The 54,078-nt window shown below is 46.4% G+C and overlaps 4 protein-coding genes across 20 annotated transcripts; all 4 read right to left on the bottom strand.

The window, feature by feature from the left end:
* Positions 1 to 346: 346 nt before the first annotated feature.
* On the bottom strand, positions 347 to 2,484 carry RPS26 (ribosomal protein S26). Its single transcript, XM_049883531.1, has 4 exons — positions 2,466 to 2,484; positions 2,065 to 2,242; positions 1,020 to 1,150; positions 347 to 454 (listed from the first exon to the last, which is right to left on the bottom strand). Exons 1-4 carry the CDS (start codon positions 2,466 to 2,468, stop codon positions 419 to 421), a joined length of 348 nt encoding a protein of 115 aa, XP_049739488.1. The 5' UTR covers positions 2,469 to 2,484; the 3' UTR covers positions 347 to 418.
* A 2,571-nt stretch (positions 2,485 to 5,055) lies between these two features.
* IKZF4 (IKAROS family zinc finger 4) lies at positions 5,056 to 29,259 on the bottom strand. Of its 13 annotated transcripts, XM_049883528.1 has the most exons (10): positions 24,313 to 28,759; positions 20,389 to 22,084; positions 17,828 to 17,977; positions 15,969 to 16,062; positions 14,630 to 14,734; positions 13,372 to 13,632; positions 12,589 to 12,756; positions 9,742 to 9,891; positions 9,138 to 9,269; positions 5,056 to 8,522 (listed from the first exon to the last, which is right to left on the bottom strand). In XM_049883528.1, the coding sequence occupies exons 3-10, from the start codon at positions 17,912 to 17,914 to the stop codon at positions 7,762 to 7,764; spliced, it is 1,758 nt and encodes a 585-aa protein (XP_049739485.1). In that variant the 5' UTR covers positions 17,915 to 17,977; positions 20,389 to 22,084; positions 24,313 to 28,759; the 3' UTR covers positions 5,056 to 7,761. The 13 variants fall into 13 exon arrangements, with proteins under 13 accessions (XP_049739485.1, XP_049739480.1, XP_049739476.1 ...); XM_049883523.1 differs by lacking the exons at positions 15,969 to 16,062; positions 17,828 to 17,977 and having other exon boundaries at positions 20,389 to 20,438; positions 21,995 to 22,084; XM_049883519.1 differs by lacking the exons at positions 15,969 to 16,062; positions 17,828 to 17,977 and having other exon boundaries at positions 24,313 to 24,561; positions 25,182 to 28,759.
* Positions 29,260 to 29,414: 155 nt separating this feature from the next.
* SUOX (sulfite oxidase) lies at positions 29,415 to 34,071 on the bottom strand. Of its 3 annotated transcripts, XM_049883514.1 has the most exons (6): positions 33,930 to 34,071; positions 33,500 to 33,671; positions 33,054 to 33,134; positions 32,439 to 32,504; positions 31,998 to 32,169; positions 29,415 to 31,817 (listed from the first exon to the last, which is right to left on the bottom strand). In XM_049883514.1, the coding sequence occupies exons 4-6, from the start codon at positions 32,492 to 32,494 to the stop codon at positions 30,408 to 30,410; spliced, it is 1,638 nt and encodes a 545-aa protein (XP_049739471.1). In that variant the 5' UTR covers positions 32,495 to 32,504; positions 33,054 to 33,134; positions 33,500 to 33,671; positions 33,930 to 34,071; the 3' UTR covers positions 29,415 to 30,407. The 3 variants fall into 3 exon arrangements, with proteins under 3 accessions (XP_049739471.1, XP_049739472.1, XP_049739470.1); XM_049883515.1 differs by lacking the exon at positions 33,054 to 33,134; XM_049883513.1 differs by lacking the exons at positions 33,054 to 33,134; positions 33,500 to 33,671.
* A 2,974-nt stretch (positions 34,072 to 37,045) lies between these two features.
* RAB5B (RAB5B, member RAS oncogene family) lies at positions 37,046 to 53,757 on the bottom strand. Of its 3 annotated transcripts, none has more exons than XM_049883510.1 (6): positions 53,669 to 53,757; positions 42,305 to 42,568; positions 41,021 to 41,172; positions 40,639 to 40,761; positions 39,995 to 40,088; positions 37,046 to 39,648 (listed from the first exon to the last, which is right to left on the bottom strand). In XM_049883510.1, the coding sequence occupies exons 2-6, from the start codon at positions 42,465 to 42,467 to the stop codon at positions 39,533 to 39,535; spliced, it is 648 nt and encodes a 215-aa protein (XP_049739467.1). In that variant the 5' UTR covers positions 42,468 to 42,568; positions 53,669 to 53,757; the 3' UTR covers positions 37,046 to 39,532. The 3 variants fall into 3 exon arrangements, with proteins under 3 accessions (XP_049739467.1, XP_049739468.1, XP_049739469.1); XM_049883511.1 differs by lacking the exon at positions 53,669 to 53,757 and adding an exon at positions 53,324 to 53,342; XM_049883512.1 differs by lacking the exon at positions 39,995 to 40,088.
* Positions 53,758 to 54,078: the final 321 nt, after the last annotated feature.

The raw sequence follows: 54,078 nt of genomic DNA, 5'->3' as shown, positions 1-54,078 counted from the left end.
TCTTACTTCTGAATTCTAAGACAATAAAACCATTCAAGGTACAGCCAGCCTCATTTTGTGTACAAGGTTACTCTCTACTCTCCTGAGACTTCCACAAATTTCTAGAAATGCTTCTGGTATCCTGGACGTTTTCATCCCATGGAGATATCACAGAAGACTGTGGATAAACATAACTAATGTCACTAAACTGTACACATGGAAGACTACTGAACTGACAACTCGTTCCATATATATTTATCACTATTAAAAAAAAAAAAAAAGACCTACCAATTTGTATCTACTCAGTAAAGAAAAAGCCCCTCAGACACACCCAAACCCCCACCCTAATCTGGCAAGACACTTAACATGTTGTAAAGTATAATCTCCATTTTATTTTCTTTCAGGTTTGTTTTTCTTCAGCCTTTCAGGACTCAAATCCTTACATGGGCTTTGGTGGAGGACGTGGGGCAGCACCCTAAAAGACAAAACAATGAAAGAGTAAATAAAAATGATGGCTCCAAGTCTGCTCCTCCTACCAAGAATGTGGCATCCTCCTATAACTAATAATGTATCTGGGCCATAAACACCAGGAGAGCTGATAAACTTGGAAGCAGACCATATCACATATGAAAACCGATTCTAAAAACTCTTCTTTAGAAGCGTCTCTAATTATGTGGCTTAGGTTTGGGTTCCACCTGCCTTACTAGATCATATCCATAGGCAAGAAACAATTTGATATCGCTTGGCCCTCACTAAGAAGCCCTGGTGATGCAATGGTTAAGCGCTCAGCTGCCAACTGCAAGGTCAGAGATCAAAACCCACCAGCCGCTCTGTGGAAGAAAGATGTGACAGTCTGCTTCCGTACAGATCACAGCCTTGAAAACCCTGTGGGGCAGCTCTACTCTGACCTATGCAGTAGTTGTCAGTTAGAACTAATGCCAAAGGCGACAAACTTGTGGTTTTTTTGGGGGGGTGGGTCATCCTAACTTATCTCTTTATCCATTACCCCTCTGGTTTCCACATCCTTTTAAGATACTCACTGCAGGCCTAAATCGGGGTGGGGGGGTCCTGTCCTTCCGGGCTTCACGAGAACGGTTCCTGACCACCTTGCTGTGAATGGCACAACTCACACAATAATGTAGTTTCACGTACAGCTTGGGAAGCACGTATGCTGGGGAAAAAATTGGAAGTATAAGCACAGGTATTACATCCCCCTTGTGCTTCTCTTTCTTCATTCTATCAGTTAAAACTACACCTAACTTAAGCATCTGGCAGACACATCTATAAAACTTTCTCACCCCCAAAACAACTCTTTACCTTCGGATATTTAAGCAGCTGTGCACAACTATCAGTTTTACTAATGAATAACATGCTCTATTAATCCATTTGTCGCCATGGGAACCAAATCTACACCCTAGGTATAATAAACTAAAATTCCAGTTCTTTCGGCAGTAACACCAGCCGTTACACCTACCCCGGTCCCCTCCTTGTTGCCAAATAAAATAATTGAAGAACATTTACACCAAAAGAGACACTCAAATGCTCTTCGACAACTGAAGAGTCATTTACCAAGTTTTCTAGTTGTTGCTCCCGAGACACTGATACCGATCACTGAGATCTAAAACGTGTTTTGGAATTTCATCTCCTATACAGACGTCAAGGAGCCCTAGTGGCCCAAAGGTAACCAAAAGGTTGGCGGTTTGAAACCACCTATCGGCTCATCGGAAGGAAAGATCTGGCGATCTGCTCCCGTTAAGAATTACAACTTAAAAAACCCTATGGAAGCAGTTCTTCGCTGTCACATAGAGCCGTTAAGTAGGCAATCAACAGCATACAGGACATCACAAACCTGACTCAAACCTCAGAGTAAAAGCTGTGCGCTCTATCGCAAAGGGTTACCCTCTGCCCATCAGCATCACTCCTTTCCGGCAAGGAGCAAAACGACAAACGAGCACAAAGGCTACACTCTTTTCCACCAACCACCACCTTTACAATATACACAAAATAATTGTCTGGGACACTGCAGACACACGCCAACGAACAGAGCCTGCAGAAGAGCAAGACTGAGGAGCCTTGAGCACTTACCGTCGAAGACACTCGCTTCGGAAATGTCTCTGACGGCAGCGGCCTCTACTATGTTTCGAATTACGAACTTCTTAATGGCCTTGTCTTTGGGCACGCAGCGGGCGCAGTTCGTGCAACGAATAGGCTGCACATGGCCGCGGCCCTTTTTGGCACGACCGTTGTTCCTCCTTTTCTTAGTCTGCAGAAAAATGAAAATCTTGATAGTAAAAGGATGCCGCTAACTCAGCCTCGGTCCGCACCGGCAACCCCCAAAAAAGCGCAACTCAGAGCGCGCCCTCCTACAAACCAAGAAACATACACACACTCCGATTGCTCCAGTCCAGGCCTTCAGTGCCCACAATCCCAGAATCTGACCTCAGCCCCGACCCGGATCCCTACGCTCACCACGCGCCACGACCCACCATCTTTGAAAAGAGGACCCGAGAGAGAACCCGGAACCTCTCCCAGCCCTCTTATATAGTGCAAGATCCCTACGCCCACACGAGAAGAATCCTTAGGAGACGGACTCCAAGAACGATATCTCACTATACTCAAGTTTTCTTTGTTAGTCAGTATTTCCGCTGGAATATAGGGTGGAAAGGAGTTTCTACAGCTTATTTATCCGTAGAACAAGGTACTCGTGGAACTATTTTACCAGCCAGCGGAAGAAAATTACAGTTATGCGTTTCCCGGCAAGCATTGCGATGCCCTACCCCGGACGTAATCCTCGGGCTGGCCAGTGTTCTGGTTATCGCGACACTTGGCTCGGAAATTGCTCTTCGAGAGACCGCAAAACGGTCTCCGTATTAGAGGCCGGAGAGGAAGAAGTGTATGGTGGGAATTGTAGTACGAAACCGAGAGGACCCTGGCCCCGGGTCTTTAGATCCAAACGGAGCTACGCCGCCGGGAGACCATCGAATCATTTCTCTGCCAATCCTGCTATTTAGTATGGGATTCAAAAACGAAAGATCTGGTAGGAAACAAAACATTTTGTATATTGCCCCTTCCAGTATGGAGAAAATCCCACAATGGGGGGCCACGGAGAAGTGCATTGATGCTGGTGCTGTTTGTCATTCACCTTTGTTTCCCCGGACCGTGTTAGCACAGTGCCAAGCACTGTGTTAAGCACTTTATAAATATGAACTTATTTAATTCTCAGCAAGCCTATGAGGTAGGTACTGTTATTATCCTCAGTTTAGAGATTGAACAACTGAGGTGCAGAGAAGTTAAATAACTTGCCCAAGGTCACATATAGCTAGTAAGAGGTGTTCTGGCTTCACTATACTATTGTGTCCCTCACCTAACAAATAAATGGTTGAAGATACAGCCTGCACCAGTGACTTAAACCTTTTTGACCCAGACACGTAGTAGAGATATATTTTACATTGATACACAATAACAACAATCAGTACATTCACAAATACACACATACAAAACTGTAACAAGCTTTGTGAAACAGTACTTACCTTTACAACATAAGGTGCACCGGTTCTATTCTTTATTTTAGTGAATGCTGATCAAGACCCACCAAAGTGATTTCACCACTCACTGATGACTCTAGCCCCCATTTGAAACACACTTCCTTATTTATGAGCTCAGTTTACCTCTGAAGAGCCATGAGAAACGCTTGAGCCTTGAGCAGGAGTAGCCATCCATAGGCACCCAACCACCCAATTGTCTCTGAAGTTGGAGAAACAAGTCACATGGGGCCTAGTGTCTGAACACACTAGATTCACCTTCCATCAAACAACACATCATGGCTTCTCTCAACTTGCAACCCACTTTATTGGGGTTAAGATCTATTTTCTGACTTTCATTGACATAAAAGCAACATATTCATGGTCTCTTCCAGGTGAATTTGTTAGTTTTAGTGGGCATGAAAAATGATAGATTCTAGATGGGACTGTCTCCATTGTTCACTTCATCGGAGTCTCATGGAAAACAGAAGACAGACATTATCATAGAATGGCAATGAGTAGACAGGAGAGGTAAAAAAAAAAAAAAAATCAGTTAAAGGGACAGAAGATAGTTAATATTTAAGATAGTACGAAGTTGATGTTCTTACCTTGGCTTTTCTTTGGATTTTTATAGCCTGGAGGTTTCACTGGCTGCATTCTGTGGCATAAAGGGATGGGCATAGGCTTTGGAGTCAGACACATTCTGGTTCTGTCACTTATTAGCTGACGGCCCTTGGACAACCTGTTTATTCTCTCTTAGGCTTTTATTTCTTCACCAGTAATGGCAAGCATTCTTTTGTAGGTTGTTTCTACAATTACATGAATAGTTGGCATAGTGCTTGACATTTATGAGATGCTCAAGAAGTGGTAGAACCTATTATATCACCACTCATGTTACTGTAATGTACACAATGTGTTTTGCACATAGTAGGTCCTCAACAAATGTTTGATGAATCTCTGATTTGGACAAATAGGCAAACTGGGCTGTCTCTTCTATCCTAAAGGTAGGAAAATATCTTCTACTTCCCATTCTAGGCTAAAATTCTTCTGTTTTTTGGTAGCAACAACTTGAGCATTCTTGTCTGGCATCCCTTCAATCTTAGACTTGTTCACCTCCTAAACTGTTTAGTAGCAGGAGGCCCTCCTACCTGCCAGCAGAAAAGCAAGGTAAAGGATGACTGCAAAAACCAGGGGTGTTAAATTACTCATGTTTATTTATAACAGACCTTCAGCCAGTACAGTACAAAACTTACAGTAGTATATCTCCATTACACAAATATTTACTTACAATATATTACATATACAAAATGCTTTGCAATAAGTTTCAAAAGCTAGTTTAACTCCCCTAGTCAAAGGAGAAAAACTCTTTAAAAAAAAGGGAGGGGACACTAGAGGAAGAGGGGAGGAGGTGAAGGGGTAAGGATCAAAGGAGACACCAAGCTTAGGCTACAAAGGAAACCCTGGGAGAGAGGGAGAAGAGAGGTGGTATTGCACTTGCTTCTGTGTTTATTTTTTTCTCTTTTTGTTCTTCGTAACTTCTGATTAAAAATATATATATATATATATATATAATGTACACAGGAAAGAAGCTGCCAGAAGTGCTACAAAATCCCTTCTGCAGCTTGGACACTGACACGAAAAAACAAAGGTCTGGAAAAGTGTCTATTTAGAAATTTTTTTTGTGGTGTTGATTTTGAATATCAATACAAAAGGAAAACACCTCTTTTCTCCTTGTGGGTTTCAATGTTTTTTTTTTTTGTTTGTTTTTTGTTTTTATGCAAAAGAGCTGGGAGAGAGCATGAGGATGTTTGAGGTTGCAGAGCTAGAAAGCTCTGGAAAGTAGGATTTTGTACCTAAGACCCTGGTTAAAGTGCAGTGATGGTCTGGAGAGAGACAGAGTGTCCCTTTCTCCCCTCCTTAGCACCTGGTCTTACCCTTCCAGTCTCCGCTCTCCTGGGCCCAAGTATAGCCTCAGGGCATAGTCCTTCATGTTCCAGACATTACAGGTGCCAAAGTTGACTGGGGGAGGGGATAGGAACACTCTAAGGCTCTGATACCCAAGAAGGGACTACTAGTCCTTATGAGGTGTCACCAAATACACAGCAGACATAGAAGAGGTGGTAGGGGGTAGGCCTAGCAGGAAGGGGCTCAGTAGCCAGAATAGTTGAGGAGAACCCCAGATATTAACCTCAGCTCTGCTGCCACTCCGAAACAAGGAGCCAGTACCCTGAGGGTGCTGTTAAGAAGATTCTTCCCTCCTCTAGAGACCACTCTCCTCTGAGCTAACTCCCCCATCCTCTTGCCCTTGGCAGCATCTGTTTATTGCTATGTTGTCAAGGGGGAACAATCACCCCACAATGCCTGTCCCAGCCAATCTGGTTTTTCCTGGGGAGACCACATAATGGGGAGAAAAAGGAAGAAGAGAAAAATTTTTAGGGTCTCCCTTCCCATAAAAGGGTAAGGCAGACTCTTTCCAGAGCCCTTAAGAGCCCCAATCCCAGGGTCTGTTTTTAGCCAACCCTTTACCATCCCCCCAAAATATCCCTGATAGGGAGTGAGAAAAGTAGGAGGCAAAAGCGCCAATAAGGAAAGGACATGTGGAAAGAAAGATGGAAGGGAAAAGAGGAGAAGAGAATAGGAGAGACAAAGAAGGACCAAGTGTTAAAACTTGTGAGGTGTTACGTTTGGTTTTTACTTTTTTTTTTTTCCTTTAAACATAGAAAAACAGCCTTTGGTTTGAATCTCAAGGAAGCAGAGAGTGGGATGGCTGTGGCCTTGGGCAGGGAACTCTTACAGAAAGAGACCTTCATTTCCAGTGGAGTTGTATCTCCTCCTGCCCCCTTCTCACTAATCCTGGGGTACCCAGGGGTCTCTGCAGTAGCCAGGAGTGTATCCCCTCTTTCCTTATGTCTGGGAGCTAACTGTAGAAGGAGGCAGTAAAGGATGACCCTGGTCCAGTTGTGCACATCCCATTCTTGCTGGGATGGGTGGGATGGGGTGAGGGGCATGTGCCCTTGCTCATCTGGGGATAATTTTTGGTTACACTGAAAATTAGAAGAGGGAAAAGATACACCCTTTTCTCCCTGTCACTGACCCTAAGAACAGGGCCCAGGAGCCCGGGAATGACAGGGTGAATCCTGTGGGGGGTGGGGAGGAGAAGGCAGCATGACTGAGGGATTGAGGTACCCCTTGTCATCAGGCAGCAACCTGCTAGTTCTATAGGATGGGCACTAAAGGAGCCCCTGAGAGACTAGGAAGGTCACTAGAGTGAAGAGGTTTGAGAGGTGGGGGAGAAAGAAAAATCTTGGCCCACCTTCTTCCCATGCCCTGGCTCCCAGTTAGGCACCTGTGGCTCCCAATGTGTCAGAGACAGAAGGCTGCAGACCTAGCCTTGGCCCCTGAGAAGATAAAATGGGGGCATTCCAACGAGAGAAAAACCACCACTGAGTAGACTGGCAGGTTGAGGAGACTAGAGCAGTACTGAGGGCTGTTCGAGGACACAAAAGAGATATATCACATCCTAGAGGGAGATCCTGAATGTGGGCTATGGGAATTCATATTATTAGGGGAATATTAGAGGACCCTCAGTCCCATGGTGCCTGGGGAGAATTTCTTCAGCCCCTCCTACTTCCAAATGAGGAAGTTCTTTATTCGTTTGAGAATAGTGCAAGCTGCCAAGGTGAGAGGGCACAAGAGGTATGGAGTACCAGGTTGAAGGGTCCCAGAGAGGAGATATAATGCCACAGAGCTAAGACAGGGCCAGAGGGAGGTATCAACATCAAAAATGATGAATCAGATAATGTAAAGGGTGAGGACTTAAAGCAAGAAGCCCAAGGTCTCTTAATACTAAGAGGAGCTTCCTACACTCGGGGCTGTTGCAGGAAGCTGGATCAAAGAGAAAATTTAGGCTTAAGTGGAAGGGACTGTGAGTGGGAGGGTGGGAGAGTGGCAAGTGACTGATACAAGTTGGAAAAAAAAAAGGCAAAAATAAAAATTATCTTAATAAATAACTCAGCAAGTATGCTAGGATGAGAAGAGAAGAGAAAAAGGGGAAACAAAAGGAAAGACGTGTTTCATCACGATGCTTAAATAAGTCAGGGTAGAGGAGAAGAAAGAAGTGAAGAGGAATCAGGGGCAGGTGTGAAGTCAGGTAGCCAGTGGTGGGGGCTAAAAGCAAAACTCCTTGGGTGTGGTGGGTACAGGGCTAGACACCTGTAGATAGGGCAATAGAGTGGTGGACTGAAGGGAGGGGTAGAGGTCACTAGCCCACCTTATGCTCCCCCCGTACAATATGGGAAGAGAACTCATACCGGTCCTGGCTGTGGTAACCACAGATGTTGCACTCGAAAGGGTCTCTGAAGCCATGGCAGCCCATGTGGATAGTGAACATGACGTGGTCCAGGAAGAGGATGCGGCAGTGCTCACACTTGAAGGCCTTCACGGGCTCACCGCTCTCGCCTACCACCCGAAGCACTTCCTTGGAGGGGCCTGGGGTGCTCCGTGGTAACCCCTCCTGTGGCTTGGGATCCTCTTTGGCGTAGGCAGGACTGGGCCGGCCCACCACAATGGTGGGAGGTGGTTGAGGTGGGGGACCCTGAGGGAGGGATACCACCCCCCCAACCCGATCTTCGTGGTTGCTCTCTGTATCTGTGGAGTCCTGGCAGCCATTGCTGGGGGATGCCCCAGGGTCATTCAGGGGACCTCGAGCATGGTAGAGGAGGGGGCCTCCATCGGCCAGGTCCTCAGGTCCCTCACCTGCTTCTCGGGACCCTGGGAGCTCCAGCCGACTGGGGAGGGGCTGCATCTGGGTGTAGACAGAGCTGATGACGGGCGTGAGTTCTGAGATGCAGCTGGTAGGTGGAAGGCGAAGGGGACGCAGATGCTCTGCCCCCACAAAGGCCAGAGAACCTCCAAAGCCAGGTTCCAGGCCATGGTGTGCCACCAACTCCACATCCTTCTCATAGCCACCCGAGTTCACATCATAGGGGAGGTCCGAGAGGCTGAAGCGCATCTGCTTTTCACCTGTGGAGAAGTGGGTCTCAGCAGGGCTGGATTTGGAGAATCCCTATGCTCCCCAGGATTACTTCTTTGTTTTCTTACCCATGGGGCAGGATGTAACAGTATTTACCATGCCTCATTTAATTCCCTCAGGGGTAAGGGCCTCTGTGGGTTGTTCCCTGACTCTAGGCTGCAGTCTTAGAGGAGGATTCAGTCCCAGCCCACTGATATTTAATACTTCCTTCATGACAACAAAAGCCTGAGAGTCCTTAGAAAGCTAATGAACGGGGCCAGGCGGGGGAACCACGTACTCACTTCCTTTCTCTGACTCTAGTGGCCCTTCTCACAGCCCACATAGATTGCTATTCTCAAAAATTAGGAGAGTCTGAGGCACCCTGCTCCCCTTCCCTTACAACCACCACAAGAGTCCTCAACACGAGCCCCTCTTCACCCTCTCGAAGTACATTCTCCCTCTGCACTCCCCTCCTGTTCTGGGGATAGACTCTGAGCACCAGAGACCACCAGACCTTTCTTTTCTTCAACAAATCTCCAGACCCAATTGGTCTAATGGCTACCAGAGCTCAGATTTAGATGAGCTGTGGCATAAAGCTGATGTATCCTCTCCAACTGGACTCTTACCTACAAACTTCTGAGGGGTAGAACGCTTGCGTTTGGTGAGGCTGTTGGCCAGACGATCAATGAAAGTTGGCCGCTCAGAGGATGAGTGCAGCATGGAGTCTGGCACCATCTCCAGGTCACGTATCTCATCACCTAGTGTGGAGGCAGTGGGGACAGAGTTGTAGCAACTGAGTTGGGGTGGCACTGGCCCAGCAGCCTTGCCCTGGAATGTTACAGCCAAGGATGGTCATACGCTATGCCTGGAAAACTGGGTTGTGCTTACTTTACCCTACCTAGCACTCATCCCAGTAACGTTTGAGATAATTTGGGGTCAGTTATATCCATTTGACCCTTTATTTTACACTTCCTTGTGTGTTCTCTCTCTTTCACTACACTGGGAACAAAGACCGTATCTTCCCCTACCTATGGAGCTCATTACAGCACCTACTAAAGGACCCTTCACCAACTGGGGTGCTTGCAGTAAGGTGCTCGGCGGATTTACTGGGTAACTGTCTCCTAGTCCACAGACTTCATCCCTTTGTTGGGGAGGTGCTGGAATCACCCTTGTCCTGCACTCCCTCTGGCCCTGCCCTCAACTCCCCCATAGTCCTGCCCACAGTCCCACCTGGTTGGCCAGCCAGAGCTTGGGCTTCAGTGCTGAGACTCTGCAGGTAGTTGTGGCATCGTTCCTTGTGCTCCTCCAGGGTACTCTGCTGTTTGTAGCTCCGGCCACAGTAGTTACACTTATAGGGCTTGCCCACTGTTGGGGAGGAGACTTGGGGGAGAGAGGAGAGAAATAGCATCAGAGTCATTTCTCCCAGTGCCCTCGGTCCCCAGAATCATCCAGAAGCAAATGTACACTGATCGGAGGAGGAAGGGATGTTGCTAAGTTGAATTCAGTTTGCTTTCCCTTCCCCAGCTTCAGGTGCAACCATGACACAAATAAGGCTAATATGCAGCTATGGGAGGAGAAGGGAATCCCAGGACATACAGCTTTGGATTGGTGGTGGGCCTCAAGATGGCCAAGTTGCTGCTCAAGGCAAGTGAGGACCCAGGGACTTTGCAGGAGATTGTCCCTGGCAGACAGGCTGGCCCCACCCCAGGATATCTGAGTCTGGGGCCCAGGCTGTGGTTTAACCTTTCCATGTGGCAGGTGGGTGTAACTGCTGTTTATCAGACAAGGGGATTTTTTGCTCACGAACTACCTTTTGGTTTGGGGGAAATTGATGGGCTGGGGTGACAGAAATGAGAACCCTTTAAATCTGCCAGTGTGGGGAGCCTGGTCTTACTGCTTATTTTCTCTTCCTTCCTGTTTCTCTACACTCCTCTCTACACTGAGATACCATGAGATCCCCTGAAAAACCATCACTGATAAGAGAAATTCTGAAAAGAGAAAAGAATAAATGAACAGAGAAGAAAATAAAGAAGAAAAAAGCTTTGGCATGTTTTTTTTTTTTTTCCTTTAATAAAGAACGGATATTAAAGATCTCGTTTCTACTGAAGAAAAAATAATTGGGAAAACTGAGATTGACTCTTCCTTTAAAGACAACTCTTAAGAGATATTTATGAGAGGAGAGAAAAGAGCTAAGAGAAACAAGGTATTGTACATTTTATGTATCTTGCTACTACTGAACAGGGAGACAGGAGAAGGCATCTCCAGGGGGCTGGTAATTACTATTCACCTGCCCCCTACACCCTAACTGGACCTTGCGAACTCAATCTACTGCCATTTTGCTCTTGTTCTGTAAACCCTAGTATTTTGGGGATGAGATGAATGCCATGGTTCCGTCTACCCGAGACTGTTGGGGAAATGGTTTCACATCTAGGACAGGAATGATTCCTCAGCCCCTTTTTTCTTATAGTGTAGGTTGTAATAGACAGAATCTCACAGAGATGGGACCCAGTAGTATATCTGTATTTGCTTCTGTCCCTAATAATCTCCCACAGAACAACATAAAAAATCCACCCAGCTCGTTTCACTTTTTTTTAAGAGTTTTAGGGGCCAAACAATCCTTGTTCCAAACCAACAGGGGGAGCTGCCCCTCTTCTGAGGAAAAAGAGCACCAACCTCTGGCACAGGACCTGGATGGGATTCCAGCTAGGCTAAGGAATAGTTAGGTGACTGGCAGATTTTTTGTTGTTGTTCAGTTTCCTTGTCAGCAAAATGGGGATAATAACATCCACCTTGGATTATTAGGAGCCCTGGTGGCACAGTGGTTAAAAGCTCAGCTGTTAACCAAAGGTCAGCAGTTTGAATCCACCAGCCACTCCTTGGAAACCCTACGGGGCAGTTCTACTCTGTCCTGTGGGATCGCTTTGAGTCAGAATCCACTGGACGACAACAGGTTTTTTTGTTTTTGGATTGTTACGAGGATCACATGAGGTGACACAAGTGAAATGCTTTGTATATTATAAATCATGAATTAATGATGGTCTCTCTCCCTGTTTCTCCATATACACATAGAGATAAAGAGATCCCAGCTCCAAGGTGAGGGAGTCTAGAACCAGGTAGATGGCTGGAGAAAGTAGACAATGGTGAGGTGACTGCACTGGCCCTTCAATCCTGGCCCAGGAAAGTTTAAGAAAAGAAAAAAATACTGAGGAAAGTTTCCAAGGACAGACCCTATGCTATTCTTTCCCCTTTTCCCTCCTTCCTGCCTTTTCCTAATCTAAGGCGCCCTCCTTCCTACCAGCTCAGCTCCTGGCCCCTTCCCAAGTCCAAGCCAAAAGCTTAAAACTCGGTAAACACCTGAAGAGCGGTATCTGTCCAGCGATTCGGACAGATACTGATCAACTGTCTTGGCTGGACTGGAAAACCTTGTTAATCCAGTTCCCTGGCGCTGGTCCAGACACAGACCTGCAGGCACCCTCTGGACTTGTTCTTGCTTTGGACTTGCCCATCCTTCTTGGGATGTGGAATAGAAGTGGATACTCTTTTTCTATTTGGAGGTCCTACGCTCCCTTTTATCCAGCTCAGGGTGGGGCATGGATATTTACAGGGAACCAGTAAGAAGTAATGAAGACAGACAGTCATTGCTCGAGACCTCTGGTGTCAGTGGGGTAGGGTGAAGATGATGGCAGGTGTGGGCCTGGAGCATGTGGGAGTGGGCAGAAGGGTTTCCCTGGGGCTCAGAAGTGGGGAGTGAAGGGGCACAGATGCTGTCAGCATGAACTTTAAAAAGCAAAAGTCAGGGAGGTTGACAGTTATAAGCCAAGACCGTTGCTTGTGTTGCCTTTGCTGTATGTCACAGAGTGTGGCAGACGTAAAATACCCCATCAAAGAGTCCCCCAAAATCCCCTGCTCCCAAGGGGAGCGGTTAGAGAGGCAGGACGACCCTATCTGCTCTCTAAGTGCTCTCCCCTTCTCAATGACAGATACTGCAACTCCCCAAATACTGAAGATGCTGAGCTCTATTTACTGGCTGTGCTGGAGCCTCCCTCCCTCTTCTCTCCCACTGGACTGGTTACTGACCTGAGTGGGTGCGGAGGTGGCCAGTGAGCGCATCGCGTCGGCGGCAGGCATAGTTGCAGAAGGGGCATTTGAAGGGCTTCTCCCCAGAGTGCAGCTTGATGTGGCGCAGCAGGTTGCCCTTCTGGGTGAAGGAGGCACCACACTGATTGCAGTGGAAGGGCCTCTCACCTGCAAGTAAAAGATCAGATCCCAGAAGACTGGGTGTGAGGAACTTTGAAGGTTGAACCTAGTCCCCCACCCTCTGCCCCCTCCCACCCAAGGGAAGGTCCTCAGAACACATTTCTGAGGGCAGTGCTGTGCCCACACCCACAAATCCTGATTTATAAAGATCCCTTGAAGACAAGGTTCCTTGGGAAGGTGTGGCAGGGAGAGGGGCAGCAGGCCTGGAACACTGGGCCAAAACTTATATGAAAAACTGAGCCCCACAGGACCTGCTCTGCTCTAGAAGTCCAAAGCCTGGGGAAGCTGGGAAGAGGAGGTATCTGTTTTCCTTTTTTTCTTCCCATGAGGTGGGAGGGCCCAAATAACCAGGATTGTTCTTGAGGCCACAACACCTCCCCCAACCCCATGTCCTGAAAAAAATTGTTCTTAGCTTTTTATTATAACAACAACTGAGGGAAGTGACCAGAAGTACAGGTGTTGAGGAGGGTCCGAGTTCTACCCCCCTTTTATTTTATTAGCCAGAAACAGTGCTGGAAGAGACCCTTCCCTTCCTGAGGCCACACCACTCTCAGCGTGGCCTCCTTCAACCCTCTCATTACTGAACCCCTCTGGCTTACTCACCAGTGTGGCTACGCTTGTGCACCATGAGCACATTGGGTCCAATGCAGACCATGCCACAGACATCACACTTGAGCTTGCCATTGGGCAGCCGGATACCACCAGGGGAATGAGGCTCTGGGCCACTCCCGTCACAGTAGCCCAGGGGCTCAGACAATGAGTCTTCCACAATCACACTGTCGTCCTTCTCCAGGAGCCGCTCATCTGGCCCCAGCAGTCTGCTTGACTCCTCATCGCTGTACATCTCCACCTTGATGGAGTTGGCTGGAGGGTGGATTGGTGTTTAGGACAGAGACAGACAGACAGGTGAACCTTTTCCCAGGCCAGAATGGCACTCCTGAAGTCCAGGAGGCTGTCTCCAGGCCCCGAAATATTTAGGCCTTAAAATGGGCCAACATCCTAGTATTCTAAGTAGGCATATCGGGGTCCTGCTGAGACCTGAAGCAACTGTTTCCTTCTCTCCCACACACTAGGCAAATAGGCTTCAAGAGAAAAAACTCAGGGTACATAAGATGTCTTCTGTCATTAGAGAAGGAAGCTAAGGGGAGTCTTTTCCTCCACTCTTTTGTCATTAAGAAAGATGTCTGGCTTGGCCCTGGGCAGGAAGCCAACAAGTAACAGTGGCGGGAAAATAATTCTAGGAAAACTGAAGGGACAGCAGGCTAAAGAGGCAGCAAAACTGAAAGACAGACATGCCTTATATTATTCTTCCACCCCAGAGGACTGAACCTCTCTATCTCCCCTCCATAAAATTCCAGGATGGGGGGAGTAAAGGAGGGAGGGGCCAACAAGGAGAAGGCTTTGACTCTAGCCCTGACCTACATTCCTGGCTGTTCCAACCATTTAGAGACTGTCACAGATCTAGGGCTAGCTGGGGAGGGGCAGTCTTAGGGACCCTGTCTGGGCAAGAGAATGGTGGGTGAGGAAGGGGATGGAAAGGTCCTTCTATTCTTTATTTCCTGTCTAGCTTCTGCTAGTGAGTATCTACCTGCTTCTCCAATTCTAGAATTTCTCTTTAGAGCCTTTACTTTAATCCCACCCATGTCTCTTTTAATTGCATTCTAATCTAGCAGTGACCATTCACCCTCGTTTCAGAAGCCAGGAAAACCCTGGACACTGAGCTCCTTAGTGCTTCTAAAGACTCTGAGCAGGAAGCCAGAGTGAGGCAATGATGGGGAAATGGTTGCCAATGGGCGGCGAATCAAGGGCCAAAAGCAAATGGAGTGCCTAGTGACAGGACGGGATAGGAAGGTGTACTTACCACTGAGTGAGCGACTGGGAGAAGAGTGTTGGCTGTTGGGGGTGCTCACTGAGGGCCCCACTGGGGCCCCGAGGAACTCCTTCTCCAGAGATGAGTCCCCGCTACCTTGGAGGAAAGAACGAGACAGCAGGTGAAGCTGGAGCTAGAGCCGTATACTGTCTTCTGCCTCATCTTTAAAAACTTCAGTTAAATTCTACAAACATTCATTTTATAGCCACGTACAAGGCAGTGCCATTGGCAACATCATACCTTGTGCCCCCACCGGCCTGGGTGCCCGGTGCTGACTTCCGCGAGCTCAATGGCTGGGCCTTGCCCACCCTACCTTTATCTAGGCCTGAGGGGAAGAGCATCACTGCCTGACGTCCACAGGAAGCAGGGCTGGGGCTGGGCGGGCCAGGGCGGAGAGGAAAATGGGGGCCTCAGGAGGGAGGCGGCTCAGGACAGACGTTCTTCCCTACTGTTCCTCTCCGGAGCCCCCAACACCAGGTTCGGGATCTGCAGGAAGGGCAGCTGGAATTGTCCCTGAATCTAATGATAATAATAGTAATAATAACGGTAGTAGCTAACATTGAGTACTTCATCTGTACCAGGTATTCTATGCATTTTAAATGAATTATCTCATTTAATCTTTAAAACAACCCAATGAAGTAGGTTAATTTTGCAGATGAGGAAACTAAGGCACAAAAGGGTTATGTTACTTGTGTAAGGTCACATTGCCAGTAGCGGTACAACTGGGATCTGACTGCAGATACTAAAGCCTGTGTTCTTAACTACCAATTACATAGCCAATTGGGAGTTGCTGCCTCGGTGGGGGAGAGTTGGGCCCATGAAGACTTTCTAAATGCAGCAAAAATTTGACTAGAAAGCCTCCTATCTGGTCTGATTCTGATCAAATATTTACTACTTGATGTTCCCTTGATAGTTATATAATCAGTTTACTCCAATATTTTCACTTTAATTTATTGACAGATAGCTTTGTAAAAGTGCATTTTGAGCGTTTCATGTATGCTTTTAAAAATCAGATGACATACTTGAAGATATGAATGTGTTTTTAAAAAATCCCTCCTCCCCACAATCTTCTGTACAAATAAACAGGTGAACAAAAACACATGTAGACAAACATATATACACAAACACATACCACATATGTAGACCAACTCAAAGAGAACACACCTACTGAGATACACATAGCCTCATACATTATCTCTAACATGAACATGCATGGATGTGTGCATACAGGCCTAATTATGGAATAGAGAAATAGACAAACCCTAAAATCCATTCCCTGAAGTCCACCTGTTAATACTTTACCCAATTGCCCAACTATGCACATACTTACTTTCACAAAATAAAGATTCCATTATAAAATGGTTGGAGTCTTGGGCCTGAGGCAAGAAATCCGGAACACACCCTCCTGAGGGATCCCTGTCCAGCTTTGGTCAGTGGGAAGAAAACAACCACTCAGGACTTTGGGACCATTTCTCATTCATATCCTTTCCTAAAAGTCCCAATTCCCCCATTCTATCCCTTCAAAGCCTGAGAAAATTTGCTCCCTATCTATCTGTAGAAAAAGCCATGGGGCTTAAAACTCAGTTTCCCCAACTGGGACTCTTTAGGTGAGCCATGGTTATTAAAAAAAAAAAAAAAAGGTTACCTGAAATCAGAACCACATACATCATGAAGTGAGCATCTCAGAGTTGTGGGTTTAGACTTGTAGACTCAAACTGAGTTTTAAAACATGTCCTTTGGCTAAATGTTGGGTTTACTAAGGTTGGAAGGGCTGAAAGGGTATCTTCTCATCCCTTTTCAAATGTTAGTGCTGATTTACCCTAAATCATTTGATGTTAGTCATGGGGGAAAAACAGGGCTCTGAGCCTTGGAACTGAGCCTTTGACTCTATCTAAAAGGAGGAGTGAGCTTCCTGGAAACAAGCCGGTCCTAGCCTCCTAATTGAGGTTGCCTCGCAGCACCAGAGGCTTATGATATGGGAAAATATCTTTAAAGGGATATTCAAGAATATTAAGTGGAAAACATTTTTGTGGTTCTCCCTATTAAGGAAGAGGAACAGCAGGCTCCTCCAGAATCTACCAGTAGTCCAAGTGGCTCTCTGATGCTCTTACCCTCTCTAGGATAAAGGTAAGAGAGAAAGCAGGCTCAAGTCTACTTTTATGGGGCTGATATATAAAAATGAATCAGTTCCAGGGGTCGGAAAGTCTTTCTGGGGCTCCAGGGATTTGCATTCTAGCCAGAGGGTGAAAGGGACTAGAGTCAGATTTAGGAAGTTCAGCAGTTACTTTCTCAGCCCCAGAAACCCCAGTGAGGGAATTTCAAATGCCTGGGACTCCCAAGAAATCCCAGACTGTCAAAGCCAAGAATTAAGGCTGCTGTCAGGTCTGAGAAATTTTCTTGGTCAAAGTCATCATAGATTGGCCAAACCCCCAGAGGGCAAGGCAAAATCATGAGGTTCATATCAGGGGAGGTAGGAGGTGGGTAAAGGGCAGAAAAGCAGGAGGGAAAGAAAGGTGCAGGGCAAACAGCCTACAAGCTAAATGTGTTTCACATGTTGAAGGAGAGGAGCCCTCCCTTCTTACAGCCTTTTCTCCATTCCTTCAAAGACTGGCTACCTCCAGGGAATAGCCAGGAGGTGGGAGAAAGCCCTGAACCTCCACACTTCTCTGCAAGGAACCTCACCATAACTGTTTTCTGTTTCTTGACCATGGGCTCCTGGGTAGCAGGATGCTATCCTGCTAGCTGGGAACAGTGGGCACAAGAGCAAAGAAAGCCGCCCATCCCCAGGTCTATTGTGGGGAGGAGGCTGAGACCCCTCAGATCTCTGTTCCAGGCTGAGGCGGCTGCTGCCAAAGCTCCTCTTTCCCACCTCGATTCTCTCCGCTCCCCATTCCCACCCAGGCCTGTCTCGGCATTTCACCCTGGGCAGCTCTTCATCTGTCCCTAAGGCCTAATCAAGATGTCACCACTAGCTTCTACTGTCCAAGTCACCGTCTTTGCTTAGCAACGCCAAACACCCTTTCTCATCCTCCGCAAGTGTAAGGAGGAACGCCCCCTCCCCCCCGCCACACACACACACAGCCCCCATCCTCTCCCTCTCCTCAGGCTTGGGAGTTGTTACAGAATTGGCTCCCTAGCCCCGGTACCCCCCGTCCCCCCCTCCACTAGCCGCCTTCTGCCTGAACTTACATTATCCTTCCCTTGCCGGTGAGACCCTGGGGTGCGAGCACGGCCGCCGCCTTGGAAACGGCGAGGGAGTGCGGGTGGTGTGTGCATGTCTGCGTCTCGGTGGCAGGCAGGGGTGAGCCCAGCCACTCACCTTCCAGGAAGCGTGGATTCCTGGAAGTGAGGGGAACCGCCGTCATTTCGCAGGCAGCGGCAGCGGCACGGTGAGCAGGGGCCCACGGCTGCAGCCAGCGAGAAGAGCTCAGCCCAGGGTGTATGTGTGTGAGTGAGTGTGTGAGTGTGAGTGTGTGTGTGTGTGTGAGAGAGAGAATGAGAATGTGAGTGAGTGAGCGCGGGAGCGTGAGTGAGCGCGCTTGGATGTGCTTGGGGAGGGGGCTGGAGAGAATGTATATGTGTGTAAGGGGGTGTGTGCTAGGCTAAAGCATCCCTCTCCCAAGCCAGTGAAGGGGTGGGAGTAGGGGTGTGCACAAGGAGGGGGAGGCAGATGCCGTTGCCCTCGTGCCCAGCAGACAAAGAGGAACTGCACAACAAATGCCTGAGCGAGGCAAGTGTGTGCAAGAGAGAGAGAGAGAGATGGATGGGCCTACACGGTGGGAGGGAAAAGGGTGGTGGCGGGGGGGGGGGGGGGGGGGGGGGGCAGCAGGGAAGGCCCAATCCTCTGCCAGCTGGGAAAGCCAAGGCCCCAGAGGTCATGGGGCCCAGGACATAGGGCAGCTTCAAGGCTCTCAGAGTAGCAGAAAGCCCCTCCCCCACCAAACTCAGACACTCCTTTCCCTCCTTTTCCAGGAGGTAGGTTACTCTCAGATGTGGGGACTGACAGCCTCTTCCTTCCCAGCTGTGAGGGCCCAGCACTGTCTGGTTCCAGGCTAGTACTGCTCTGTGGCCCTGAGCCCTTTCAGATTCTAGGCAAAAACACTGGTACAGTCTTCCCACCTTCCCTCCCCTCTTGTGCCCCTGGGGCCCCAGCAGCCGACAGCCCTGGATGAATCTGTCCTCTATCAGGACAAGGCCTCTGCTCCTTCCCTTCTAAAGGAGTTGCACACTGATGTGCTGACCTACTTCGGAAGACTAGATTTTTCTGATTCCAAGAATTTGGGAGTGGGAGGGGCCATGACACTTTGGGCTGCCTACCCCTGGATCCCTTCTACTAAGGTTCTCTTAAATATTTCACAGTCCCAGAAAACTTGGGGCAAGGGCTGCTTGGTCAATAATTGCATGAACTAGGTTTGAGCAACTCAGTTTCCACTGAAAGATAAAGATTGGGGTGGGGAGAAAATCTGTGTGGTAAGTTAATGGACCCCTTCTTCTCCTTCCTTTCTTAAATGAGAATGGGGTCAGATTCAGTATCTTCCCTTACATTACCCAGGTATTGCCATGTGTGTCTGACCCATCTTGCTGTTTCTCTTAGCTCAGGCTAATAATTCCTGCATTGGTCCCACTTTAGAGTTAAAAATAAAGCTACAGATAATTTCCACAGTGGTCCTTGGATTTCTGATGGGGATACTCTTCATGTCAAAAACCAATCCTGTCTTCCCTTGCCTCTTAATCATTTTCTGTCCTGGCATTCTAATGGTTAAAAAAAAAAAAAAATTTTTTTTTTTTTTCTGTCTTAGAGACAAACTCTACCTTCAGCCCTTTTCTATACTTTCAGAGATAGAGCCATATAAAGTTCCTAGTTTCTTTCTACCTTGTTAAACCTTGGGAGGAGCCTGATTACTTCCACATCTCTAAAAGCATTCCTACTATAAGCAAAGATCTCTTCTGTCTCAGGAAGGGTATCTGACAGGTGTGAAAAGCTAAACCACGTTAAGATTATGGAAAAAGACTGGGCGAAATGAGAATAGGGCTCAATAGGCCTACTTCCAAGGATGTAAACTGGTGGCCCACTGGCTGAATTCAGCCACTGATAAGTTTGGCTTACCCCATAGAGCATTTTTAAAAATATTCAGTATTTTAAAATGGTGACATTCCAGATAAAAATCTGGAAATTTATACACATCCATTTATTTTGAAAAATTGGAGGTTTTAGCCACACTGGATGCACATTCCTGCATGGCAGTGACTGGTGGCAGCTGAACAGATGCCATCCCCTTGAGGTGAGACATGTACTGTCCAGTTCATGCCAGACTCCACTAATCTTTTCTGCTTATTACTCTAACCCACTTCACTGACATACCCAGTGACCCTGGCAGGCCTCAGAGGCTTGACACCCTGCTTCACTCTCTACCTCGTAGGACAGAATTTCATGTTTGGCTGGTGACTTCAGAGCACAGGAGAAGGAAGCACTTCTTCCTTCCATCTTTTTCTATTACCCTTCTCTCTGACAGTCTCTACTCATATTCCCCTCCTAGTCCCTTCTCCCTACCCTGCCACCAAGAAGTCTGGGGAAGAAAATCACCTTTTAGGGAACATAAAATCGCAACAAGTGTGTATTATTATCAAATACTAGCAAGCATGAGTGTCAGCTTTGTGTTGAGGGCAGTTAGAGGTTCTGTGCCTAGGTTGAAGGCTCCCTGCCCTGCCCTGCCCAGGCCCTTACAAACAGAACCCATTAGACAGCATACCAGACATATAGGAGCGGCCATTGCAGTCTTCTATGTCCATCTTAGTGATTCTGCTGAAAGAAAAAATAGCTGCTATTAGAAACCAGATCTGGGAACATACTCTTAACATTCTTGAGTTAGCAAGAAACCCGAAGGATCATTTAAGCTTGATCTGACTCTATCCTAAAGAAGGAAAACCTCCTCGTACTCTGTCCTGATGATAAAGACAATGCAGGTTTCCTCCAATCCACAACTTCTGCTGGCTTCCCCAGCCTCTAGGGTGAAAACACTCTCATTCCAGAGTGGTTCTGATTGAATTGTGTTTTGAGAGTAGACTTTCTCCCTGTAGGTGGAGCTGATGCTATGTGAAAGGAAACAAGTTACACTTCAGCCCTAAGGTGGCAAAGAAACAGCCCCCATAGAGGCTCTATACCTTAGTTTAGGGTAAGGTAGTGATAAAAGGGGAGTCACTGGGTGGTACAAATGGTGAATTAACATGCTTCACTGCTAACCAAACGGTTGGAGGTACAAGTTCACCCAGAGGTACCTCAGAAGAAAGGCTTGGCAGTCTACTTCTGAAAAACCAGCCGCTGAAAACCATATGGAGCCTCAGGCTACTTATGTACAACCAAACACCTCATGAGATTTGGTTACTTGGTTTTTAGGTTTCGGGTCATGGTTTCACGGGACATCCCAGTTAATTGGCTTAATAACATGCTTAGTGCTTCTGTTCTGCCTCCTAGTTGGTTGAGTAGTGGCTGGGGTCTTAAAAGCTTGCAAGGGGCTATCCAAGGCACAACAATTGGTCTCTATTCACCTGGAGCAGTAGAGGAAGGAGTCAGGAATAGGAGGAGGAAATGGAATATGTGGTTAATTGCCTCCATGAACAAGTGCCTCCTTTGGCATGAGACCAGAAGAACCGCATGATGCCTGGGTACCATTACTGAACATTTTGATAAAAGATTCTACAGACAAATCCTGATCAGAAGGGGGAAAACACAGAACAGAATTTCACATTCTCATGGAATTCAGACTTTCTGGAGCCATGGAGGCTGGATGAATCCCTGAAACTGTTGCTCTGAGATAGTCTTTAAATCTTAAACCAAAATTATCCCCTGAAGTCTTAAAACAAAACAATAGCTTACCTTAACTAGTAAAAAATGTCTGCCTTGAGCATTATGCTCTTTTAAGATCCATCTGTATGAGATCCAATTAACAACAGCAACTCAAAAGATTAGATAGGAAATTTAGGGGACACTGAGTTAATTTTAATGGGAGAGGGCCAACTCAGGAAAGGAGGGTGAGAATGACTGTATATAACTCAAAGAATGTAATCAATGTCACTGAGTTGTACATGTAGAAACTGTTGAATTAGTGTATGTTTTGCTGTGTATATTCTCAACAACAACAAATAAAATAAGTTATAAAAAAAAGAAAACCCTATGGAGCACAGTTCTACTCTGACACACATGGGGTCGCCATGAGTTGGAATTGACTCAACAGCAATTATTATTATTATTGTGATAAGAGGAAGAAAGCTGGATTCAGTCGTTGAAGAGATTCTTTTTTGGGTCTGTAGTGGGAGAGAGGGTGGCAGGAAACTAGAAGAAGGAGGCAAGCAGCCCACCTCAGGTCTCAGTGCTGGGTCCTCTCCTGAAGGTGTAATAAACAAATTAAACCTTTAAGCGGCTGCACCACCCTCTTGTCAATTACTTTCCTGTTTTTATAGAGAAAAAGAGGGGAGAGTCAATTTAAAACACAGGTTAGTCTATTTGAGAGAAGGCAAGCAGTAATTGGCAGTAGAATATTAAACAATCAGGAACTGAGAACAATTAAAAGTGATAGTTTGTTGCAATGAATTATCTACTTAGGATCCTGTGGGAGAAGAAAAAAATCTATTTGCTGGAAATTTATATAGACCCAAAATTGCTTTCACCACTCATCTAATGAAAAATAAATACCTCAGAGGCAGATTTTGGGAAGCAAGAGTGGGGACAGGGGAATAGCGTGAGCTGCCACTGGAATTCTTGGTCTCTTCGAAGGATCTCACCAAAACAGATAGAGGAAAATTTGGTAGACTTGTAATACTATATTGAGAGAAATGGTGATGGGTAGGAGGGAGAGACAGCCAGGGGAAAAGAATCCGTTTCCTTACTTTTTCCCTGTCATTCTTGTTTGGTGCTGAGAGACCATACTCCTTTAAAAAAGCACATGAGAAAGAGAAACACGGGCTTGCCTTCACTTCACCAAGCAACTCTCCTTTACATTTCATCAAAGAGATTCCTATGTCTCTACAGAGGCCTGGGTGTGGAAAAAAATTCTCTAAGTTTATTTTCAGCTTCTCTTTTTTGACATCCTCCCTGAAGCAGACTGAGCTCTGGGACCAGACTGCTACACCAAGCCACAATAAGTGGTTCCCTGAAAGTTCCCTCAGGGGCAATGATTAGAAGAGCCCAACAGCCTTGGTTAGAGAACTCACACCCTTTGGAACTAGCCACAAAACTTGAGGTGGTCAGAAAGCCAAGAGATGAAGGAGGGCAATATGGTACTCAGGGGACAACTTTAATTTCTAAATCATTAGCCCTATAATGTGAGAATGCTGTGAAGCTCAAAGTGCCACCCACGTGACTTCCCTTACACACACACACACACACGCAGGAGAGGCAAAGGTGAGCAGGATTTTCCCCATTTTCTGTATGGAGAAACTGAGGCTCAGAGCAGTTAAATGACTTGTTCCAGGGCTCATGGTGAGGCTGGAACAAGAATAAGGACACAAGTCTCCTGCCTCTCTGAGGTGTACCCTTTCAGTTACACCATATTGCTTCTTTTCAAAAGCCAGGCTACAGCAAGGCCTTCACGGATATTCTTGCTTTTCCTTGGTTCTAACTGGTGGCATGGTGGTTAAAGAGCCTAGCTGCAAACCAAAAACTTTGCCAGTTCGAATCCACCAGTTGCTCCTTGGAAAACCCTATGGGGCAGTTCTACCCTGTCCTATAGGGTTGCTGTGAATCAACTTGTTGGCAATGGGTTTGGGTTTTGTGTGCGTGTGTGTGTGTGTGTGTGGTGTAACATCAGTTAAGGCATCTTTTCCTTTAGTATGATCCCCATGGGAGGGGGATCTGTTACTTAAAAAGGAAGAGCAAGTTAAGCTGGCTCTACAGGGAGAAATGTTAATGAAATTGTGTGTGTGTGTGTGTGTCTGAGAAAGACAATGAGTCAAGGACTAGTCAAGCACTAGGTGGTGAGCAGAGTAGCTGAACCGTAGCATTTGGCTAGTACTGGCTGAGGAAGTGTGTCTCATTCTTGGACTCCTGCCCAAATGGCCCTAAAAAGATTTCCAGAAGGGTCTGAAGGAGTTGTTTTCTGAGTTGGACTTTGTTCCTAGCAGTAAACTGAGCTCTCCTGCTTCTTAATTGCTCCTAACAGGTGCTCTGTGACATCCCTTGGGCAGTCTTTAGTGGCTTGACTCTCTGTCAAGTTGGTGACTGTGGAAGTAAGAGGGGATTGAGACTGTCGTTCCCAATCCTGGCATTCTGAGAGCCAGGAGCAAATCAGTAGATGTACTCCAGTCTTTGTTAAAGTCTCCAGGTGGTGCATCTCTCCCAACCTTCCTGTTCCCCACCCTGCAAAGTACCTCCTTCCATGATCAGGCAGTTAAACCTTAGTGTCTCCTTAGAGGAACTGGGTCAAATTATGCAGTGCCAGTTGGAGAGAAACACCACAGGGGGAGGGTGTACAAGGAGAGAGAAGTTAGTTATGCAAGACAGGTTTGGCTCAAAGATCTTGGAAGGAACGTAGACGGAAACAAAACAGTGATGGAGGTAAAGCACATATGCACTGTAAATTCAGCTCTGAGAGTGAATACAAAGCAACCAGAAACAGCCAGTCTCCCAATTCAAAAGGAAGTATCTCTGTGAGGAGGGAGGGAATATTGGCCGTAGTAACCTCTGGAGACAAAGATTTCCTTCTCGGCTCTTCTGAATCTACTTGGTCCCATAACAAGAGTCCTCCATGGTCCTGGCTTTTCCCCACCAATACAGTATCACAGATGAACAGGAACGGGCATCCCTTCCAGATTTCCCACCAAACTCTCTGACAGGCAATGGGTGAGGACCAATCCAGGGTCTGATTTCCAAGAGTAGGTCAGGCATCAGCTACCACCCTCTCCATCTGCACGAAAGCATTGCCACAGCACTGTTGGTGACAAAAATGACAGAAAGTCAAGTTTTCTCTATGTAATGGCTCCGAAGGCCTGAAATAAGATGGACATCGCAAGTAATTAAAGCTCTTCAAATCCTCCAAAGAATCCTGTTTGAGTCAGTGACACTTCAAAATTGCAATTTAAAACACACTCAATTTGGCTTAGTGGGTACAAGAGTAGTGAGGAGAATGTTGTCGGGGAGAAGGGGTGGAAGTGGAAAGAGTGGCAAGGATCCATGCCATCCTTTTGATTTTTATTCCCAAATTTCAACAGAGAGAAGTGGAAAATTTTCTTCTGGTCTCCTATAGGATCTGGGATCTGAGGTAGAACTCAGTGATCATTAACAAGACAGAACCTTCCCACTTGCTGTGGGTGTGAGCAGTTCAGGTACTACAAGTAGACAAAACCCACACAGCATTATACTCTCCTGTCTCTGCCTTCTTGAACTGAATGAGATCTGAGCAAAAACATGTGGAAATCACACAGATGGCTCTGCTCTCTATCAGAGCTTTGTATAATGAGGAGGGGCAAGGGATAAAGGGCTGGGGAGTGAGGTGGGGTTAGGCAGGCATTGTCTGCAACCTGACTGCATGCCCCTTTCTAGGAAACAGACCTAGACATCAATCGATTTGCAGCTCTGAAATGATCTTTAGGGTCAACCTCTGGAGGAAATCCATCAATCTTTTCTCAGCTCATGAGTTTGTCTTTACAGCTGAAAGGTCTGACTCATTTTTTCACCAGGCTGTAGATGGTGACCTTCTGCTAACATGCAACACAGATGAAGACAGCTTGAGCTTCATTATCCAAAGGCTTGAGCAATGCAGAGGGAAGGAATTCCCAGGTCATCCTAGGAATGGCCAGTATCTAAAATAAGCAGAAAGGACAAGAGAAAAGATACATCCATCTGAGATCTAAAAGGAGACACTCAGGTGATATTTTCCCACTGCCCAGGTGCGGTCATGTTTCCATATCACCTGAGTGTCTCCTTTTAGATCTCAGATGGATGTATCTTTTCTCTTGTCCTTTCTGCTTTCCTGTCCTCCCCAGGCAGACTGTGGAAGAGAAAGAAGACTAAGGCTTATGAGTAGAAGGAGAGACAATCCTTCTGCATCTATGTCTTATTTCAGGATTTATGGGACTAAGGAAAGGACCAAGTTAAATACTCTTTAAGTCACTATGATTGATGCACATGAGATAATACTTTCCGGGTTTCAGGGGTATACCCCTGAGTACACAAGCCCTGTATTTATAGAAAGGGCCCAGAAAGTTACTGCTGTTCAGTTGTATGTTTGGGCAGGGGTGAGGAAAGCAGAGCAGGGGAGTTCAGTTTGAGTTTTATAATAACCTCCGTCTTGAAGCCAAAGATGCCCAAAACAGGGTTAGCTCTCAAGTGAAGTCTGAGATTATTTGGAAATTCAGTGAACTATTCTGACCGACACAGAATGGCAAAAAGGTGAAAGAGACAGGAACAATTGCCTTTGGTGGTAGTCCCCACCAGAATTCCCTTATGCATGCTGATCAATAGAGCTCACATTTATTTGGTCCAGGAAGATGTTTCCAGGCTCCTCAGCTAACAGAGAATCTTGCTCTGACAATCAAATTTGATAAGCCTCTCTTTCTGATGTGGTCGGCCTGGGTGGGGCAGGGGTGCTCCAGGGTCTAGGGAATCTTGGAGCTGGAATGGAGTTGAGAGATGATCTTCAACCTCTTTTTTTTTTTTTAACAGAAGAAGAAACTAAGCTTAGAGTTACCTATCTGGTTAGGAACAGAAGTAGGACAAATAGAACCTGGGTTGCCAGTCCATGGTTCTTTCCATTGGAGCACAAAGTTAAATCTTGCCCCAGCTGGAATGTTTGGGGCCACCTTGGTTGCTTCCTTTCTTGGGTGTGAAATTAACAGTGTTGGGGTCTGCATCTTAATGACTTAAAACCTTGAGGTGGAAACATAAGATTTATGGATGGGAGAAGAAATAGTCCTCTCCTTTCCATTCTCTTTTCAGAGATTATGGGCCTGAAGAAAATGCCGAACTAGACACTCTTTCAATCTCTCGATGGTAGAAACAGGGCTCCTTGGCTCAAGAACTACCTCCAGTATATGTATTCCAGCAGAGCCTAGGTGGATGCTACCCCAGGGGACCAGGCCATTTGTATCAGCACTACCCTTTCTTAGATCTTTCCTCTGATAAACCTTGAAAGGCTGTTTCCAATATAGTCAGCTACTCTTCTGAAAAGAGGAGGCAAATCAAATTCAGTCTGGAATTCAAAGCCTTCTCTAGCAGGATTAAGAGACCAACAAAGAAAGTGAGTCCCTATGCCTCTGGCATTGTCCATGCCCACAGGGTTTGTTTCAACAGAGTAAAATGAGGCTAGAAATACCTACCCAACAATAATGTACTTTTATTTTGGGGGGGCTATTTTCTGTGTGTGTGTTGGGTGTAAGGGATGGGATTTTCTCCCAGTTTGAGAGAAAATAATTCCTTTGTGGCTACTGGGAGGGGTAGGGTAAAAAGTGGAGTAGTATTCTTCCCATGCTGGGCAGTACAAGCTGCAGATTTCAAACTAAGAGGAAATAGGGAGGAAACTTTCAGTTGTATTATCACTGGAAAAAATTTAGGAGTTGTATCTGAGCCAAGTCCTGAGAGAAACGAGATTGCCCAGAAGCTGCAATTGAACTGCACTCAATGGGCAAAAAATACTGTTTCGTGCTTGAGACATCAACATCTATTGACTAGGATAAACTATAATTCTGAAGCTGCCAAGTTAAGCACAGTTTCCACCACCCTAAGGCCCACTTCAGAAGCTCCAGTGAGACTTCTGCTTGCCCCTGGTAAGATTTTCTTTTCAGGGTTTGTTTTTATCTAAGGAGCCATTCTTCTGACTCTTCTCAGGACCCATGGGGTTGTCTGGTTTCTCTGGCTGTTAAGAGGGAAGGCTGAAGTCCCCACATACCACAAAGCAAGATTCACTGACCTATTCGCAGGCTCATAGGGATGCTAGGCATCTCACACACCCTACCAAACAAGAAGCTAGACTTTCAAGGATTGTCTGATTTGGGCTTTTATATGGCCTTATTCTTAGAATCTAATTATCTTAAGTGGAAATATTCTAGGTAGTAAGACATCTAATTTTAATGATTCCTAAGGATATGAATATTTACCTTTGCTTAGGGCACAGTGAGCAAGTATCATCAGTAAGGGGAGACAACCAGACCTCAGTGGTCATCTGCTTGGCCATGATGATGAAGGCCTAGAGCTGGGAGATCATGTTACTGAGTTAGGGACATAATAAGCCCACCACTGATGTTTTGAGAGTTCAGGCTGGGGAAACAGGGGCACAGAAGGAGCCACCACACATGTAGGTGGGGATCAGAGTCACAAAAGTAGATAGTTTTGCTTATAAGAGAAGGGATTGAGGCTAAAGAAGGTATGCACAGCTTGACACAAAGTGGTTAGTAATGCATCAAATCTTCCTGTAAGCAGTTAGTAAATTCTTGACCTTGGAAAAGGACATGGGGTACTTAGTTTCCTAAACATCTCATATCTAAAAGCCCATGTTCCAATAAACATTCCACTGTCCCCAGATAGGACCAGTCACAAAACACACACACACACACAACTAGCAGATAAAACCAAAACCAAACTCTTTGCCATAGTCATAGCGACCCTTAGGATAGAACAGAACTGCCCCACAGGGTTTCCAAGGAGCAGACAAGAGAGAAGAAAGTAACTGAGGATGAATGGGACTGTGTGAGGAAGTCTGAGGAGGGCTGTTTTAGTATTTTCAGGAAATAGGGAGCTGGCTTCCCGAGTCTGTCTCTACGCCGGATGTCTCGCCCCAGGGCTTCCCCTGTTACATTTCTTTCTTAGAGCTCATATTCAGTGAATGTCTTCCTTTCCAGCCTTGTTCTCCAGGTTCCCTAGACTTCTCACCATACACAGTACCCCCAGACCGCACCTTTCATTCCACCCTAAGTTTCTTCTCTACTACATGATTTTCTCACTCTGCTAATTCTCTCCCACACCTTCCTCCCTAGGCATATTATGCCTTTTTCTCCAACCTTCTCAGCCAAACCCCCAGTCCCTTGTTTTTGGCCCAGGGTCCCCTCTCTGCTTATTTCTTCCCTGTGCCACTCTGTTCTCCAGCTGTACCTTACGAAGGTGCTTTGCACACGCCAGCCCCCCGCTTGTACTCAGTCCTTTGCCCTAACCCATCCTCTGCCTTTTTAGGAGCCCCCCCCCCAAAAAAAACAGCTCCTTGCTACTTCCCCTCGGTCCTGGAGCCTCGCGCCAACCCCCGTTCCCCCTCCCGCCCTAGCCGGACTCCTTCTCTCCCGCCCCAGCCCCCGCCCCCCCCCCCGCCTATGTCTCCCATCGCTTCACGCCCTAGCCCCTCAGGCCCCGCCCCCACCGCCGATGCCCCACCCCCGGGCTTCACCCAAGCCCCGCCTCTTACTCACCTGAGGCTGCTCCGCGCGCGCGCAGGCGGGGGGGGGCGGGGGAAAGGGGATGGTGTTGGGGAAGAGGGGGGTAGGGCGGCGGAGGTCCCCCACTCTGGCCCGGACGGCCCAGTGCGGGGGGAGTGGGGTCACTGAGGCGGCGGTAGACTGGCCGGAGCCAGGGCCCGAGCGCTCAGCGGTGGCGGCGGCTCCATCACCATCAGCGACTTCACCTGAGGAGGGACCGGTCCCCCCCTACAAGCCCCCCCCATTCCAGTCGTCCCCCCCTTCCCCGAACAACTTCCGGTCCCACTACCAGGCGACAGGCGCCGAGGCTGAACACCGAGCTCCCCCAAGCCAGGGAGACTGCTGGGGAAAAAAGGAAGAGGAGCTAGGGGAGAGTAGCCGAGCGCCGAAAGATTCAAGTCCGATAGGCGCCGTCGCTTGCAGCGGGTATCCCAACGACTACTTCATCTACATCTAATTTGGAAACTAGGCGCACACAGGGCGTCCCACCTGCCCTGGCACGTTTGTCCTTGTGCCAAGTTTTGCCCCTGCCGCTCAAGACAATATTGACTTTAACCTCTTAATATTCTCTGTCTTTTCTTCAAGTGCGTAGAAGTTCAGGGGAGGGGTGCTTTAGAGTACCAAATATTTTCTTTTCTTCGGGGGTGTGTTTAGGTCACCTAGGAGGCGCTGCAGATGCTGCCAGAGCTCAGAGAAGGAAGCCCCACTCCTTGACTTCCCTGCACCTAGTTCCTTTCTCCCCTCTTCCCATCCTTTTTGTTTAATTTTGAACGAGTCTCACTACACATCCCAGTATCATTGCAGCCTCCCCTTGTGCAACACACTCACTCCCCAGCCCCAGGAGGCTCCGGAGTCATAATCTTAAACGGGCACTTTATTGATGTAAAATTATAAAGAGGATTGCATCCCTCTCTCCTCAGTCAGCCCCCTGGCAACCCAGAGAGGCAGAAGAAAGTAGCATATACACTTTTCTTACACATACCCACACACATTCTCAGAAGCGGCTAAGAAGAAAAGCAAAATAAGGCCTCAGTGGTGGTAAGCTTTAGAACTATTACTCGGGTAGGAAGAAAAAATAGTGTTTATCTCCAGACTTACTTTTCTCACTTCTAGCTCCTTGTTCCAACAACTCTCACCTGGCACAAGGTCAGAAGCAAGGAGGGATGTACAATACAGTGTCAAAGAAGGGGGCACGCCAGGGTGGAAATGTGCAACGCATGTACCTGTGTGTACCTCAGGAAAGCTTAGTACAGGATTGTGATCCAAGAAGTGGACAGAAAGAAAGGTTTTCCTGTGGCAATGAGGGCCAAGGGATAGGTGTGTGTGGAAAGGGGTTGAGAAGGTGGTTCTGGGGTGTAGATGGCTCCATTCTATATTCTCATGGGGTGACATAAACGTGGACCCGGTGCCAGGCATTGTTGAGCACGCCTCGCAGGTTCCAGATTGGCGCAACAGTGTCCGGCTGCACATTGTAGCTGTCATCCACAGCCTTACAAATGATGTTCAATTCCTTTTGCCCAGCAGGCACAGGGGCTTGCAACCGCCACAGCCGCCAGGCCCAGGCCTTCCGGGGCCGCTGTTCCTCTCCATCCAGCTCTGCCACCTGCCAGGTTAGGCCCCCATCCAGAGACACATCCACCCGGACCACAGCCCTGCCACCCCCACTCCACGCGTAACCTTTCACAGTCACCTCCCCGGACTCTATAGTCTCCCCGTCCCGGGGCTCTGTAATGGCTGACTGGATAGGAAGTTCCTGAATCGATGGAGCCAAGTCAAAATCTACAGTGTCCCAGTCTACAGATGGAGAGAAGCCCTTGTAATCTCGCCGCTGCCAGTGGCTGTAACTTTCCTCTGGCTCCACACTCACTTTGCCCAGCCACTTGACATGGCGGGCACCTACCACGCCAGGAACCACCACCCGCACAGGAAAGCCATGGTCCCGAGGCAGAGGCTGCCCATTCATCTCATATGCCAGCAGGACCTCAGCTTCAGGGTCCAAGGCCCGAGCCAGAGGGATGGATGCTCCGTAGGCAGTTCCAGTGAGGTCTGAGTCCAGCCCCTCAAAGCAAACGTGCGCCTCAGTTTCAGAGAGGTGGTGACCAGCCTGGGCTAACACATCACAGAGCCGTGCCCCAGCCCAGCGTGCAGTGCTTATGGCCCCTGCCCTCCACTCTAGACCTTTTACTTCTTTGACCTTAGTCATCTCAGAGCGCCGGTTGCCGGCACACTGCACAGTGACTGTGACCTCGTGCTTGGGGAACTGGCGCAAGTCATCCAAGGATAGGGACAGTGGCTGACCCCCAGGTGGCCCTACTATGTGTAGGCGATAGGTGTCGGGGTCCAGGTTGGGTACAGGCAGATGGTTCCGAGTAAAGAAGAGAGGATTAGGTGTGATATAGTTTTCTGTCAGCAGCTCAGTGGGGGGCTCTGCATTAAATGGGCGCTGACTATTGACTTTCAGGGCTGGGTGACGTGGAGGATCACCAGCGTAAGGGTCAGAGGTCTCCAAGGTGGGAGGTGCCTTATCGTTGGGGTTCAGTTCTCCGATCTTGTACTGAGCCAGTATCTCACGCACATGGGGCTGGTTGTGAACAGCATAGAGGGCCCAGAAAGGCTCTAGGGGACCCCCAGCTGCTAGCATCAGTTTTGCTGGCCCCCCTGGGTGCAGGTCCACAAATTCTGTGACATCAAAGACCTCATGGCCAAAAGTCACCCAGATCCCAGTTTTAGGGCTGCAGTGGGAGCTTACTTCCTCCCTCGTGTACATGCGTGGTGACTCCTGATCAGCCTGCAGGCCAGAGAGGTAAGGCAGAAGGAAACAGAATATTAAGAAGAAATCACCCCAGCTCACCCTGACCCAACCCACAAGTCTTGGCCACCAGGAACTGTGATCCCATCACAGCCTGAGTTACCTGGGGAGTTCACCAGGACCTCTTTGTTTTAACAATGAAGCCCCTTCCCCACTTACCCTGCACCGACATTCATGATAGGCTAACACTGCACCAAGGCCGAGCAGGGTTCCCATGACCCCCCAGCCCCTGCTGGCAGAGCTATCATTGTAGGTGAAGCTGGGGTACTGGGGCTGAAATGAATCATCTGTAGAGCAGGGCCGAATGCAGAACCTCAAGGTCGACCTGAGTCTAGGAGAGAGTGAGAGATTTTTAGTAGCATACTTCCCCCGACCATATGAAAGTGCCAAAGAAGACCTGGGGGTCACAACCTGGTTAGCCACTGGTTCCCTCAGCTGGGATTTGGTTTCTCCAGGGATGAGTGGAACAAATGACTTTCCCTTTCCTCCCTCACATCTGTCAAAAGCAATAAATTCCACTCCCAGCAGATAAGATATCATAAAGATACTGGGCGTGGGAGATAAGGGGTAGGAGGCTTGTCCTGGGAGGAGATGGCTTACCTGGAGGCCTGTTGGAGCCCCAGGACCCTTACTCTGTGCAGCCGCAGCAGCAGCATTGTGATGGACCTGTAGGAGGAAGATGCGGGAATCAAAATGGGGAGAGTTCTGGGAGGGGGTGGTATTAAGGAGACTTGAGGGAATGGGTAGGGAAAAGACACAGAGAAGGTCAGCCTAGAGCTTCTTGGGCAAATGAGCCCTTAAGGAAAACTCAGAGCACTTCAAAGACAAAGACTGTACTGACAGGATGGAAAAAGGGAATGGGGAAAGGGAGTCCTCCAGAATCACCTATCTCCCATCCTCCACTCTCTACTTTGTCCACTACAGGGAACAATGCTCGGGTCCAAGGGCCTAAAAAGGGGAGAAACCAAATGTCTACTGTCCAGATTGCCAATTTATTATTTTTGAAGTCAGAAGAGGACAAGTGAGGGGTAATCTGACATAAATAGGGACAAAAAAGGTGAAAAGGTAGCGGCAGCCTAATGGAGTAAAAGAGCCCAGACTGCCTTGGGTTTGTGAAACTTAGCTATGCCATTAACCAGCCCTGTCTCCTGGGCAAGCCACCAGACCTCTCTGAACTTTTGTCCTCATCTATGAAATGAGGAGAGCAAGACCTACCTCACAGAGTTGCTGTGAAGATTAAACAAGAGAACATTGCCTCTGAAAGTCTTTCAGTCCCCTTCCCTACTTCTACCCATCCTAAAAAAAAAACAAAATAAACAAACAAAAAAAACCAACCCCAGATGGGAACTGGATCCTAATCCAGGGTCTGCACCCCCACCTTGCAGATGCCATTCTAGTGAGCTCAGCAAACGGGTTAATTGCCAGGGTATAAAGGGATGGGCTGGGGAAGGATGAAGGTAATTTCTCTGCTCTCTGCCCTGCGGCAGTTTCTTCTTCACAGCCCTGGGGAGATCAATGACCCCAGAAGGCCAAAGTGGGGAGGGGTGAGAAGTGTCCCAACTGTTGACCTAAGCAAGATGTTGGAGACCAGCGTGGGGGATGGGACAGGATGAGACAGAGGAACAGCTAGAGAGATGCCAGCATGAGACTCACTCTCTTACCTGCCCTCAACCCCAACAGGCTGTTTGCAACTGACTGGAGCGGGTGCAGGTAAGGCTGACTGGCAGGTGAACGCGGTCAGCCCACTGTTCCCGGCCTGGAAGGCGCAGCCTTTTGCTGCAAAAGAGGTGCCATCTCCTGTGCGGATGGTGGCCCCTCTCTCTCCAGAGACACCTTAGGGAGGATACGTCCAGCACTGGGACACAAATACCCGGCCCCATGCCCCCTGCCCAGCAGCTGGCAAAAGGGTCTTGTAGCCATAACGCGCCCCGCCCCCCCACCCCAGCACCCGGGCAGGCGTAGTGGAGGCAAGTACTGGCAATTTTGTTGTCTTTGGAACTCGGAGCACTCCTGGGTACCAACACCGATGGTGCCCGCCGCCGCCTGGTTACTAGCCTCTCCTCTTCCCTCTCCCGGTCCCAGCCCCCTTACCTCGTCCGGCTGCGCACGGAGACTGTTCTGCCCACTAGGCGCCAAGCGTTCGCTCACGAGGGGGTGTGGCCAGGCCGTGACGTAGCGCAGACCACTCCGATCCGCCAGCTGTTGTAGCAGCCTACTGGAGGCCGGGAAGGCGGGGCGCCACGAGGGACTGGGGCTGGCTAACTTTTTTTTTCACCCCCGCTGGACAGCCGTCTGGTTTGAGAGTCGGTTACAGGCCAGGTGGGCGAGGAATGGGGCCCTCACTGATGTCCGGACCCGGACAGTGGAAGGTGACAAGGACTCCCAAGAGCAGAAAAGTGGGAGACATGGTGACGTTCCCGCATCACCCCAGTGACTGGGGGCGGAAAGGCACAAGATGCGTTCACTGGAGGACGCCTCGGGAATCCAGCCGGGTTTCTTCGGGCGGTGAGCTCCGCCTCTACCCTGTTTTAGCGTGTGGCAATTTCAACAGCCCTGTTTGTCTCTTTGGAAAAACAAGGTCAAGCGCTCAATTCTTTTATGTCCAGGAATGAGAGCAAAAATGAAACCTGAGGTTCCAAAACTTCGGGATTCCTTGGACTAGCCGAATTTCTTCTCAAATTATGGAACCACCAACAATAGACAGCAATCTTTTAAATTTTGCTTAGTAAAGCAAATTAAAAATTCTTTTGACAAGCGCAATGCCGTTTTAACACCGTGAAGTCGGAAGGTCATAACCTCTTATAATTTAAGAGTAAAGGGCACTCGTAGAATATATTTGCCACTACCCTTTTTATCATTTGGCGCAGACTTAAAACGTATTTTGTCACTGATGGTCTGGCTGTGTACTTTCCAACCAGCAAAGCTTGTCCCTAAAGCTGGGGCAAATGTATACATATACTGCCCTCTAGTGATCAGCGGGTCGAGCTACCACCGTAATTTAAGATTTTCACCTTTAATTTTCCAAGATCATTTCCCCTCCCTTTCTGCTCTTGGAGCCCTGATGGCTAGTGGTTAAGAAAGGTCAGCAGTTGAATCCACCAGTCGCTCCTTGGAAACCCTATGGGGGCAATGTGACACTGTCCTATAGGGTCACTATGAGTCAGAACTGACTTGATAGCAATGCATTTGGTTTTGGTTTTCCACTCTTTTTTAAGGAGCCCTCCTGGTGCAGTGGAAACCCTGGTGGCGTAGTGGTTAAGTGCTACAGCTGCTAACCAAAAGGTTGGCAGTTCGAATCCACCAGGTGCTCCTTGGAAACTCTATGGGGCAGTTCTACTCTGTGCTATAGGGTCACTATGAGTCAGAATTGATGGCAATGGGTTTGGTTTTTGGGAGGTGCGGTAGTTAAAGCACTTGGCTGCTAACCCAAAGGTCAGTGGTACGAATCCACCAGGTGCTCTGCAGGAGAAAGATGTTACAGCCTTGGAAACCCTATCGGACAAGTCTACTCTGTCCTGGCTATAGGGTTGCTATGAGTTGACAGTGAGTTTACTTTTGGTTTGTGGCACAGCACACAGCAGAAGGAGCCCTGGCAGCACAGTGGTTAAATGCTCAGCTGCTCACTGAAGAGTCAGCAGTTCTAACCCACCAGCTGCTCCAGAGGAGAAAGATGTGGCAGTCGGTTTCATAAAGATTACCAAACCAAACCCACTGCTGTCCAGTCGAGCCGCTGGTGAATTAAAACTGCTGACCTTTCCGTTAGCAGCTGAGTACTTAACCACTGAGTACCACCAGGGCTCCTTCTACAAAGAGGGCCTTGGAAACCCTATGGGATAGTTCTGCTCTGTCCTATAGGGTCGCTATGAGTTGGAATCCAGTCAGCAAAAGGGTTTGGTTTTTCTGCTCTTTTAAACTGAACTAGAACTTTTACCAAGGATCAAGAAGCCTGCTGGGAGTACTAAGAGACTGAAGCAAAGGCGAATTGGCAGCAGAGTTTACTTTGGCAATAAAGTTTTTGGAAATGGAACTTAGCTTAGAAATCTATGAGAGGATTCATGCCTGGCCTATTCCTACCAGTCTTAAAAAATAAGCTCAGTCCTACGATCTCAGCCAAGGAGGATACAGAAAAGCCAGTTACAGACTGTCTGAAGCCACAGCATAAGACCTCTCCCTGATAACTGTCACCTACAGTGTATCACATGCTTTACATAATGCCCTTTAAATCTCAACTTCCATTTTACAGATGCTGAGGAAGAGAACTGCTAAGTAACTTAATCAAGGCCATACCTGGTCAGCTGGCAGAGACAGGCCTGGAATGCCAGGTCTGTTTGGCACCAGTCCTCTTTCCTGCCTTCTCCTTTAGATTCTTTGGGATTTAAAACTCCCTCTGCATTTATCCCCAATCTTTTTTGTTTCATTCTTTTTTCCCCCTTACTTAAGGCTGTGATGGACAGAAGGGCTTCAAGTACCATAGGAGACAAGAGCACACCCAGGGGAAATTTTTCTGTTGGGGTGGAAGCTACGTGTTAAAAAAAAGCTAATCCAGTGATTTTTAACCTTAAGTCTTCCTCAAGTCTTCTCTGAGAAACTAATAAAGCCAAGGACTCTCTCCCTAGAAAAATGGACATAAATTTTTGCATATTATTTCAAAGATTCACAAATCACACCTCCCCAAACCCCAAATCTCATTGATTGCCCAGAGGCCCACAGACCATATACCACACCCACACAACTACACCCACACACAAACAGGTTCTTTTGAAGAACACTGAAAAACAGCTAGGGTCAGATGTGATGAGCTCTTGACTGACCTTCCAATAAAAAAAACCAAACCAAACCCACTGCCCTCGAGTCAATTCTGACTCATAGCGACCCTCTAGGACACAGTAGAAACTGCCCCATAAGGTTTCCAAGGAGTGCCTGGTAGATTTGAACTGCCAACCTTTTGGTTAGCAGCCACAGCACTTAACCACTCTGCCACCAGGGTTTCCAACCTTTCAATAGGAATGATTAAACAGCTGTAAAAGGGCTATTTTCAAAATTAGATTTTCTCACTATTCAAGAAAAGATTAAAGGGAACAGGAGGTATCAAGACGGAGGGGAGGCTGTGTTTCTGATTCAATAAAACATTATTTGGTGCCCTTTCTTCCAAATTTCTAGCATCAGACGAACAAATGGCAAAAAAGAAAAAAGAAGCAACACTTCAATACTTTTTTTTTCCCTTTTTTACTTACATTAAATACATCGGTAAATCAGCAGTTGCATTCTGTTACCACGATTGTTATGTTAGGAGAGGGACCCAAAGGAGACGGACAAAGGGGGAAAAAAAAGGCAAATTCTTTCTTAGAAGCAAAAAAAAAAAAAAAAGGTACCCCCCCTTAATTAAAAAAAAAAAAAAAAAAAAAACTGATCAGAAGAAAAAATGAAGAGCTGGGAAATAAAAACCTAAGATCCCCAAGCCCACAGAGCTCAAAGGAAAGCAGAACAGCTTGTAGAAGTAGGGGTGAGGCAGCAGACAGGCCCAGAAGCTAAGGCCAATCCTGTTCGTGAGGGTGGAGGGACAGGCAGAGGGGAGGGGCAGAGGAGCCAGGGGAAATGGTTTCCCAGCCCCAAGGCCATGAAACATCTTCACTCCTGCTCCATGGGGAAAGGTGCTCAGAGAAAGAACTTCAACTTCATTTCTAAGAAACTCAGAGACCATCCTAGTTCTTCCACTTATAAAAAGGATGCACTGGGTGCTTTTGGGGCTAGTGGGTGCTAGGAAAAATACATGTTTCAGGGCCATGGGAACTAAGGCTGCCCCTGGAAAAGGAGAGGAATTGAGGCCTAAGTGGAAGAACCTAAGCTGGTTCTTCAAAATCTCAGCTTCATGGATTTCTCAGCTGCTCTGGGACAGAAGGCAGTCTGCAAGGGCAGAGGACCCAATCCTTGATCACTGTGGCATTCCCATCTTTCTTCCCCAAATCTAAGCTGGAAAAACAAGGAGCCTAGAGTTCTCTCTTGCCTTGATGGCTTCCCACAGATATCCTAAAAACACCTGATGAGGGCTATGAAGAGAGGCTAGAGACCTAGAAAGGACAAAAGCCCTCTGATGGTGTGAGACAACTGTGAGGTACCTTTCAGTGCTAGTTATTCCCTGTCCACAGGAACAGGGGTATGACATAAGGGGGCCACAAGCAGGCCTCTGTGGTACTAGCCCCTAGTGGTACAAGGATGCATAGAGGGTAAGAATGGAGATGGGGTAGAGGGACTAAACTGAAGACGTTACAAAGGAGAAAAGAAATAGGGCCTGATGGGAAGTGGGGGATAGAACAGACTGTACAGTAGGAATAAAGATCACACCTATTTACAGGGAGTAGAAAAAACATGGTAATGCATATCAGATTGAATGTGAACCCTGGAAAAAGAGAAAACTCCTCCCTCTTACCTGGCCCCTCCTCACTCTCCTACCCTGGCCTATGCTATCCTGACTCTACTCCTGAGTTGCTCAGTTAACTCTCCAGGCAAGGCAAACCTCCACTTAAGAACTAGGCTGGCTAGAATACAGATTAAGAATCAGAGTTGGAGGAACCTAGCAGTGAAGATTGGGTTAGAGTACTGTTCTCTCCAGCCCCTCCCCAAACTTCATATACACTTGGGATTCCATTTAATTAAGAAGAAGGTAGGAGGGTATGTGAATCAATCAAAAATCCCATAAAACAAGTATCCCAACTGAAATACCATCAATTAAAGTGCAAACTGCAGGGGGATATGGTGACTAGGGCCCATTTAAAGGCCAGAGAAAAAAATGCATATGTATAAATCAGAGGATGGGTATCAGAAACTAGTCCCTCCTCCAATCAGACCACAGCAGAGCCAAAGATGCAGGCAACCAGTGAAGATTCTTTGGAGGACTCTGGGCTCCAATCCCCACCACGGGGAAGAAGCTACCTAAGAGCCTGGGTGAAGGGAAATAGGCCTTGGGGAGATGGAGAGCCACCGCAGACACTGCACCTCCTTCTCCGCCTCCGCCCAGTTGGCTAACTCAACACCACTCCCACCTGGTGCCAGAGAGCTTGCCTTCCCATTCTCATCTCTTGCTAGAAACACCCTCCACAAGGCCAACTCATGGATACTGCAGTGTTTTCAAATAGGACAAACTCCAAACAAGTAAAAACAAAATGTTTCCTTACTCCCTCCTGCTGTGAGCCTTACTCTCCCCCAGGGCCCTTAATGTGACTGAACTGGAAACCTTCTTCCTCAGTTCCTGGGTTCACCACCTTCTCCATCCTGGGGAAAGGAGAAAAAGGGGGTCAAGAACACGGATTGACCAAGAGCAGACAGAGGGAAGGGGCAAGAGACAAAAGTGTTTTCTGAAAAAATGGGGAGGAATGCTGGGGAAGAGAAGGAAAGATAAGTAGGTCACTGTCTTGCACCTATAATACAAAGTGAAGAAAGTTTGTTGTGGAAGGTAAGTCCCAGGGGGATCTGACCCCCAAGCCCCAGAGTAGGGGGTAAGAGGCCAGTGGCAACAGCTGCCTGGTGTTGGTTGCTGAAGCATTAAAAAGTGCCATGACGGAGCTGTCAGGAGTCAGCCCTTGGGAGCCAGGGCTCAGTGTGCTGTTACCGTAGGGGCTGTGTGCTGAGGGGTAGGGATGGAGGTTATTTCTTAGCTCTCGTGCTAGCTCCATACTTGTTTGCTGCTAGCCACCCCCTCAGTTGCTACAACACTGGCTCTTGTTCTGCTGGGACTGCTCATGGAGATCCACACCCCGGCTTCGGCCTGCTGCACCCCCCAGATTCTGGGGTTCACTCTTTGGCAGCTTCTTAGCTAGAGATAAAAAGAGAAGGGAACAAAGTATAGTACATTTCACTCACCCCCGCAAAAAATGGCTATTAGGTGGGGGAGGAGAAGGGGACAGGAAAATCGAGAGATTAAAAGAATGTTCTGAAAAGGAGAGGGGGTTCACTCTTTGCAAATAACATTGAAGACAAGGAGGCTAAAACTGCAGCCAAATGACAGAGGCTATATGCCACAAAGGAAACTTAAGGTATTTCCATATGTGAAGTTTTTACAACTGGAAACACTCCCACCTATCCATAGAACTTGGGTTAGCTAAGATCCTGCCGAGAGGCAGGGAAAAAGACAGGAAGACCTCAGGCTGCTCTGACCTTACCTATTGCCAGGAAGAGATCGTTCACGTTCATAGCTGTCTTGGCTGAAGTCTCCATAAACAATAAGCTGTTGTCATCTGCATACGCCTGGGCCTCCTGCAAGGGGTGGAGTGTACTGGTGCTCAGAATATAAGGTGGGAGTAAGTATTGCCTTTCCACTCTCATGGGCACCAGAGTTACTCAGTATCCTAGGTTCCTTCCCTTTAATTGCCCGCTATGAGCCAGATGGCCCTGGACCCATATTTTGGTGACTCTCACAAGGAAAAGCCAGATCTCTAGACCACTCAGTCCAACAAGCAGATGTCAGGAATCTTATGGGCAGGAGAGGATAAGTTAGCTGGGGGCTTTTAGGTTCTGACCCTTGAATACTCTCTGGCCTCACACTCAATTGTTCCCTCCTTCCTGTTTCAAACTGGTACCTCCACAGCTGGTACTGCCCTACCCCGTGCTCTGGAATTTTCTTCTGACTCCTCTAAAATCTCCTGGCTGTCATTAGGGTCACAATGTTGCTGTATTTAAGTTGGTGCTCAACTGGGGTATGAGACGATAAATGTCCTCAGATGAGGTTTTCAGAAATAGGTTTGGAAGAAAAAGGTCCCAGGCACAGAGGGAATGTGTCAGATAGGGACACTGTGGGCCATCTTACTTCATATTCCACCATGCGCTTGTTGGCCAGGTCAGCTTTGTTTCCTGCCAGGGCAATAACGATGCTAGGACTGGCCTGTCGCTGTAGTTCCTTCACCCATGTCTTTGCTCGGGCAAAGGTTTCCTAGGAAAACATGAGGAAGAGCATGGTTAGGCTGGAATGACTACCAACCCACATCCATCACCTTCAAAACCCAATGTCAAAACTCACCTCTTCCAGGAGGTCTTAACTCTCTGAAACTACCTGTCTATGATAATTCATCAACTCTGTCTTCTTGGCACTTGGAAGCATAATCTGTACTCTTATTTTGCTGTTTCAAGAACCTGTTTTCTCTCCCCCAACTAATTTAATTGCTATAAGGGCAAGGACTCAGCCCACTTACCTGATTAGTAATGTCATAAACCACAATTGCAGCTTGGGCACCCCTGTAGTACATAGGGGCCAAGCTATGGTATCGCTCCTGCCCAGCTGTGTCCCAGATTTCAAACTTGACTGTTGTGTCATCTAGACAAACGGACTGGGTGAGGAAGGCCGCTATGGATGAGAGAATGGAGGGGAAGAAGTTGTAAGTGGGAGGATGATCAGGAACGTCTTACCCCCCTTCAAAATACCTCCGCTCTCAGTCAAAGACCAGTCACCACCCAGACCACTTAGCTACAGGAAGAGGTTTAGTGCTCTCCTCCTTATATATAGGTCCTGGAACCAGATTAAGACTGTCCTTAACTAAGTCATTCCTGCCAGAAGTATCTCTGGCCAAGGAATGGGGAACATCATAAGCCATAAGGAAGAGAGAGAAGAAATGGTACCTTAACAGAGTCATCCCTCTTCTAAACAAAACAGGGGAGTAACAGAGATATAAGCTTCAGAAGAAAGCTACATCAAGAACTGATTAGAAAATATTAAAGCTTGATGGCAGGTTCTACCATCATAATGTTGTTACTTTTTATTACCTTCTGCTGGTCTAGAACACCACATTTCCAAGGTGACTAGTAAAAAGGGGGAAGGAATAATACGGGAGTTCTTAGAAAAGATCTTTTATTAAATTAGCACCCTATCTGGGGTAGTGGCAGGGAGAGGGTAGCAAAGGTGGGAAAGACAGATGCCGTTAACATTTTCTGTTCACTTCCAGCCTCTATTTTACCAGAAATGTGCATCAGAATCACCTAAGGAGCATTTCCAGACACACACATGCCTGCCTGCCTCCCTGGTTGTGCCACTGCTGCCACCAACCTACCTCCCCCCATACTAATCAGTTGATCTAAGGTAGGGTCCAAGCATCCATATTTTAGTAAATCCTCCCCAGGTGGTTCTGATGTACATCTTTGATTACGAATCACTGCTCCAAACCAACCCTACTCAAGATAGTCAGCTGAACCTCCCTGGGATTGAGATGATAGAGTGGGAGGAGAAAGGTAGATTGAGATAAGAAATTAGTGCTTTTCTTGGTGCTCAAAGGCTAACTTTTTTTTCTTCTAGGAAGCAAGAGAATGAACATATATACTTGCTTTTTGGTATTACAACAATTTTTTAAATGTTTGTTTTATAAAAAGGTTCCATTCCTGGGGAAAGGAATGGGGCTAAGAGGGCCAGCTCAAAAATGAGGTCACTAGATCTCATTTCAAAAGCGTTCCTGAACACTGAACCTCTTCTTTCCCTGAGGACTCACCTCCAATGGTACTCTCCTGGTACTCGTGGAACTGCCCTTTGACAAAACGTAATACCAGGCTAGACTTCCCCACTGCAGATTCCCCCAGCAGGACTAATTTGAACTGGCATATTTTGCTGGCCTGGGGCTGCCCATTGGGCCTGGCTGTGCTTCTGCTAGTCATGGCCAGGTTATCAGAGTGGGAAAGGGTAGAGGGAAGGGGGTGCCACAAAGCGGCAAAAGGGGGAGGGGGGAAGGGGAAGGGGTTTCCAAGCTTCAATAGTCCTGCAACAAAAAAAGAAAAAGGGTAAAATTAGACACAAGGCAGTTGCAGCTGTAAGCACATTATAGTGAAGGGACAGAATCTCTTCATTTCCTTACTCCTAGGAGGATTTAGCTCTTGTAATCATCCACCATTGAAAGGTGTCACCTCCAAGAGGGTCCCAGGCAGCTGACACTCAGTGGTAAGAGCGGGAACAGTAAAATAACTGCATCTGAAGTAGTTTGCTCTACCACATCATCTCCAACTACCAAAGGAACTGAAATGGAGAGAATGAAAACTGTGAAAGGGAGAAAAGTTTTTAATCCCCCATTAACTCCTACCAAATCTTCAAAGTTTTTTTTAATTGTAGCAAATCAGTTGGCCTGAAGAAAATCCAGATCCACCCACAGGCAGCCTGGATCCCCAGTATCTCCTTGCCCCCTCAGCTATTAAAATGAGAGATTTACTGTAAGGACACCAGGTAAGAGTCACCCTTCCTAAAGGTAGAAGGGTAGCTTCTGGCTCTGTAGCCTTCACACATGACCAGTCCTCCTGACAAGTCATTTCTGAAAATCTAACCAGGGTCCTATTGTCAGAAAACCTATTCATTCTCATTTCTGGTTGAACTCTTGAGGCACAAGATAGAAAGGGAAATGCAATCAACAGGGCACATTCAGTATCCACTTTTTCACTTTGCTTCTGCCACCTCTCCAAGTCTGAAAGTCTATCAAATCTAAGAGTCAGTAAGCTTGACCTACTCTTAACTTGCATCTGTCTTTCTAGTGCTTGAGGATTAGATTACCCTCTGAACCAAACGGGCCTAACAGCTGTAGCCCTCCAAATTAGAGGCAGAGAAAGAAGGTGTGCCTTCCGAACACATTCAGGAGTTCCCAGAGGATGGTATAGGGGATAAGTCTTCAAGTAATAAATATTTGATCAAAGAATAAACTGAATCAACTTTCTCTACCTTCCAAGAGGGCCTGGAAAGCTGGTGGGAAGGGGGAGAGAAGTTGGGACCTTTAGACTTAAATAATTCAAACCTGAGTATATCTCATCATCCTGACAGTAAGGGGAAAGAAAGGAGCTATGAGATCAACAAGGAGGTAGCATGATCACAGCAGGCAAAGCCTCTCTTCAAAACCTAAGCATTGCTTGGGTTATACTTTGCTTGTTCAAATTCATCATTCCCTTCTCTAAAGTTGATCCTAGGTGCTCTACAGACATCATACTCTATGGAGTATGTGAAGAAACATTATTTTGCCATTACAGTGAGTGACTCTGGAGTCAAATCAAGGTTAAAATCTCAGCAATCCTACTTACTAGAGAGTAAAGACAGAAAAACATACAAAGGAACACAGGCTCTAGGGTTCAATTCTCTGGGATTGTTTTCCAGTTCTTCTACTTACTTGCTGTGTAACCTTGGGGAAAGTGACTAAAGTGTTTCCCTCATCTGTAAAATGAGGACAATACCCTTATGAGTACTTGTAAAGATTAAATGAGATGAATCATGGAAAGAACTTAAAACAGTATGTACCATAAAGTAAGTGTTCAATAAATATTAAGCTACTAATTATTAATATGACATCAAGAACATCTCTTGGTTCTGTGAGCCCTGACACTCTGCTAACCCAGAAATGAAACTGTTTTTGAAGCCCACTTCCCAGAAAAAGATTATACAGGCATATATAAAAAAATTAACATACATGAGGAATGTGCTTCTTAATCCAAATATGCAAGACCAAATGGGCAGCTCCTGTCCAAAAACAGGATGAGAAGGCAGGAAGGGACAGGAACTGGATGAATGGACACAAGGAACCCAGAGTGGAAAGGGGGAGTGTGCTGTCATATTGTGGGGATTGTAACCAATGTCACAAAACAATATGTGCATAAATTTTTGAATGAGAAATTAGCTTGAGCTGTAAACTTTCACCTAAAACACAATAAAAAAAGAAAGTAGCCATGAAGATTTAAGTGAAAGATTTAGCAAGGTGTGAATACATAATAGATATTACTTAGTGGCACTGGTTCACAGAAAACATCAACTTATTATCTTAAAGTATATTTCAATATTAGTTGTTATCAATATATTCCTAAGGCAGCCACATATGAAAGGGCTACAGAGAAAGAAACACAGGAAAAAAAGGGGATGTGAACAGGAAGTTAACAGAGGACTAAAGATAGAAGTGAGAACTCAGTCCCACGGGAGACTAGGTTACAACAGAGGACTGTGACAAATTATTCTGATCCTACTAGTTTTTCTGTAGTCCTCTCGGCCCCTAAGTCCCAAGTATCCACAGAAAAATGTGCCATTTTGTGATGAAGCTTTCACTTGTCTATGATGAAATGATAGACAATATAGCAAGTTTTTCATAAAGCTAAATTTATTCAGCTTAAGAGTATCCTTTATTATGTGATTTCTAATGTCTTGCATTCTCAGCATCAATTCTCTTTTGAAGAATAAAATAAATTTGTATATATTGCATGAAAAAACCTTCAAGTTTAAAAAAAAGTTGCTGAACAAAACACATGATCAGATCATATTTCTGTAAAGCAAAACAAAATTCTACACAGAAAAAGGCATGAAGGATACACCGCTATTTGTTAACAGTGGTTAGCTCTGAGGAGAGTGGGACTGAAGATGGTGGTATGTGGAAGGTTCCAATTTTTTCATTCTACAGTTTTTTTTTCCAACAGTGAATATATTTTAAAAGTAGTTCTCTACGCCACTTTTTGGGGGGATTTGTTTTTAAAATAATTGTGTTGAAAGACAGTAGTGCGCTTTCTAAACCTTACTTGGAAAAAATAAAAACCTCAAAATTTAAATTTTTAATTAGTCCATGAAGTCCAAAATTCTGGGAACCAATACTACAGGAGTCAGTGTTAATTAGCCTTTTATCCACTGTTCACAATTCTTTAGCTCTTCTTCATCCTCAAAACTTTTGAGGAGTGTTTCCCAAACTGTAGGCTGTAAGGCAATAAAAAACAAAAAAAACCCCAAACCTACTGCCATCAAGCTAATTCTGACTCATAGTGACCCTATAGGACAGAGTAAAACTGCCTCATAGGGTTTCAAAGGCTGTAATCTTTACAGAAGCAGATTGCCACATTTTCCTCCTGCAGAGCAGCTTGTGGGTTTGAACCACCGACCTTTCAGTTAGCAGCCAAGCACTTAATCACCAGGGCTTCGAACTGGTTCTCAGTTCAGTCATGGCCAAGGAAGCGAAACTGGAACAGACCCAAATTTTTAAAATTTGGGTGAAATGGAACAATAACCGATAACCGGAATGGTAAAAATTACAGTTGAAGCCCTGCCGAAAACCCAATCTCTCTCGTAGAAAACAAGGGCAGCATATGCGTTGCATAGCAACCAAATCTCTTGCCTGAGGGATTCTGAGTAGAGTAGGAAACAGCAGTGGCCCTTTCAAAGATGGAAGCTAACCATGTGCTTTGAATGTGTGTAGCTCTCCACAGCCCTTTGAAGAATCCAGTCTCATGCATCAGGCTCCTGAAAGGGCTCACTATGCCTCTTCCGAGTCTCCCATTCCAGGGCTTTGACCTGTAATTTTTCCTGTTCTGGTTATTGTTCCAGATCACCTAAATTGTAAAAATTCAGGTCTGTTCCTGTTTCGCTTCCTCAGCCATGACTGAACCAGGAAGAACTGGCTCAATGCCCTGTTAACCACTCTGTGCCACCAGGGCTCCTTCTGTAAAGTAACAGTGCCCTTGAAATCACTTGGAGGCTCATGATCAATCAGTATTTAAAAAAAAAAAGAAATAGAACAAAAAATACCAAGTACATTACAAGCAGTAAGAATAAGAAGAATTCTGTGAAATTGTGTTTTATTTGTGTGTGTACGTATATGTGCATACACTGAGTTATGATGTAAAACCTATTTTATTTTATTTTTTTTACTATGAGTCATGGTTAAAAAAGTTTACAAAACACTGTTTTGAAGAGGCCTGATGCTGAAAACTGGGCTAGTAGGGATGGGAGGGAAGTTTAGTCACTTGCCTGCCTATAGCTATGGTTACTACTAGAGTACTTCTAGATGCAATTAAGATGAGAACTGAATATAGCTCTCCAGAAGTCTGAGGATCCCGAACCCTGATGCTAAAGTTCTAGAGCAATTATGAAAGTGAGAAGAGCCAAGCTAGACAGAGGCAGTCCCATGTAGTGGGTAAGGGCTATGAAATCAGGCAAGCCTGAGTTCTATTCTCTACTTTGTCACTTAATCCATTGTGATCTCAGGATACTCACTCCCTTTGCCTTTCTGAGCCCCAGCTTCCTTATACATGAGGATCTTTTTAGGGGGGAAAAATAAGTGAAAGTAGCAAAGAGTGGAATTTGAATTCACTTCCAAAGTTCTGGGAGTATTTAAGAAATTTAATTCTCTTAGGGCTTCTCAGCATCTGTAAGGATGAATTATTTTTAAAAATATGTGTTGTTTTATATACAAAAGATAGACCATCTTAACTCTAAAACAGATGATGTAATAGGCAAAAAATAGCACAGATGAATAAGCTGATGAGGTTTCCTTCAGGTAACATACGTATAGCATGCTCTCAAGAAAGAACAGGAAAAGGTACTAGTTTCTTCAGCTTATTCCTTCACATTTTTATCTAGTTCAAAGCAAGTGATCCAAGGGGCCGAATGCTAAGCCTCAATGTTACTCCTCTGCAATATGAAAATATGGGAGTTAAAATGGACTGAATTCTCATGGCCAGATACATCACTATAGGCCTAGGAAAGCAGTAGGGGGTTGTGGGAGTGTGATGATAGGGAACAGCCACAGACTACTCGGACTGCAAAAACCTTGTCGTTCACCCCCACAGATGGGAAGTCAAGCCAGAGCCCAGACACAGCAAACTTTCTTGCTACTAAGCAACCTTGGATTGCCATAGATAGGTAACTACTGGGATAGAAAATTCTACCTCCCATCCCACGTGTCATCTCAAGATTATTTCCTACCTTCTTTGTTCACGGTAATTGATGGGCTGCCCATCTCCATGACTTGAGCTTTAATCTCAACATTTTTATAAGGGTTATCATATTTTTATGCAATAGCTAGGCTCTTAAAAGATCAGGGGTACAGAAATGAAATAATATGCGCAGGATACAATTGATCACATGCCCCCTTCTTTTTTTTTTTGGTGATTTTTTTTTGCTAAGAGTTGGCAATGGGCAATCCATTCAAAGGCAAAAAATAAACCATAACCAACTAGTCAAGTGATGTGATGATTATTACCTTAAAACCTGAGGCAAAAAAAGGATAATGAGCAGGTTATTCTTCCCTCCAACTCTTTCAGCTCAAAAGAGAAGAAATCAGATTTAACTTCCGTTAGAAGCACAGCTCCACAAGAACAGCTTATCAAATGACCCATTAACTAAGGAGGATTGAGGCCTGACCATTGCAGCAGACCATTTGGGGAGTGGGGGAGGTGGAGGCTGGCTGAAGGGGCAGGTTCTTTAATGTGGGCAGCTCTCCAAGCAGCACAGCAAAGCAGGCATAACAGAAAAAGTTTCTTAGCCTGCTAAATCTCAGCTAGAGCAAGACTCCACTCCTCACAGCCCTCTTTTACTTTTTAACTATGTACGCCAACTACAGATGAAGCCTCTAGACGTCTATCATCAATAGAGAGGGAACTCCCTGTACACAGCCACTGGAGTCTAGCCAAGTCCCAAATGTCAGCCCTATAAGGTCAGTCAGCCAGATAAAAGATAAAAGTCTAGAGGTCATCAGTCCAACCTCCTTATTTTACAGGTAAGGAAACTGAGGCACATAAAATTAATCAACTTGTCAGGTATTACCATACGGCCAGCTATCACACAGCTGCTTAGTAGCAAATCCAGGGCTCCTACTCAGATATGCCTGCTATTATAACACTGTACTTCTTAAGAGCCGTTGTGTGGCACAAACGGTTAAGTGCTCGACTACTAGCTAAAAGGTTGGCAGTCTGAACCCACCCAAAGGCCACAGCCTTGAAAGCCCTATGGAGTATAACATTCTGACAACATGGGTCACCACGAGTTGGAACTGACTTGATGGCAACTAACAACAACTTCTTTAGGAAGCAGGAGATGCTAATCTCTGATGAGGGGACCTGGACAGGAACAAGGACCTAGACTAGATAGTTTCTATCTCTATTCAGCTTAGATAAATACTTGTTTTGGGACTATAAACAAATTAGAAAGACCCAGGCCTTCTCTGGGAACTGTAGTCCCATATCGTTCTCATAGAAGGATTCAGTCATTACTATGCCTCTCTAAAAAATCTTGACCAAACCCTGCCAGGACAGCTGGAAAAGAGAAAAGTCAATGGGAGACAACAGAGAGTCAAGAGGTAACCTCTGCAGGATTCAACAGGCTTTGGGATTAATGAGATTTGGTGAGTAGGGAAGACAGCGCAAAGACCAGGAAATACCTTCAACTCCTCTCCAACTTTCTTTAGACCCAAAAATTCCCAAAATCTTGAACTGAGAGTTCTACTACTTGGCTCAGCAATTTCATTGTGTTGATCCAATGTTATCCAATAAGTCACTGGTTTAAATGAGAAAGCCCTTCTCTTCCCCCACCCTCTCCCTTATATATTTTAAGAGGCAAAAAGCATACTAATCTCTTATCAGCATGGCACTACAAACTCCCTATTATTGACCTAGGAAAGATTGGAATGCCCTTCCCCACTACGTCTGCCTAGCAAACTTATATCTTTTAAGGCCAAGCTCAAATATCACCTTCTTTGTGAAATCCTACATAATTACCCTCTCACCCCAGCAGAAGTCATCACTGCTTCCTCAGAAGTCCCATAGTGTTAAGATTGTATTTCTATTCTATAGAAGAATCCTGATCAAAAAGGGGAAAATGCAGAAAGAATTTCAAAATCTCATGGAATCCAGACTTTCTGGAGCCATGGAGGTTGGAAACCCTTAAACAATTGCCCTGAGATAATCTTTAAACCTTAAACCAAAAATACCCCCTAAGTTTTCTTTAAACCAAACAACAGTTTAGCTTAACTAGTAACAAACGTCTGCCTTGAGGACAGTGCTCTTTTAAGAACTATGTATATGAGATCAAATTGACAACAGCAACTTGAAAGGTTACATAGGAAACTTTGGGCCCAGAGAGTTTATGTTAATGGGGAGGAATAATTTGGAAAGGAGGATGAGAATGGTTGCACAATTTGAAGAATGTAATCGATGTCACTGAATTGTACATGTAGAAATTGTTGAACTGGTGTGTGTTCTGTGTGTACATTCTTAACAACAAAAAATAATAAAAAAAAAGACTGCATTTCTGTCACAGCATTTATCACATTAGATTAAGTTGTTTGTGTCTGTCTGCTTTGCTAAACTTTTCAAATGCCTCAAAAAATGGGACGGTTTTTAATGTAATCTTGACTCTCCAGAGCAGAGCATGGTCCTAGTAGGTGCTCATAAATGTTTAAAATAATTAAAGCAAAACTAATTCTGCCTCCCTCTCCCATCCATGCCATCTGGATAGATTTGTACTCAGTTCCATTTGGGAATGTTTTTAATAGACCCCAGAGACCTAATTCTCTCCCTTGGAACCCAGCCCACAAGGTGCTGTTGCAACTCACATGGGCTAACTGCTTTTCCTGTCACCCGTTACTATGCCTCAGATGGCTTAATCACACCCAATACGTGGCCCTCCCACCCTAACACTGAGGCAACTGCAGCTAAAAACAAAGTTCCATGAATTTTCAGTTGATGCTGAGTGGTCAAAGAGCTTTGGGTCGTTATCCTTCTATTAATTCCTGAACTTGAGAAACATTACAAAAAAAAATCATTACCACCACAGAGCCAGGAGACACTCTGAAAAAGTACTTACTGCTCCTAAACAGAAGCTACAGCCTGGCCCAGAAATCAGCACACACTTTGCTCACCTGGTGGCTCCTTATTCAGCTCAGTTACTGTTCAGTCAATGACTAAATCTTTCCTAAAACACTCTTGGGAAGTGGGAGTGTAATATGTAGGGTTTTGTAGTATCTTTCCTCCCAGAGGGCTGCTGCGTTTCCTTATTTTAAGTTCAATGTCTCATACTTCAGTTACTTTTCCGGTCTAATCAGGGAATTGGGGAGCTGGCTATATACTTGATTCTCTTACCCTAGGCCTCCTTCTCCGAAGCCAAATTCTTATCAGTGCACACAAACAAGCAAACTATAAAAGGGTAATCCTTGCACCTAGACAAAGTAAGAGCAAGACTATATGGGGTATGACTTCAAGGGTGATGGGATGGCCCTCTTCTCCATGTATGTTTTTGCAACTCCAGGTCTATGTTTGGAAACCCTGGTGGTACAGTGGTTGAGTGCTACAGCTGCTAACCAAAAGGTTTGCAGTTTGAATCCACCAGGCACTCCCTGGAAACTCTATGGGGCAGTTCTACTCTGTCCTATAGGGTCGCTGTAAGTTGGAATCGACTAGATGGCAACAGGTTTGGTTTGGTTTTTGGTATGGGGCAATTCCAGATATTTTCTTAAAAGTGCGTTTTGTTAAAGGGAAGGTAGAAAAAACAAAAGGACATAAAGAAAGAAGGGACAGAATACCACCAGGGTATAGAAAATGGCAAAGGCTAAAGAGGATTTAAAAAAACAAAAATCTACATTTACGTATTTTTTTCTAGGACTGGCTTTGCAAGTGAGAAAATAAAATCTCCTGGGGGACAAAAATCAAGGTTTCTGATAGGCATTGTACAAAGACTAGATACATTAGAGGGCATCTAAAGCCAGTAAGGACAAATTCAATTAATAAAGTGGTAGTATGAAATGTCCCTGGGTGGTGCAAATGGTTAACCTGCTGGGCTGCTAAACAAAAGATTTGAGATGCCTCAGAAGAAAGGCTTGGCAATTTACTTCCAAAAAATCGGCCACTGAAAACCCTATGGAGCACAGTTCTTTCTACTCTGACACACGTGGGGTTGCCATGGTTTGACCACAACTGGTTTAAGAAATGCCCTAGCTTTACTCTTGAGGTTCAGAGGAAAACCAATTTCAAACCCAGAGAAACCTGGGGGCTTCTAAAATCACTACAGAAAGAAAGATACAGGGGTTCCTTAGGAGAACCATCATCTTCTGGGTTAAGTCATATAATCTGAATGTGCAGACCATGAACCGGAAAGACAGAGGTCTCAAATTCCTCACATTAGCAGTGATACCAGTACTTGTCCCAAGCAAAATTATTTACCTTAATATTTCTTTCCTGCCCATAAAAGAGAAAAAAGTTTTGGTCGCATTTATTTGGGCATTTCCTAGGACACTCAGAGCACAACTGGGGTATGTGTATATTTAAGAAGGTGAATGAAACCCAGAGTACAGATCTTTGCCTGAGTTTGACAGCAAGCAGACAATGAAAATAAACTGGGAAAGGAGCACAATAAATAGCAGACTACCACCCCAGAAGGGAAAACTGGAAAGAATGAGAAACAAAAATTTGGTGGGAACATGACAACAGAATTGCCTCTGGTAGCACGTCCCCAGAGCAAGATTAGTCTGATTTGCTGTCGCTTATCTCTGACCTTCCTGAAAGAAAAAGAGAGTGGGGTATGTGTGGAGGGACTTATGCTTTTTATACTTCGGTATAGCCTGAATATTTAAAAAATATGCACATATTTTGTAATTAAAATGAAATTTCTAATGATAAAATACACTGGTATGAAGGGGAAAAAGAGGAAGTACAATTGGGAAAGTACAACAGGTTCCAAACTATGGGGCACTAAGAAGGTCAGCAGACCATTAAAAATATATGGGGGGGGGCCCTCTCTGCTTTAGTAATCCATCTTCCTTTTCTCTATTCACTCCTTTCCCCAAATACCTCACTGTTTGACCCAACTTTCTGGGAGCACAGAAACCCCAGCTCCTGAAGAAGAAGACAAAGAACAAGGGGTGATGCCAACCTTCTGGAACGGAATTTCTCTCCCAAAAGCTGCCTTCAGTGATATCAGCTCATATTTTCAGGCTTTGTTCTACCTAACTCCATTATCTGTCCGGGAAATACCCAAGACTAAGTTCAACAAAAGTTTCACCAACTATAGTCAGAAGATCTCTTGATGGTTGGGGATCCCTAAGCCCCTTTTCAATGCAGATAATGAAATCCCTTCGATCCCCCACTTTTAGATCAGAGATACAGTATCCATTCTAGGCCATATTATTAAGTGGGAAAGAAATGGACAAAACATCCCCCAAGGCAGCTTAGCTTTTTCACAGGACATGAAATAGTAGGTAAGAAGAAACAGAAATAGTAGCGTCTAAATTTGTTTTTTCAAACCAGCTATGAGGCCAAAGGAAAGTTTAAGGGCTGAGTTTGGAGCAGTCAACAATCACAAAATAAAAAGTACTTCTGTCTTCAATCCCTACCCTGGCAGTGGCGAAAACTACAAATTATTATATCCCAATGCTAATGGGAACAAAAAAGTGAGTACTCCCAAGACCCAGAGCCTCCAGTCCAGCTTCAGCATTCCCAACAACTCTTTTAACTGATATCAGACCCTGCTTCCCTTTCCCCAACTTCTTTTCTAGATTAGTAAAGCTTTCTTCGTTCGCCTCAGTTCTCCCTCCCTGAAGTCAAGTCCCTCTTGGTTCAACTACGGGTCCCTTCAATTCTTTTCACAATAGACACTGTCCCTGAAAATAATGCCCCTTACCCAACTAAGAACCCTTCTCAGGCCCTTCCAGTTAGACATCTCTCAGACAGACCCTGCGCCCCGGTCACCCTCGGAACCCGGGCGTCAGGTTGACCCCTCCTCACTTCCCGGCAAATGGGCTTACCTCACCGCTGCCCGGTCCCTTCCCCTCAGCTCCTCCCTCTCCAGCGCTGTTTAAAGAGGCCTGCCCCTGCCCTCACACCAGCCCCGAGCCTCCGCGCCCGGCCCGGATCCGGCCGCGGCCAGCACCCGGTCGCCTCCCCCCTCACTAACTTCGGGCTTCCAGCTCGCCCGGCCCCCTCCTCAGCGCCCCCATTAGGCCTCCCGGGGCCCGACCCCCTTCTCTCTTCGCCAGTGGGCCACTCTGCGCCCTCGCTTAGGCCCAGACCCGCCCCCACTCTCAGGCCAGGCCGCCCTTATCTCCCCGGCGCCTCCGCCCCTGCCCTTCTGGGCTCCACCAGCCTTGTACCTGGGGCTCCGTCTCCCCCGTCGGGCCCAAGCCTGTGTCGAACAGACAAACAGCGGCAGCTCAACCAAACCCTCCTACCCCCCTCCTCCTCCTCCTCCTCGCGCTGGGGCGGGGGCCCCAGCCAATAGCGCGATTACCCGCCTACCGTCGGGGGAGGGTGATATGTGCATTCACCCGCCAATCCTCTGGAGAAAGGCAGCCCTCTTTCGGCGCTATCACCAAAGAGTACGAATAGAGGACTGAACAGGCGGGGCTCCAAACCAATAGAAGGCGAGAATCCGTCAAGATGGACAAGTTGAAGAGCCATTAAAGAGTGAGCCCCTTGAGACGGGGGCGGTACATCGCTGACAGGCGTATGTATCAACCAACAAGCTCCCGACACCCCATGACCCCGCCTTTTGACTCATAAA

The sequence above is a fragment of the Elephas maximus genome, chromosome 4 (genome assembly GCF_024166365.1).
Source record: "Elephas maximus indicus isolate mEleMax1 chromosome 4, mEleMax1 primary haplotype, whole genome shotgun sequence".
Taxonomy (NCBI): Eukaryota; Metazoa; Chordata; class Mammalia; order Proboscidea; family Elephantidae; genus Elephas; species Elephas maximus.
Note: the sequence above shows the minus strand (reverse complement) of the source record. Positions and strands in the feature narration are given on the sequence as shown.

Coding starts and splice junctions, on each gene's coding strand:
- IKZF4 (XM_049883528.1), bottom strand. CDS start 17,914: ATGCACACACCACCCGCACTCCCTCGCCGTTTCCAAGGCGGCGGCCGT. Junction 16,063..17,827: donor ACCGGCAAGGGAAGGATAAT/GTAAGTTCAGGC, acceptor CACTGACCAAAG/CTGGACAGGGATCCCTCAGG. Junction 9,892..12,588: donor CCACCTCCGCACCCACTCAG/GTCAGTAACCAG, acceptor CTCTCCCCCAAG/TCTCCTCCCCAACAGTGGGC.
- RAB5B (XM_049883510.1), bottom strand. CDS start 42,467: ATGACTAGCAGAAGCACAGCCAGGCCCAATGGGCAGCCCCAGGCCAGC. Junction 41,173..42,304: donor CCAGGAGAGTACCATTGGAG/GTGAGTCCTCAG, acceptor TCTCATCCATAG/CGGCCTTCCTCACCCAGTCC. Junction 39,649..39,994: donor CGATCTCTTCCTGGCAATAG/GTAAGGTCAGAG, acceptor TTTTATCTCTAG/CTAAGAAGCTGCCAAAGAGT.
- SUOX (XM_049883514.1), bottom strand. CDS start 32,494: ATGCTGCTGCTGCGGCTGCACAGAGTAAGGGTCCTGGGGCTCCAACAG. Junction 32,170..32,438: donor GGGCTCCAACAGGCCTCCAG/GTAAGCCATCTC, acceptor ACTCTCTCCTAG/ACTCAGGTCGACCTTGAGGT. Junction 31,818..31,997: donor ATCATGAATGTCGGTGCAGG/GTAAGTGGGGAA, acceptor TCTGGCCTGCAG/GCTGATCAGGAGTCACCACG.
- RPS26 (XM_049883531.1), bottom strand. Junction 1,151..2,064: donor CGAAGCGAGTGTCTTCGACG/GTAAGTGCTCAA, acceptor TTTTTTCCCCAG/CATACGTGCTTCCCAAGCTG. Junction 455..1,019: donor CACCCCGATTTAGGCCTGCA/GTGAGTATCTTA, acceptor TTTGTCTTTTAG/GGTGCTGCCCCACGTCCTCC.